The sequence below is a fragment of the Mesoplodon mirus genome (assembly GCF_964341445.2).
Source record: "Mesoplodon mirus genome assembly, chromosome: 9".
NCBI lineage: Eukaryota > Metazoa > Chordata > Mammalia > Artiodactyla > Ziphiidae > Mesoplodon > Mesoplodon mirus.
The window spans coordinates 78,978,991-79,044,746 of NC_138985.1; the positions used below are offsets into that span (position 1 = coordinate 78,978,991).

At 37.7% G+C, this 65,756-nt stretch overlaps 1 protein-coding gene across 1 annotated transcript; it reads right to left on the reverse strand.

The window, feature by feature from the left end:
- Positions 1-1,215: 1,215 nt before the first annotated feature.
- On the reverse strand, positions 1,216-58,358 carry TMEM168 (transmembrane protein 168). The gene is made up of 5 exons (XM_082632439.1): positions 58,108-58,358; positions 52,193-53,446; positions 14,934-15,076; positions 12,405-12,679; positions 1,216-3,223 (listed from the first exon to the last, which is right to left on the reverse strand). Exons 2-5 carry the CDS (start codon positions 53,318-53,320, stop codon positions 2,676-2,678), a joined length of 2,094 nt encoding a protein of 697 aa, XP_082488565.1. The 5' UTR covers positions 53,321-53,446; positions 58,108-58,358; the 3' UTR covers positions 1,216-2,675.
- Between the last annotated feature and the right edge of the window lie 7,398 nt (positions 58,359-65,756).

Genomic DNA, 65,756 nt, shown 5'->3' on the forward strand with positions numbered 1-65,756 from the left:
ATCATAGCATAACTGAAAAATTATGAGAAAAAGAACTTGACTCAATTTATCACGTAACAGTGTATACTTTTTAAAAAGATGTTTTTAGAGGGGAGTCTTTTATGGTTTTAGCAAGGTATCATATAAGGAAACAAATTAAGTCAACATTATGTTGAAAAACATCTCCATGTTATCTATTTCTTTTTAGTGGAATGGTAAAATTTTGCCCTAACATAAATTCTATTATTTCAAGTAACTCCTTCCTAAACATGATATATAAAATGGAAGCCATAAGAAAATTAGTCTCATTGTCAGGTCTGTTTTTTAATCTTTAGGTAAAAATAACCAATCAATTTATCCTTCCTGTAATATTCCTTCTCCATACTATCATTTATCATACTTGAATGTTTTTAAATAGGCATCTTTAATTTAGGACGCCATCTCCTAAGAGTCATTTATAGTGTCTTATTTGTTTGGGTAGGAGAATTCATCAAACTTAATAAATAGGCTCAAGTCACATTTTTAGCACAGACCTTTTTTGGTTGTACTTTATAGAAAATATTTATCAAAATATTAGCTTTGTGGCTGTAAAAATGTCTGCTACCTTTTGAATGTGATTTTTAGTAAAATCTTACTATCACTTTATAAAGAATGCAGGATATACTTTTATATTTGGCTTTCTCAGAGTAAAGAGATACACTTTAGTTAAAGCTAATTGGCTTAATACTGGCTCAGAATTTAAAAGATGATTTTACTTAACGTTAATTAAACTGTGTTTTGTAGCTGTAAGCTCATAATTTTAACACTTGGCTTGTCTGCTACACTTTTTTTTTTTTTTTTTTTGCGGTATGCGGGCCTCTCACTGTTGTGGCCTCTCCCGTTGCGGAGCACAGGCTCCGGACGCGCAGGCCCATCGGCCATGGCTCACGGGCCTAGCCGCTCCGCGGCATGTGGGATTTTCCCAGATTGGGGCACAAACCCGTGTCCCCTGCATCGGCAGGCGGACTCTCCACCACTGCGCCACCAGGGGAGCCCCTGCTACACTATTTTTGAATAGTAATGAAACACTCTACTATTTCATTTGGATGATGTTTATATAAATATGTAACCAAATATTGGAAAATTTTAAATCAGCCTGCTACTAACCATGAACTCTAATACTTGGACATTTTTTATGACTCTCTCTCTTAATACACTAAAACATTCAATAATTGTTATTCGCACATTATGTGAAAATTTAATTTTTGACAAAATTTTATTCAGAACATTAGGAAAATCATACTCAAAACAGAGAAATAATCAGACTCTATATAACAACGCTGCATAGATAGTGGTATACAAGTTCCCTGACGCTAAGTGACTTCTTCCTAACTAAAACTTCAAGTCACCAGGTAGAAGATGGTAGAGGCATTATTTCCTCTCTCTGAGGCTGGAAAAAATGGCTTTAATGGTGAGACATCACACCATTTAAACAACAAAGATTAGATTATCCCCCAATTTGATTCTATTCCCTTCTTGTTATTTCTCAGAGATGAAAACTTAGACTGTAAGGATTATTGGAAGGGAATAGGAGGTAAACTACCTCTTAGGAGATACCCTGATCCATGCCTGCTTTAATCCAAGAAAACACTGAATTAAGTTTTAAAAATTACAACCACACCATTATGCTTAAGTAAAACTGCCAATATGAATACTTTTTTACAGAATACATTACATGTATACATGAAGAAAAATGACCTGTTTCCAATCCTTTGACCTTCAGTAGAAAAAAGTGTTACCACTAATGGGGATCTGAAAAATAGTTTTCATGACAGAGCATTAACTCTATAGAGATCAAAATCATTTCTCAGTACTGAAAATAGCCTAAATCAATGACAAATGGCTAAATTTCTTAAGATTATTTTTTCAAAGGGAAGACAATTTATTTGGAAGGAATTTGTAGCTGGAAACATTGTTCATTAAGAAAACATTGTTACCCTGAGAAAGACTCTTAAAACTGCCAGTGCTTTCAGAGGCCCCTAACAATGCATGAAGGAGCAATTTGTAGGCTCTAGCTTCTTACAGTTACCTATATGAAGAATGTCTTGACCTAAACAGTGATTTGGGCTTCTCTGTGATATCAATAACAGGTCATAGCCAAGTAACTAAACGTGATGGACTACAAGCAAATTTTGCATTCATTTTAAGCAGACTTCTTCCTTTTCCCTTTTCTAAGAGAGAGCTTGTAATTCTTCAAATGGCCTTGAACTCAAACCTACTGTTCACAAAAAATAATCTTCTGTAAGCAAATTGGTAGTTTTCTTACAATAGTAAACAAATTGTCTGGTTTACATTCTTTAATCTATGCCTAGAAAATAAGGCATTAGTAATTCTTCATTGGCCACTGCAGAGCAGAGTGTCTTCTTTCTAATCAGAGGCATATGCAAACATTCCACAAAGTGCATTGTTATTATTTTTAACATCTCTTATGCATTTACAAAGTCAACATTTGTGACTCCCTATATATTTTTAGTATAAAATAATGCTTATTCCCAACACCTTACATATACCATAATTACTGGAGAAAAGACAAAATGGGAGCAGCTACAGAAGTAACAAGATATTTTTTACAAATAAAAATACAATATGCAAAAAATGGCAAGTTAGTGATAACTGGTAGAATGAACTCTCAACAATATTCCACTTTGGGTTCCAAATTAAGATTTGACAAGTTTGAAGCCTTGTCCTGTGTCCAGCACGGTAGGAAGAAACCAACTCATTTTTAATCTTTTCAAGCACCTAAAACAAGTTTTGCAGATCCAAAAAAGGTTCAGACCACACAACCAATTTGCCAAATGCACTAGTGGATATGTAATACGAGGAAAGTACAACATCCAGTGCTTGGCCACATCGCTTCCCGTTGGCAAATGCAGAGTGTAGTCACTCCATCGTTTTGACACGCCATACACTGCTTTCACTGTGCGTCCCTTTTCAGTCCAGCAGATGTTATTAGTGGAGTTGCAGTTATATTCTACCCAGTCTTTTGTAAAGTCACCCAGCTGCGGTGGGTCAGCTTCTTCAATATCTATTGTTTTTGTCATCTCTGCTCCTTGCACTGCAATATACTGGTCATTGATTTTTCTCACTTCTTTCACCCAGGGGGTTGAATTCTCACTGTCTAATATGATAATAAGGCGGGAACAGAAGGAACCATTCTTTTCTCGCCACCATTCTAAAAGTGTGTCAAGGCGTAGTATGTCTCCACCTGTGAACAACAGAAAGTTCAGTAGAGCAAGAATTTCTGAAGTGTCTAAGAATACTCTTTTGTCTTAAGTGTATTTTAAGTTCTTAAAATATGTAAGAAAAAAAAAAGAGGGAGCCTTTTTTTCAAAGTATCTTTTACAGAAGAATTTTTAAAAACAAAAAACAGACTTTCAGCTTCAGGTAAAAAATCAAAAAAAAAAAAAAACCACCCCCAATCCCCCAATCATCCTGTTATTCACATTAAAGGGATATGCTATGATAAAAAAAGAAAATTATTTTATAAAGTTAAACTTAGTGAAAAAAATTAAAATTATACAGCAAAGCAAATATTCTACATCAGGGGCAGCAAATTATGGCTCGTGGTCAAATCCAGCCTGCCACTTGTTTTGCATAGCCTGAGAGCTAAGAACTGATTTTATATTTTTAAACGGTAAAAAAATTTTTTTTAAGAGCAGAAGTTTGTGACATGTAAAAATTATAGGAAATTTATATTTCGTATTTCTATAAATAACATTCATTTATTTATATTCTGTCTATGGCTGTTTTTATACTACAATGGTAGAGCTAAGTAGTTGCAACAGGGACTTTATGGCCTACCAAGCCAAAAATATCTGGTCATTACAGAAAAAGCTGGCTCACCCCGTTCTACACTTCTGATAAATTAACTTATCTCCTCATATGTAGTTACCTATGAGATGAAAAACACCCTTCCTACCAGTAACAAGAATGAGTTTGGAATGGGTTTATTTTAAAATCAGTTTTATACCTGAACAACAATAAAGGATTAAAAAAAATATACCAGACAGGCCTAAAGTAAATATATTTCTGACTTAGAAATATGTCTTATAGCTAGTATTTACATGTGGTTCATTATGGATGGGTTTCTTTTTGCATTACTTTTGATTTTTAAATATATTGCATTAAAATGTTATCTTCATCATTTAATTTTTAGCACCCTCTTAAATTCTGTGCCCCAAGCAACTGCCATTCTCACCTCACCCTAGTCCTGGCTCTGTCTCAAATGGTATACTAATCCAGTCATTCCAATTCTAGGAATTTACCCTAAGGAAAGGGCAGAAATGCAGACAAAAAATTACATATAAAGCTTATCTTCCCACTGCTATCTAAGATAGTGTAAAATCTGAAACTACTGGGGGAACGGATATAAATTATGGTATAACCTTAAGAGAAGAGTTTTATAATAAATGATATTTATAAAGAAATTTTAATGACAAAAATATCTATGATATTAGAAAAAGCATGACACAGAAGTGTATCTACAAAAATAACAGCAGTAGTTATTTCCGGGTATTTGGATTTCAGGTGGTGTTTGTTATACTTCTTTATATGTTCCAAAATTTTTATGTTGAATATATGTTACTTTTATAATTAGAAAAAAGTTTTAACATGCTATAATTTACTAATACAAGTTCCAACAACCTAACTTCAGAATATGTATTTTTACAAGAGCAATCATGCTCTTTGCTAAACTATCAAAATGACAATGCTGGAGAGATAGAGAATCCTTTAGAATTTGGATTCTATTAATAATATGACCTATATAAGTCAAGGTATATGACATTCTTTATGAATAATTAATATTCTTTTATTCATCAGCCTGCTGTATCTTAGACTGTGACAATGAAAAATTTGTTTCATGAACTGCTCTTACACTCATACCTATCAATCATCTCAGAGACACTATTTTTCACATATTACTAACAAACATATTGCTTCACAAAGACCTCCAGGAGATTTTTTTTTTTTTTTTTTTTTTTTTTTTTTGCGGTACGCAGGCCTCTCACTGTTGTGGCCTCTCCCGTTGTCGAGCACAGGCTCCGGACGCGCAGGCTCAGCGGCCATGGCTCACGGGCCTAGCTGCTTCGTGGCATGTGGGATCTTCCCGGACCGGGGCACAAACCCATGTCCCCTGCATCTGCAGGTGGACTCTCAACCACTGGGCCACCAGGGAAGCCCCAGGAGATATCTTTTTAAATATAATCAAGCTCACTTTTCTTTATGGCCAGTTTTATTAAACTTCTCTGGAGATGACAGGACAACACAGATTACAAGAGTTATTATACAAATTCCATCTGCCACAAAACATCATTGTTCTAACTTGCCTGTATCATCGTTCTAACTTGCCTTCTACAACTATTTCAATAAATATTCTTCAGCACACTCTACACTAATTCTCTTATAAACATGCTCTTTAGATATCAGCAAGAAATTTAAAGCAGTATTAAAGCCCTTTATACTATTTCTCTTCTCTTGTTTTGTTTTTCTCTGCTTTCTCCTATGAATAGTTTCTATGTTGCATTTGGCTTTTGGCCCAGATGCAAAATATTTACATTTATCTCAGATAACAGCCATCTGATTCAAGTAATCTAATTCAAGCCAACAGTTCAAGTAACTGAGACTGCATTTTAAAGACTGTTAACCTGTGATAAACTGCTTTATAGGTTATCTACATTTTTTAATGTATTTCTGTCTCTCTTGTCATTACCATAATTGTTTTTTACCCTCAAACAAAGAGGAAAAAATATCAGGTTCTACATTATGAAGCCCCATAAATGTAAGAAGACTACATATTCTAAGAAGTACTAACAGTAAAGGTATGGGATAAAGGGCACATACAGATTTTCTTTCTCACAGTGATTTCTGGACCTACTCTTAACTTACTGAAGTAAAATCAAGTCGTGATGTTTCCTATTTAGAGGTTTTTAGAAAAATACCTATTGATAAATCTCAGTGCTTAGAGTTCTTTGTCACTTGGCTTGGAATGAATTAAAGCATTTTCTTCAGAGCAGGGGTGTTCAATACTACTTCTGAGATAGAATCAACCTTTGAGGTTTGTTTCAAGCAGGCCAAGGGCAGGAACTGACTGAAAAGAGGACTCATCCACTGAGCCAGGTGCCTCAGGCCGTTTGGGAGTATACAGTTGCTGAATTATTATGGGACAAAACCTAGCCTCCTTGGGAAAGAGAAGTCCTGTCAAGCTATGCTTTCTCCATTTTTTTTTTTCCTATTTTTACAACAAAGACTCTCACAAAGAAAGTTACACATACACGAACAGATCTTCTGGGCTAATGGAATAATTCTATAATGGCTAAACTATTGACATAATTAAAAAAATATTATAAAGATAACATTGTAGAATGTAACTGCTAGACATTTACCTAAAATATAACCCTACTTTAGAGTCTGTCTTCATAAATTATTCCTTATTCATAGTGAATGAAAATTTAAGAACACATTTATGCTATTTATCTTGGTGTCTATTACATTTCCTAAGAAATGAAAAAGCTAATATAAATATCAGTAAACAGAGAAGCAAGAACTACAGTTCTGCAGCCTGTGGGACAAAAACCACCTTCACAGAAAGACAAGATGAAAAGGCAGAGGGCTATGTACCAGATGAAGGAACAAGATAAAACCCCAGAAAAACAACTAAATGAGGTGGAGATAGGCAACCTTCCAGAAAAAGAATTCAGAATAATGACAGTAAAGATGATCCAGGACCTCGGAAAAAGAATGGAGGCAAAGATCAAAAAGATGCAAGAAATGTTTAACAAAGATCAGGAAGAATTAAAGAACAAACAAAAAAACAGAGATGAGCAATACAATAACTGAAATGAAAACTACACTAGAAGGAATCAATAGCAGAATAACTGAGGCAGAAGAACGGATAAGTGACCTGGAAGACAGAATGGTGGAATTCACTGCTATGGAACAGAATAAAGAAAAAAGAATGAAAAGAAAGGAAGACAGCCTAAGAGACCTCTGGGGCAACATTAAACACAACAACATTTGCATTATACAGGTCCCAGAAGGAGAGACAGAGAGAAAGGACCTGAGAAAATATTTGAAGAGATTATGGTCAAAAACTTCCCTAACCTGGGAAAGGAAATAGCCCCCCAAGTCCAGAAAGCGCAGAGTCCCATACAGGATAAAACCAAGGAGAAACACACCGAGACACATAGTAATCAAATTGGCAAAAATTAAAGACAGAAAAAAATTATTGAAAGCAGCAAGGGAAAAATGACAAATAACATACAAGGGAACTCCTGTAAGGTTAACAGCTGATTTCTCAGCAGAAACTCTACAAGCCAGAAGGGAGTGGCATGATATACTTAAAGTGATGAAAGGGAAGAACCTACAACCAAGATTACTCTTCCCAGCAAGGATCTCATTCAGATTCAATGGAGAAATTACAGGCTTTACAGACAAGCAAAAGCTAAGAGAATTCAGCACCAACAAACCAGCTCTACAACAAATGCTAAAGGAACTTCTCTAGGCAGGAAACACAAGAGAAGGAAAAGACCTACAAAAACAAATCCCCCAAAATTAAGAAAATGGTAATAGGAACATACATATCAACAATTATCTTAAATGTAAATGGATTAGATGCTCCAACGAAAAGACACAGACTGGATGAATGGATACAAAAACAAGACCCATATATATGCTGTCTACAAGAGACCCACTTCAGACCTAGGGACACATACAGGCTGAAAGTGAGGGGATGGAAAAAGATATTCCATGCAAATGGAAATCAAAAGAAAGCTGGAGAAGCAATACTCATATCAGATAAAATAGACTTTAAAATAAAGAATGTTACAAGAGACAAGGAAGGACACTACATAATGATCAAGGGATCAATCCAAGAAGATATAACAATTATAAATATATCTGCACCCAACATAGGAGCACCTCAATACATAAGGCAACTGCTAACAGCTATAAAAGAGGAAATCGACAGTAACACAATAACAGAGGGGGACTTTAACACCTCACTGACACCAATGGACAGATCATCCAAACAGAAAATTAATAAGGAAACACCAGCTTTAAATGACACAATAAACCAGATAGATTTAACTGATATTTATAGGACATTCCATCCAAAAACAGCAGAGTACACTTTCTTCTCAAGTGCGCACAGAACATTCTCCAGGATAGATCACATCTTGGGTCACAAATCAAACCTCAGTGAATTTAAGAAAACTGAAATCATATCAAGCTTCTTTTCTGACCACAACACTATGAGATTAGAAATGAATTACAGGGGAAAAAACATAAAAAACACGAACATATGGAGGCTAAACAATATGTTACTAAATAACCAAGAGATCACTGAAGAAATCAAAGAGGAAATAAAAAAAATACCTAGAGACAAATGACGATCCAAAACCTTTTGCATGCAGCAAAAACAGTTCTAAGAGGGAAGATTATAGCTATACAAGCCAACCTCAAGAAACAAGAAAAATCTCAATCTAACCTTACACCTAAAGGAACTAGAGAAAGAACAAACTAAACCCAAAGTTAGCAGAAGGAAAGAAATCATAAAGATCAGAGCAGAAATAAATGAAATAGAAACAAAGAAAACAATAGCAAAGATCAACAAAACTAAAAGCTGGTTCTTTGAGAAGATAAACAAAATTAATAAGCCATTAGCCAGACTCATCAAGAAAAAGAGGGAGAGGACTCAAATCAATAAAATTATAAATGAAAAAGGAGAAGTGACAACAGACACTGCAGAAATACAAAGCATCCTAAGAGACTACTGCAAGCAACACTATGCCAATAAAATGGACAACCTGGAAGAAATGGACAAATTCTTAGAAAGGTATAACCTTCCAAGACTGAACTAGGAAGAAACAGAAAATATGAACAGACCAATCACAAGTAATGAAATTGAAACTGTGATTAAAAATCTTCCAACAAACAAAAGCCCAGGACCAGATGGCTTCACAGGTGAATTCTATCACACATTTAGAGAAAAGCTAACACCCATCCTTCTCAGACACTTCCAAAAAATTGCAGAGGAAGGAAAACTCCCACAACTTGTTCTATGAGGCCACCATCACCCTGATACCAAAATCAGACAAAGATACTACAAAAAAGGAAAAAGAAAATCACTGACCGATATCACTGATGAATGTAGATGCAAAAATCCTCAACAAAATACTAGCAAACAGAATCCAACAACACACTGAAAGGATCATACACCATGATCAAGTGGGATTTATCCCAGAGATGCAAGGATTCTTCAATATATGCAAATCAATGTGATACACCATATTAACAAATTGAAGAAGAAAAACCATATGATCATCTCAATAGATGCAGAAAAAGCTTTTGACAAAATTCAACACCCATTTATGATAAAAACTCTCCAGAAAGTGGGCATAGAGGGAACCTACCTCAACATAATAAATGCCATATATCATAAAGGCAAACCATTCTCAATGGTGAAAACCTGAAAGTATTTCCTCTAAGATCAGGAACAAGACAAGGATGTCCACTCTTACCACTATTATTCAACATAGTTTTGGAAGTCCTAGCCACAGCAATCAGAGAAGAAAAAGAAATAAAAGGAATACAAATTGGAAAAGAAGTAAAACTGTCACTATCTGCAGATGACATGATACTACTATACACAGAGAATCCTAAAGATGGCACCAGAAAACTACTAGAGCTAATCAATGATTTTGGTAAAGTTGCAGGATACAAAATTAATGCACAGAAATCTCCTGCATTCCTATACACTAATGATGAACAATCTGAAAGAGAAATTAAGGAAACACCCCCATTTACCACTGCAACAAAAAGAATAAAATACCTAGGAATAATCCTACCTAGGGAGACAAAAGACCTGTATGCAGAAACTATAAGACACTGATGAAAGAAATTAAAGATGATACAAATAGATGGAGAGATATACCATGTTCTTGGATTGGAAGAATCAATATTGTGAAAATGACTATACTGCCCAAAGCAATCTACAGATTCAATGCAACCCCTCTCAAATTACTAATGGCATTTTTTACAGAACTAGGACAAAAAATCTTAAAATTTGTATGGAGACACAAAAGACCCCGGATAGCCAAAGCATTCTTGAAGGAAAAAAACGGAGCTGGAGGAATCAGACTCCCTGACTTAACACTATACTGCAAAGCTACAGTCATCAAGACAATATGGTACTGGCACAAAAACAGAAATATATATCAATGGAACAGGACAGAAAGCCCAGAGCTAACCACGCACCTAGGGTCAACTAATCTGTGACAAAGGAGGCAAGGATATACAATGGAGAAAAAACAGACTCTTCAATAAGTGGTGCTGGAAAAACTGGACAGCTACATGTAAAAGAATGAAATTAGAACACTCCCTAACAGCATACACAAAAATAAACTAAAAACAAACAAAAAAATCAGTAAACTGAACATCTAGAACTTATTTCCAAAGCCACCTTTTAAAAAATACTTGAGATAAATTTTAAAGGACTTAAGAAAAATGCAAACTTTTGGCAAAATGTTTACATTAAGTAATAAATCCTTCATGGAAATGTATAACATGCTTCTTAAATTACTTTCTTATAAAACTTAAAAATAACTAAGGATATATGCATGGTCACCAAAGTTATGCCTTTTTCGACCCGTTTGCTTAGGGAAGAGGTTATTATTATAAGCACTGCAGTAGTTTTCAATAATCAATCCCTGCTTTTAGGTCTGAAATATATTTCTGTAAAGATTTTTGAACAGACTAGAACTTTTTCTCTTGTGCTCTAAAGTACACAGAATGCTATACTTTACCTGAACTTGAAATAGCCATAAAAATTAAAAAGTTATTTTACACATTGTGTTATTTAAAAAGTATAGGTCAAGTAAATGATTTTATAAACCATTATACTGAAGTAGTTTTAATGTTGACTAGCTTCTTCTATATTACAGTATTTTGAAAATGGGTGAACCATGCATGCTAACAAAAATATCTACTGAACCAGAACATGCCATTTCTCTATCTTCATGGTTTTCACCTTTGGCAGCAACATGGTGCAATAGGGGGAAGATTTTAGGGGTCAGGGAGATCTGGGCTTGAATCATGATTCCATCACTTAGTAGTAGTATGACTATAGATAAGTTATGTAACCACTTTCAGCTTTCATTTCATCCTCTGAAAAATGAAGATGATAGAGGTGATAGTATTTACTTCAAGAAATTTCAAGTGAAGATTAAATCTAATAATGTGTATAAAGTACCAAGCATAGTAGCTGTGCTTCACATGTGCTCAGTAAGTATTAGTTTGCCTTTACTCCTTCTAGACAGCCATTGAGTTATTCAATATTTATTTGCAAAACCAAAAAATTACAAAAATGTATTTATAATAAAACCCTGGCAACCAATCTGGCATGAAATTAGTGAGACCATGATGGTTTGAAATCCTCTCCTTTAACCTTGAGTTTATTTCCTTTCTTCTGGAGTTCTTGTATTGGCGCTCTACCTCTGTCCTTCCATAATACTTTTGTTTTATATTTTTCTTTGATCTGAATATCATTTTCTACTTATATTTTATGATTATTTTATTGTTTGTATTCGTGGTGTAAAACATCTGAAATATTTTATAGAAAAAAGTAGGATATAATTAAATTTAAAAACTATTTCTAATCTAAAATAAGAAATTACCTTTTTTGTGATTCATTCAATGATTTCATCCATCTATCTATATTACTTAAGGATCTCCTACTATATGCCAGACTCTCTTCTGGGCACTAAGCAAGTAATTCATAAAACAAAGCCTTTGACTTACAGGGTCTCATTTCTCCCTTGGCAAGGAGACTTAACATTACCCCTTCTATTTACAGATGAGAGAACTGAAACAGAGAGTAACTTGCCTCAAACAACACTGTTGGGGCAAATGAGGACCAAGCACTGTCCTAAGCACTACTCCAACCATATCATATCACCTGCTGCTTAAAACTATGGTGAGCTTTCTAACATAAATAAAACTGCATATGTGAAGAACTATTGAAATCAGCATCCTGTAACACCTTAAAGACTTAGAAGTATTAGTCAAATAAGCTAATCAGCTTCTGAAAAATGTAACTACATTAAATAATTCTGAAAATACTTCAAAGGAAAACTAATTATAAGTCTCAGATCAAGCAGATTTTTTTCTTCCAATCAACACAAAACATAATTTTCAAAACCTTTAGAGATTACTAAAATTATGCTAAACAAGTATGCCAGAGAAAAGGTAAACAGAACAGTCATATGTATACTTGGTAATCTGTGAAGTGGAAAACTGAGAATCTGGAAACTTAATGTTTCAGTGTGAAGGACAGATTTCCACGAATAGGCGTATTTTTACAATAGTGAAATTGCCAGAGGTGGATTTACCTGCAAGAGCCCACTCTCCTGTACCATGGGTGTGCCCACTGTAATACAAAACATACGTATCATGTCTAGGTCCATCCACAGTCCGAAGTTCAAGGAAAGCTTTCAGTTTGGAATGTAGCGTATCAAAGGACAGGCCACTTGTAGAATAGTCACATCCATAGGTCTCAATCATGTGATATGCAAAAAATCTTTGGATAGCATTGAGCATGCCAGTAGACCTCAAATTTAACTCCTGTACATGTTCTGGTGGAAGAAGTGTTGGCTGACCATCAGGACTGAAGAAGGAGAAAAAAAGATCATTTTAGTGTTTATGAAGTGTTCATTCTATGTCACATTCCTATTCTTCATTTATAATAAATTATCTAAGAATCATAAGTGGCTAATTAAATGGCAGGAATTTTTTTAAGAAAAACATCTTTCCTAAATTTTTACAGTGCTAAGAATTAAGCTTGGAAAATCAAAGCCTAGTTTCTAAAAATTATATTTCTTATCAATAAAACTGGAAGCTGGGAGAATATCTCCAAATGTAGATAGTATGACTCTTCATTCTTTATTCATATCTTCTTACCAAATGACAGATATTAAACAAAACTTTAAAAAGCAAGACTGTACTAATTCTACCCCCAAAATGTTTCAAGAATACCTGGGTGGGGACAATAATGAAAGCACTTTTTTCTTGAGAAAAAAATTTTAACAAAATATGGAAACAATATTTTAAATTATATGTTTAATTTCTGTGTTGAAAAAGACAGTCTTTATAAAGTTGTGTTCAAGTTTTACTAACTTAAGGTACATAAATGATAGAACTTACCTTTTAATAAATGACATTTTAAAACAATTATTATGGACTTCTCTGGTGGCGCAGTGGTTAAGAATCCGCCTGCCAATGCAGGGGACATGAGTTCGAGCCCTGGTCTGGGAATATCCCACATGCCGCGGATCAACTAAGCCCATGTGCCACAATTACTGAGCCTGCACTCTAGAGCCCGTGAGCCACAACTACTGAAGCCCGTGCACCTAGAGCCCATGCTCTGCAACGAGAGAAGCCACTGCAATGAGAAGCCCGCACACTGTAACAAAGAGTAGCCCCTGCTCGCCGCAACAAGAGAAAGCCCACGTGCAGCAACGAAGACCCAATGCAGCCAAAAATAAATACATAAAATAAATAAATTTATTAAAAAAATTATTACTATTTAGGTCCACTGCCTTATATACTACTGAATACTAACTGAAGACTTAGACCTGATCCTGGAATACATGTAAAATGTAAAATGGTACTTTAGTAAAGATAATAAACCAAGTCTTAAAACTAGCAGAATCAAATCAATATTGAGGGAGAAAAAAATCATAACTCTTATCCAGAAGAGATTTCTAGTAGAAATTTTGAAAACTTTATATTTTGCTTCGTGTATTATCAATACTATTCTATTAATTCTATGTTTTCATTAAAAGAACAAAACATTTTGTCCCATATTTGTATCATTTAACAGCCACAAAACAGCAAAAGAATAAAGCAATGCATAATCAAAAATTGTAATAGAATAAAAATCTAACTGTGCAAATTACTATTTCCACATATTCTTCCTGCAGAGTTGTCACATCTTACTTTATGTGATCCTTCTAAATGTATTTCTTTTACTTCTCATGAGAATCTTCAACTTATATATCAAGTCTTTAATATGGAGGAAATATTTACTACAAAGAGTCTACTTTGTGTTTTTATGTCAAATATTTGACATCAGATAAGAACTTCATTTCAAGCCCTCTCCCACCCCTGGCCAAGGAAAGTATGATGACTGTTAAGTCAACAGAATTCATTAATGGCAAGGAACTATTTTTTTCTACTTCAAAGGTACTTAACTACAAAAGAAAAACTAAAATTTGGCAATATTTACAGACTGAAACAGATTTGCCATACATTTGGGGTCAAAAATATTTCCAAATAAGACTACAATCAAATACTTGACTTCACTGCCAATGTTTTTGAATTCGTGGTATTTGTATGACATTTTCTAGTAGTGTTTTTACATTTATAGTCTCATTAGCTCCTCATAACATTTCTCTATACGGGCAGAATGGTATTGTTTGCATTTTAGATAAAGACACTGAGGTCCAGAGAAGTTATGATCTGCCTAAAGTAACAGAACTAGAATTTAGGACACTGAGGTCCAGTGTACATTCTATTATACTTCACCATGTTGTTTCACATTTTCTTAAACAAGATATCCCTCTCTAAAGAAAGGGTAGGAACTTTACTTAGAAAATCCATTCATATTTTATGATTTTTAGCTAAAATATAAGCTAATCACATTTATCAAAAATAAAATTTTAATGGAACCCTTAAGATTATATTATTACTCAGAGTAGATAAAGGTTTTTAAACATTTGGGATAAATGGAAAATAAAAAAGCAAGAGTATTATACTTTGAGAATATTATAGTTTTGAAAAACTGAGCTATAATCTTATACCAATATTAGCAAAATATTAAGAGTCAAGTAGCTATTACTTATTATACTAGGTTACTGTACCTGCAGAAGTTGGTGGGAATCACAATAGCATATCCAACAGATGTTCCTCCTAAGCAGTTACCCAATTCATGGAAGAGGCCATGAGCCATAGATTCCAATGGCAAAACAATCAGAAACATGCTCAAGAAGATTCCATTTGCTGGCTAAAAAAAATTTAAAACAGCATGTTTACATAGAGTGTGTGACTGAACTTATATATGTGTATATGCATATATATTTACATAAATGCATATTCATTTTTTGCCTCTACTTCCAAAAGGATAAAAAGGATAATTAATGACCTAAAAACCGTTATAAGTTGAAAGAGGCAAGTGTATACATGGATGAGCAATGAACCCTAAATTTATCTCTAAGCTCCTTGGAAGTCATGGCAAAACAAATACAGCACACCGCATTTTTATGATATGCTGTATTTTTATGATGGGATGTCAAATAACATCCCACTCAAACTAAAAAACAAAACAAAAATATAACCACATCCTTGATATGACAGAGAAAAAGCCAGAAAACAAATCCTTTCCTGTTAAAACCCACATGCTCTAAATCATTTTACAAATAACACACTCATTTACTTTATTAGAAAAGGTACTTTAGAAAGGGCTTTTTTTCCCCTGTGAAATGTCCAGAAATTAAGAGAAAATCTTAAACTGTAAGCTCCTTAAAGCTATCAAAATGAATTCCATTCTTAAATTAAACTTATAACAAACTTTTCCTTTGAAAAGCTCTAGACTATAAATTCAAAACTGTAAAAAAAAGTGTGTATATATATATATATATATACACACTTTTTTTTACAGTTTTGAATTTATAGTCTAGAGCTTTTCAAAGGAAAAGTTTGTTATAAGTTTAATTTATATATATATATATATATATAAAAGACATATATATATATATGTCTTTTATATATATATATATATATATATACATTTATATATATATAAAAGACATATAATGAAGACATTTAAGCAGCCTAAAAACAGAATGGAAAAAGGGAGGCAGGAGACATATTAAGAGAAGACAAGATTTAAGTAGTATTTGCAATTAAAAGAAACAAACAAACAAAAAATTAAAGGACCCATTTAAATGACAAGGAAAGGAAGGATAAGTCACTCAGAACTGATCTATATTTTTACAATATGGATAGTATCCCACATTTTTTGTGTTGCTACTGCACATATTACACAGTTATGTGTCTATGTGCATGAATACAGTTTTCTAACACTAAGAAGTGGTTCATTTGATCGGAATTTCAATAAAAAATAAAGTTGACTCCGATAATGGAAAAATGGATATAATGCCCTATTTTTGGTACATTCTGTGTTATCAATTACATAAATAATACAGTACATGCTCAATTTAGAAACAATAGAAAATACAAATGACTAAAACTATGATTAGAATAATTCCAAGTACCATCATCCACACACAGCTAACTTTTTAAAATATGTTCAGACATCATACAATATATATAAATATTCACAAATATTTTAGTTTCTTACCAGAGTGCAATGATATATAATGTTCTGCAAACTTTTAAATATGTTAAAGCCCATTAATGTAATTCTAAATCATTTGTAAATACCAAATGGCATTACTATCATATTTATAAAATTTTAATTAGCTGATTTCCTATTTGTTGTATTTAGATTCCTTTTAATTTTCCCCTATGATAAACAAAACCAGAATAAGTATGGAGTTCTCTGATTATTACTTATGTTAAATACCTTTGATCATTTTGGTTTCATCTTTGGTGAAGCATTTTGCCATGGGGCTGCCTTTCTGTCACTGATTTACAGTTTTATTTTGCTCTCAGTATATTTTAGATAAAAGCCTTTAGTTGGATACAAACAGATGGAGAGATATACCATGTTCCTGGATTGGAAGAATCAACATTGTGAAAATGACTATTCTACCCAAAAGCAATCTACAGATTCAATGCAATCCCTATAAAATTACCAATGGCATTTCTCACAGAACTAGAACAAAAAATTTTACAATTTGTATGGAAACACAAAAGACCCCAGTAACTAAAGCAATCTTGAGAAAGAAAAAGGGAGCTGGAGGAATCAGCCTCCCTGACTTCAGATGATACTACAAAGCTACAGTAATCAAGATAGTATGGTACTGGCACAAAAAACAGAAATATAGCTCAATGGAACAGGATAGAAAGCCCAAAGATAAACCCATGCACCTATATGACAAAGGAGGCAAGAATATACAATGGAGAAAAGACAGCCTCTTCGATAAGTGGCACTGGGAACACTAGACAGCTACATGTAAAAGAATGAAATTAGAGCACTTCCTAACACCATACACAAAAATAAACTCAAAATGGATTAAAGACCTAAATGTAAGGCCAGACAGTATAAAACTCTTAGGGAAAAACACAGGCAGAACACTCTAGGACATAAATCACAGCAAGATCCTTTTGACCCACCTTCTAGAGAAATGGAAATAAAAACAAAAATAAACAAATGGGACCTAATGAAACTTAAAAGCTTTTGCACAGCAAAGGAAACCATAAACAAGATGAAAAGACAACCCTCAGAATGGGAGAAAATATTTGCAAATGAAGCAACTGAGAAAGGATTAATCTCCGAAATATACAAGCTGCTCATATAGCTCAATATCATTAAAAAAAAAACCTAATCCAAAAATGAGCACAAGACCTAAATGGACATTTCTCCAAAGAAGACATCTACAGATTGCTAACAAACACATGAAAAGATGCTCAACATCATTAATCATTAGAGAAACGCAAATGAAAACCACAATGAGGTATCACCTCACACCAGTCAGAATGGTCATTATCAAAAAATCTAGAAACAATAAATGCTGGAGAGGGTGTGGAGAAAAGGGAACCTTCCTGCACTGTTGGCAGGAATGTAAGTTGATACAGCCACTATGGAGAACAGTATGGAGGTTCCTTAAAAAACTAAAAATAGAACTATCATATGACCCAGCAATCCCACTACTGGGCATATACCCTGAGAAAACCATAATTCAAAAAGAGACATGTACCACATGTTCACTGCAGCATATTTACAAAAGCCAGGACATGGAAGAAACCTAAGTGTCCATCGACAGATGAATGGTAAAGAAGATATGGCACATATATACAATGGAATATTACTCAGCCATAAAAAGGAGTGAAACTGAGTTATTCGTAGTGAGGTGGATAGACCTAGAGTCTGTCACACAGAGTGAAGTAAGTCAGAAAGAGAAAAACAAATACTGTATGCTAATGTATATATATGGAATCTAGAAAAATGGTACTGATGAACCTAGTGGCAGGGCAGGAATAAAGACGCAGACGTAGAGAATGGACCTGAGGACATGGGGAGGGGGAAGGGTAAGCTGGGACGAAGTAAGAGAGTGGCATGGACTTATATATACTACCAAATGTAAAACAGATAGCTAGTGGGAAGCAGCCACATAGCACAGGGAGATCAGCTCGGTGCTTTGTGATAACCTAGAGAGGTGGGATAGGGAGTGTGGGAGGGAGGCTCCAGAGGGAGGGGATATGGGTAATATGTATACATATAGGTGATTCACTTTGTTGTACAGCAGAAACTAACACAACATTGTAAAGCAATTAATTAATGTAAAGTAATTAAGTAATGTAAAGCAATTACTCCAATAAAGATGTATATAAAAAAAGTCTTTAGTTCGTTGTACTGCAAATACCTTTCCCTCTCTGTGACTCTGTTAATGCTGTTTTTTCCTTAACATAAGTTCTTAAGTGTAACGTAGTCATTTTGTGTCTTGTTAAATCTTCTCCACCTACCTAAAAGTCAAGAAGGTATTGTACATTATCATCTAAAGGCTTTGTTGTTTTGCACTTTGCTTTTAGGTCTATAATCCAAATGTAGTTATTTTTATAATAACAGTCCAAATAAAGTTTTTTGTGTGAACACCCAATTATCTAATTATTAATTATTGAAAATCTCAACCATTCCACATTACTGTGCCATCTTTGTCATAAATCAAGTATTCTGATATCTACTTTTATACCCTTATGTTCCACTGGCCAATGTGTCTATCCTTTCAAATATTTCCTTTTGCCTACATTTCCTCCTTCCTTTCTGGGACTCCAGCAAAACACAGATGATATCTGTCTGTATCCTCAATGAGTCTTATCCTTTTCTCTGTATAGCATTTTCTCTATTTTTCCTCTTTAAGCTCCTTCTTTCATAGCTTCATCTGAACTATATTTTCCAGTTCACTAATGCTCACTTCTCATTTGTCTAATGTGTTAAACTAGCACATTGAATGCATTTCAGATATTTTATTTTCTGATTCTAAAACTTGTCTAGTTCTTTTTCAAAGCTGCCTTGTCACTATCTTATAATTTCTAACTTCCTACCATTATGTACTATCTTTGCTTTTTTTTCAACTTGCTAAGTATGATGGCTTTCTTTGTTTGATAATTCCAATATCTCAAGACTTTTTGGTCTGCCTATTGTCTGTTGGTTCTGCTGCTTCTTGCTCTCAATGCCATGTGAGTGTGTGTGTGTGTGTGTATCTGGTTATATTTATGAGCTGAACACTATATGCAAAAAAACTATTATATGATTAATTTCGGACCTAGGATAATTATACCTTCTCCAAGAGGATGTTTGTTTCTTCCAGGATGCTGGGGGTTATTAACAGTCTACATATTTTAATCCAGGTTTGACCACTTAATCCAGGTTAGATCACTAATAGGATACAATGTCAGGAGGCAAATTCGTTAAAGGACGTAATGTACATATTAAAAAATATATTTCCGCTATAAACACCATTTCTTTTCATACAACTTATGTATGTCCAAGAGAATTTACATAGTTTGTATATTGGTTGGGTTAATGATAACTGTATCAGTGAGAACAATTACCCTTTTTAAACATAGCTTACAACTTAAAAGATGGAACAATTCTCACAACTATTACTACAGCAACTTCAACTGCTTTTTCAGTTAACTCTTAGGTTTAATGGGTAATCATCTTATCTACAAATATTGATAATTTCATTACTTTCTTTTCAATTCCTATACCTTCTATTACATATGTTGCTCCATTATAATAGAAAATGCTTTGATCAATTAAACCCTTATTCACATAAAAGTGGATAGGGAACTTTTAGATATGGATGGCCAACTGTACTACACCATAAATATAAGGGACTTGAGCAACTGCAAATTTTGGTATTCACAGGGGGTACTGGAACCAATCCCCTGTGGATACCGAGGGAGGACTGTACATTCAAATTATGTCAGCCATTTATATAAAATAATTATTGGTGGGGTGATCAACATGGTGAAGGAGTAGGACAAGGCACCTTCCCCCCACAAAAACATTAAAAACACATCTACAAGTGGAACGATTCACATAGAACATTTACTGAACACTGGCAGAAGACCTCATACTGCCCAAAGGGCAAGAAAACCTCCATGTAACAGGGGAGGACAAAAGGAAAACGAAAAAGAAATTGGGACAGGGCCTGCACCCCAGGGAGGGAGCTGTGAATGAGAAAAGGTTCCTGAATTCTGGGGAGTCCCCTCACTGGTAGGGAAATCAGCCTGGATGGAGGGGAGCTTTGGAGCCTAGGAGGAGAATGCAGCAACAGGTTTGCAGAAGGCAAAACAATCACCTACACAGAAGGTCATCACTGCCACCCTGTGCTCCCCCACCTGAGATGCTCAGCTGTTGGTGAGGGTGGGGGCTAGTTGCTGAAGTACAGGCTTCAGGGGTCAGACCCAGGGAAGGGACCAGGGTTGGCTGCATGGAGACAGCCTGAACAGGCTGGACTGTGGCAACAGAGGGGTTACTCAGAAGAACCCAGGGCCTGCCACAGAGGCAAGGTGCCATTGTTGGGGGGTGCAGGGGGAGAGGGGTGGAACCACCATTAAGAGCTCCTTTCCCTGTGAGTGCTCCCAGGCAACAGGACACTGCCCACAGGAGCTGTTGGTGGGACGGGGGGTGTACAAGTCATCACCGCCATCCTGGGCTCCAGAGGTGGGCACAGGCCACTGCTATGAGACCTAAAAGCAGGCTGCCCTCACTATCCCAGGAGTGCATGGATAGTAGCCGCCCATAGGAGACCCCCAAGCAGGTGCCAAGCCCTGCCCCCACTGTCCTGTGAGTGCACAAGGGCCGCTGAACCCGCACACCCCACATAAAAAGGTAAAGGCCAGCACACACTGAGGAAAGAGACAGCAAGCATCCAAACTAAAAGCAGCCCCTCTATTTTGGAAAAGATGGTGGAGTAGAAGGACTTGAACCCCCCTCCTGCCATAAAAATACCAAAATCACAACTAACTGCTGAACAACCAACAACAAAAAAAGACTGGAACCTAACAAAAACGATATTTTACATCCAAAGACAAAGAAAAATCCACAAGATGATGGGAGGAGTGCTTTTGTGACATAATCAAATCCCATACCTGCCAGGTGAACAACCCACAAACTGGAAAATTATACTGCAGAGGTTCTCCCACAAGAGTGAAAGTCCCGAGCCCCATGTCCGGCTCCCCAGCCTGAGGGTCTGGCATCAGGAGGAGGAACCCCCAGAGCATTTGGCTTTGAAGGCCAGCAGGGCTTGAGTGCAGGAGCTCCAGAGGATTGGGGGAAACACAGACTCCACTCTTGGAGGGTACACACAGGTTTTACATACACTGGGACCCAGCACAAAGCAGTAATTCCATAGGAACCTGGGCTGGACCTACCTATGAGACTTGGAGGATCTCTGGCAGAGATGGGGGTCAGCTGTGGTTAAATAGTGGGGAGGGGGAGCAAGAACACTGATGGCAGAGGCCCCAGAGAATATTGATCAGCATGAGCTCTCCCAGAGGTCATCGCCAGTTTGGTATCAAGACCTAGTCCTACCCAACAGCCTACAGGCTCCAGTGCCAGAATGCCTCAGGCCAAACAACCATCAGGATAGGAACACAGCCCCATCCATCAGCAGACAATGTGCCTAAAGCTGTACTGAGCTCACAGCAACCTCTAAGCACACCCCTTGACATGGTCCTGCCCAGTAGAAGGACAAGACCCAGTTCCACCCACCAGTGGGCAGGCACCAATCCCTCCCACGAGGAAGCCTGCAAAAGCCACAGGCCCAACCTTACCCAGCAGGGGGCAGACATCAGAAGTAAGAGGAGCTATGATCCTGCAGCCAGTGGAAAGGAGACCACAAACACAGAAAGTTAGACAAAATAAGAAGGCAGAGAAATATACACCAGACAAAGGAATGAGATTAAAAAAAAAAACCCATAAGAACAACCAAATGAAGAGGAGATAAGCAACCTACCTGAAAAAGAATTTAGAGTAATGATAGTACAGATGATCCAACATCTCAGAAAAAGAATGGAGGTACAGATTAAGAAGATACAAGAGATGTTTAACAAAGAACTAGAAGATTTAAAGAACAGAGATGAACAATACGATAACTGAAATGAAAAATACACTAGAAGGAATCAATAGCAGAATAATTGAGGCAGAAGAACGAGTAAGTGAGCTGGAAGACAGAATGGTGGAAATCACTGCCACAGAGCAGAATAAAGAAAAAAGAATGGACTTCCGGGTAAGATGGCGGAAGAGTAAGACGCGGAGATCACCTTCCACCCCACGGATACACCAGAAATACAGCTACACGTGGAACAACTCCTACAGAACACCTACTGAACGCTGGCATAAGACCCCAGACCTCCCAAAAGGCAAGAAACTCCCCACATACCTGGGTAGGGCAAAGCGGAGAGATCCCCACACAGAGGATCGGTGCCGAGCGGCACTCACCAGCCCGAGAGGCTTGTCTGCTCGCCCGCCGGGGCGCGCAGTGCTGGAAGCTGAGGCTCGGGCTTTGGTCAGAGCGCAGAGAGAGGACTGGGGCTGGCGGCGAGAACTCAGCGTGAAGGGGGCTAATGTGCCACAGCTAGCCGGCAGGGAGTCCGGGAAAACTCTGGAGCTGCTGAAGAGGCAAGAGACTTTTTCTTCCCTCTTGGTTTCCTGGTGCGCGAGGAGAGGGGATTAAGAGCGCTGCTTAAAGGGGCTCCACAGACGGGCGCGAGTCGCGACTGAAAGCGCGGAGCCCAGTGACGGGCGTGGGACGCTGGGGCTGCTGCTGCTGCCGCCAAGAAGCCTGTGTGCGAGCGCAGGTCACTGCCCACACTGCCCTTCCGGGAGCCTGTGCAGCCCGCCACAGCCGGGGTCCCGGGATCCAGGGGCGGCTTCCCTGGGAGAACGCACGGCGCGCCTCGGGCTGGTGCAACGTCACGCCGACCTCTGCCGCTGCAGGCTCGCCCCGCACTCCGTGCCCCTCCCTCCCGCTCGGCCTGAGTGAGCCAGAGTCCCCGAAGAGGCTGCTCCTTTAACCCTGTCCTGTCTGAGCGAAGAACAGACGCCCTCCGGCGACCTACACGCAGAGGCGGGGCCAAATCCAAAGCTGAGACCCAGGAGCTGTGAGAACAAAGAAGAGAAAGGGAAACCTCTCCCAGCAGCCTCAGAAGCAGCGGATTAAAGCTCCACAATCAACTTGATGTACCCTGCATCTGTGGAATACATGAATAGACAACACATCATCCCAAATTGAGGAGCCGAGAGTCAGTGCTGTGCCTCTGAGGTGGGAGAGCCAACTTCAGGACACTGGTCCACAAGAGACCTCCCAGCTCCACATAATATCAAACGGCAAAAATCTTCCAGAGATCTCCATCTCAACACCAGCACCCAGCTTCACTCAACGACCAGCAAGCTACAGTGCTGGACACCCTATGCCAAACAACTAGCAAGACAGGAACACAACGCCACCCATTAGCAGAGAGGTGGCCTAAAATCATAAAAAGTCCGCAGACACCCCAAAACACACCACCAGACGTGGACCTGCCCACCAGAAAGACAAGATCCAGCCTCATCCACCAGAACACAGGCACTAGTCCCCTCCACCAGGAAGCCTACACAACCCACTAAACCAACCTTAGCCACTGGGGACAGACACCAAAAACAACGGGAACTACGAACCTGCAGCCTGCAAAAAGGAGACCCCAAACACAGTAACATAAGCAAAATGAGAAGACAGAAAAACACACAGCAGGAGAAGGAGCAAGATAAAAACCCACCAGATCTAACAAATGAAGAGGTAATAGGCAGTCTACCTGAAAAAGAATTCAGAATAATGATGGTAAAGATGATCCAAGATTCTATTTCCCAGATCCAAAATCTTGGAAATAGAATAGACAAAATGCAAGAAACAGTTAACAAGGACCTAGAAGAACTAAAGATGAATCAAGCATCGATTAAAAACACAATACATGAAATAAAAAATACTCTAGACGGGAACAATAGCAGAATAACAGAGGCAGAAGAACGGATAAGTGAGGTGGAAGATAAAATAGTGGAAATAACTGCTGCAGAGCAAAATAAAGAAAAAAGAATGAAAAGAACAGAGGACAGTCTCAGAGACCTCTGGGACAACATTAAACGCACCAACATTCGAATTATAGGGGTTCCAGAAGAAGAAGAGAAAAAGAAAGGGACTGAGAAAATATTTGAAGAGATTATAGTTGAAAACTTCCCTAATATGGGAAAGGAAATAGTTAATCAAGTCCAGGAGGCACAGAGAGTCCCATACAGAATAAATCCAAGGAGAAATACGCCAAGACACATATTAATCAAACTGTCAAAAATTAAACACAAAGAAATCCTATTAAAAGCAGCAAGGCAAAAACAACAAATAACACACAAGGGAATCCCCATCAGGATAACAGCTGATCTCTCAGCAGAAACTCTACAAGCCAGAAGGGAGTGGCAGGACATAATTAAAGTGATGAAGGAGAAAAACCTGCAACCAAGATTACTCTACCCAGCAAGGATCTCATTCAGATTTGATGGAGAAATTAAAACCTTCACAGACAAGCAAAAGCTGAGAGAGTTCAGCACCACCAAACCAGCTTTACAACAAATGCTAAAGGAACTTCTCTAGGCAAGAAACACAACAGAAGTAAAAGACCTACAATAACGAACCCAAAACAATTAAGAAAATGGGAATAGGAACATACATATCAACAATTATCTTAAATGTAAATGGATTAGATGCTCCAACCAAAAGACACAGACTGGATGAATGGATACAAAAACAAGACCCATATATATGCTGTCTACAAGAGACCCACTTCAGACCTAGAGACACATACAGACTGAAAGTAAGGGGATGGAAAAAGATATTCCATGCAAATGGAAATCAAAAGAAAGCTGGAGTAGCAATTCTCATATCAGACAAAATAGACTTTAAAATAAAGACTACTAGAAGAGACAAAGAAGGACACTACCTAATGATCAAGGGATCGATCCAAGAAGAAGATATAACAATTGTAAATATTTATGCACCCAACATAGGAGCACCTCAATACATAAGGCAAATACTAACAGCCATAAAAGGAGAAATCGACAGTAACACAATCATAGTAGGGGATTTTAACACCCCACTTTCACCAATGGACAGATCATCCAAAATGAAAATAAATAAGGAAACACAAGCTTTAAATGATACATTAAACAAGATGGACTTAATTGATATTTATAGGACATTCCATCCAAAAACAACAGAATACACATTTTTCTCAAGTGCTCATGGAACATTCTCCAGGATAGATCATATCTTGGGTCACAAATCAAGCCTTGGTAAATTTAAGAAAATTGAAATTGTATCAAGTGTCTTTTCTGACCACAATGCTATGAGACTAGATATCAATTACAGGAAAAGAGCTGTAAAAAATACAAACACATGGAGGCTAAACAATACACTACTTAATAACGAAGTGATCACTGAAGAAATCAAAGAGAAAATTAAAAAATACCTAGAAACAAATGACAATGGAGACACGACAACCCAAAACCTATGGGATGCAGCAAAAGCAGTTCTAAGAGGGATGTTTATAGCAATACAATCCCACCTTAAGAAACAGGAAACATCTCGAATAAACAACCTAACCTTGCACCTAAAGCAATTAGAGAAAGAAGAACAAAAAACCCCCAAAGTTAGCAGAAGGAAAGAAATCATAAAAATCAGATCAGAAATAAATGAAAAAGAAATGAAGGAAACGATAGCAAAGATCAATAAAACTAAAAGCTGGTTCTTTGAGAAGATAAACAAAATTGATAAACCATTACCCAGACTCATCAAGAATAAAAGGGAGAAGACTCAAATCAATAGAATTAGAAATGAAAAAGGAGAAGTAACAACTGACACTGCAGAAATACAAAAGATCATGAGAGATTACTATAAGCAACTCTATGCCAATAAAATGGACAACCTGGAAGAAATGGACAAATTCTTAGAAATGCACAACCTGCCGAGACTGAACCAGGAAGAAATAGAAAATATGAACAGACCAATCACAAGCACTGAAATTGAAACTGTGATAAAAAATCTTCCAACAAACAAAAGCCCAGGACCAGATGGCTTCACAGGCGAATTCTATCAAGCATTTAGAGAAGAGCTAACACCTATCTTTCTGAAACTCTTCCAAAATATAGCAAAGGGAGGAACACTCCCAAACTCATTCTACGAGGCCACCATCACCTTGATACCAAAACCAGACAAGGATGTCACAAAGAAAGAAAACTACAGGCCAATATCACTGATGAACATAGATGCAAAAATCCTCAACAAAATACTAGCAAACAGAATCCAACAGCACATTAAAAGGATCATACACCATGATCAAGTGGGGTTTATTCCAGGAATGCAAGGATTCTTCAATATACGCAAATCAATCAACGTGATACACCATATTAACAAATTGAAGGAGAAAAACCATATGATCATCTCAATAGATGCAGAGAAAGCTTTTGACAAAATTCAACACCCATTTATGATAAAAACCCTGCAGAAAGTAGGCATAGAGGGAACTTTCCTCAACATAATAAAGGCCATATATGACAAACCCACAGCCAGCATCGTCCTCAATGGTGAAAAACTGAAACCATTTCCACTAAGATCAGGAACAAGACAAGGTTGCCCACTCTCACCACTCTTATTCAACATAGTTTTGGAAGTTTTAGCCACAGCAGTCAGAGAAGAAAAGGAAATAAAAGGAATCCAAATTGGAAAAGAAGAAGTAAAGCTGTCACTGTTTGCAGATGACATGATACTATACATAGAGAATCCTAAAGATGCTACCAGAAAACTACTAGAGCTAATCAATGAATTTGGTAAAGTTGCAGGATACAAAATTAATGCACAGAAATCTCTGGCATTCCTATATACTAATGATGAAAAATCTGAAAGTGAAATCAAGGAAACACTCCCATTTACCATTGCAACAAAAAGAATAAAATATCTAGGAATAAACCTACCTAAGGAGACAAAAGACCTGTCTGCAGAAAATTATAAGACACTGATGAAAGAAATTAAAGATGATACAAATAGATGGAGAGATGTACCATGTTCTTGGATTGGAAGAATCAACATTGTGAAAATGACTCTACTACCCAAAGCAATCTACAGATTCAATGCAATCCCTATCAAACTACCACTGGCATTTTTCACAGAACTAGAACAAAAAATTTCACAATTTGTATGGAAACACAAAAGACCCCGAATAGCCAAAGCAATCTTGAGAACGAAAAATGGAGCTGGAGGAATCAGGCTCCCTGACTTCAGACTATACTACAAAGCTACAGTAATCAAGACAGTATGGTACTGGCACAAAAACAGAAAGATAGATCAATGGAACAGGATAGAAAGCCCAGAGATAAACCCACGGACATATGGTCACCTTATCTTTGATAAAGGAGGCAGGAATGTACAGTGGAGAAAGGACAGTCTCTTCAATAAGTGGTGCTGGGAAAACTGGATAGGGACATGTAAAAGTATGAGATTAGATCACTCCCTAACAGAATACACAAAAATAAGCTCAAAATGGATTAAAGACCTAAATGTAAGGCCAGACACTATCAAACTCTTAGAGGAAAACATAGGCAGAACACTCTATGACATAAATCACAGCAAGTTCCTTTTTGACCCACCTCCTAGAGAAATGGAAATAAAGACAAAAATAAACACATGGGACCTAATGAAACTTAAAAGCTTTTGCACAGCAAAGGAAACCATAAACAAGACCAAAAGACAACCCTCAGAATGGGAGAAAATATTTGCAAATGAAGCAACTGACAAAGGATTAATCTCCAAAATTTATAAGCAGCTCATGCAGCTCAATAGCAAAAAAAACAAACAACCCAATCCAAAAATGGGCAGAAGACCTAAATAGACATTTCTCCACAGAAGATATACAGACTGCCAACAAACACATGAAAGGATGCTCAACATCTTTACTCATTAGAGAAATGCAAATCAAAACTACAATGAGGTATCACCTCACACCAGTTAGAATGGCCATTATCAAAAAATCTAGAAACAATAAATGCTGGAGAGGGTGTGGAGAAAAGGGAACACTCTTGCACTGCTGGTGGGAATGTGAATTGGTACAGCCACTATGGAGAACGGTATGGAGGTTCCTTAAAAAACTACAAATAGAACTACCATATGACCCAGCAATCCCACTACTAGGCATATACCCTGAGAAAACCATAATTCAAAAAGAGACATGTACCAAAATGTTCATAGCAGCCCTATTTACAATAGCCCGGAGATGGAAACAACCTAAGTGTCCATCATCGGATGAATGGATAAAGAAGATGTGGCACATATATACAATGGAATATTACTCAGCCATAAAAAGAAATGAAATTGAGCTATTTGTAATGAGGTGGATAGACCTAGAGTCTGTCATACAGAGTGAAGTAAGTCAGAAAGAGAAAGACAAATACTGTATGCTAACACATATATATGGAATTTAAGGAAAAAAAATGTCATGAAGAACATAGGGGTAAGACAGGAATAAAGACACAGACCTACTAGAGAATGGACTTGAGGATATGGGGAGGGGGAAGGGTAAGTTGTGACAAAGTGAAAGAGCGGCATGGACATATATACACTACCAAACGTAAGGTAGATAGCTAGTGGGAAGCAGCCGCATAGCACAGGGAGATCAGCTTGGTACTTTGTGACCGCCTGGAGGGGTGGGATAGGGAGGGTGGGAGGGAGACGCAAAAGGGAGGGGATATGGAAACATATGTATATGTATAACTGATTAAATTTGTTATAAAGCAAAAAATTAAAAAAAATTAAATTAAATTAAAAAAAAAAAAGAAAAAAGAATGAAAAGAAATGAGGACCGTCTATAGAGACCTCTGGGACAATATTAAACGCACCAACATTTGCATTATAGGGATCCCAGAAGGAGAAGAGAGAAAGAAAGGGTCTGAGAAAATATTTGAAGAGATTATAGCCTAAAACTTCCCTAACATGAGAAAGGAAACACTCAAGTCCAGGAAGTGCAGAGTCCCATACAAGATAAACCCAGGGAGTAACACACTGTGACACATAGTAATCAAACTGACAAAAATTAAACACAAAGAAAAAATACTAAAAGCAATAAGGGAAAAACAATAAATAACATACAAAGGAATGCCCATTTCAGCTGATTTTTCAGCAGAAACTCTGCAGGCCAGAAGGGAGTGGCATGATATATTTAAAGTGATGAAAGGGAAAAAACTACAACCAAGAATACTCTACACAGCAAGGCCCTCAGTCAGATTAAATGGAGAAATCAAAAGCTTTACAGACAAACAAAAACTAAGAGAATTCAGCACCACCAAACCAGCTTTACAACAAATCCTAAAGGAACTTCTCTAGGCAAAAAAAGAGAAAAGGCCACAACTAGAAACAAGAAAATTACGAGTGGGAAAGCTCACTGGTAAAGGCCAACGTAAAACAAAGGTAGGAAATCACCCCCCACACAAATATAATATCAAAACCAGCAATAGTGAGAAGAGGAGAGTACAAATGCAGGATATTGGAAATGCACTGGAAATTAAGAGACCAGCAACTTAAAACAATATTGTACATACATAGACTGCTATATCAAAGCCTCATGGGAACCACAAACCAAATACCTGCAATAGATACACACACAAAAAAGAAAAAGCAATCCAAACACAACACTAAAGATAGACAAGTCAAAAGAGAACAAAGAAAAAGGGAAGAAAAAAGACCTTCAAAAACAAATCCAAGGGCTTCCCTGGTGGTGCAGTGGTTGAGAGTCCGCCTGCTGATGCAGGGGACGCAGGTTCGTGCCCCGGTCCGGGAAGATCCCACATGCCGCGGAGCAGCTGGGCCCGTGAGCCATGGCCGCTGGGCCTGCGCGTCCGGAGCCTGTGCTCCGCAACGGGAGAGGCCACAGCAGTGAGAGGCCCGCGTACCGCAAAACAAACAAACAAACAAACAAACAAAAAAACCTCCAAAAAACCGAATCCAAAATAATGAACAAAACAGCAATAAGAACATACATATTGATAATTACATTAAATGTAAAAGGATTAAATGCTCCAACCAAAAGACACAGACTGGCTGAATGGATACAAAAGCAAGACATAGATATATGCTGTCTACAAAAGACCCACATCAGATCTAGGGAAACATACACACTGAAAGTGAAGGGATGGAAAAGGGTATTCCATGCATATGGAATTCAAAGAAAGCTGGAGCAGCAATTTTCATATCAGACAAAATAGACTTTAAAATGAAGACTGTTGCAAGAGACATAGAAAGACACTACATAATGATCAAGGGATCAATCCAAGAAGAAGATATAACAGTTGTAAATATATATGAACCCAACATAGGAGCACCTCAATAAATAATCAAGTGCTAACAGCCATAAAAGGAAAACTCAACAGTAACACAATAATAGTGGGGCACTTTAACACCCCACTTTCATCAGTGGACAGATAATCCATGTAGAAAATCAATAAGGAAACACAGGCCTTAAATGACACATTAGACCAGATGATTGCATTGATATTTATAGAGCATTTCATCCAAAAGCAGCAGATTATCCAGGATTGATCACATACTGGGCCACAAAGCAAGCCTCGGTAAATTGAAGAAAACTGAAATCATATCAAACATCTTTTCTGAGCACAACACTATGAGATTAAAAATCAACTATAAGAAAAAAAGGTAAAAAACAAACAGGTGGAGGCTAAACACTATGCTACTAAACAACCAATGGATCACTGAAGAAAGAAAAAGAGGAAATCAAAATATACCTAGAGACATAGGCTTCCCTGGTGGTGCAGTGGTTAAGAATCCACCTGCCAATGTAGGGGACACGGGTCCGAGCCCTGATCTGGGAAGATTCCCCCATGCCACGGAGCAACTAAGCCCCTGAAACACAACTACTGAGCCCACGCTCTAGAGCCCACAAGCCACAACTACTGAGCCTGCAAGTCACAACTACTGAAGCCCACATGCCTAGAGCCCATGCTCTGCAACAAGAGAAGCCACCACAATGAGAAGCCTGCACACCGCAACAAAGAGTAGCCCCCACCTGCCACAACTAGAGGAAGCCTGCGCACAGCAACGAAGACCCAATGCAGACAAAAATAAAAACAAAAAAAAATACCTAGAAACAAATGAAAACAAAAGAATGATGATCCAGAACCTATGGGATGAAGCAAAAGCAATTCTAAGAGGGAAGTTTATAGCAATACAATCTTACCTAGGAAATAAGAAAAACCTCAAACAACCTAATCTTACACCTAAAGCAACTAGAACAAAAAGAACAAGCAAAACCCATAGTTAGTAGAAGGAAAGAAATCAAAGATCAGAGCAAAAAATAAATGAAATAGAAATGAAGAAAATAATAGAAAAGATCAATGAGACTAAAGGCGGGTTCTTTAAAAAGATAAATGAAATTGATAAACCTTTAGCCAGACTCATCTAGAAAAAAAGGGAGAGGGCACAAGTCAATAAAATTAGAAATGAAAAGGAAAAGTTACAACTGACACCAAAGAAATACAAAGGATCATAAGACACTACTACAAACAACTGTATGGCAATAAAATGGACAACGTAAAAGAAATGGACAAATTCTTAGAAAGGTACAACCTTCCAAGACTGAACCAGGAAGAAACAGAAAATATGAACAGACCTATCACAAGTACTGAAATTGGAACAGTGATTAAAAAACTTCCCACTGGGCTTCCCCGGTGGCGCAGTGGTTGAGAATCTGCCTGCCAATGCAGGGGACACGGGTTCGAGTCCTGGTCTGGGAAGATCCCACATGCTGCGGAGCAACTGGGCCCGTGAGCCACAATTACTGAGCCTGTGCATCTGGGGCCTGTGCTCCGTAACAGAGGCCGCGACAGTGAGAGGCCTGCACACCGCGATGAAGAGTGGCCCCCACTTGCCACAACTAAAGAAAGCCCACGCACAGAAACGAAGACCCAACACAGCCACAAATAAATAAATAAATAAATACATTTAAAAAGGAAAAAAAAAAACTTCCCACTAACAAAAGTCCAGGACCAGAGAGCTTCACAGGTGAATTCTTTCAAACATTTAGAGAAGAGTTTACACATCCTTCTGAAACCCTTCTAAAAACTGCAGAGGAAGGAACATTCTCAAGCTCATTCTATGACGCCACCATCACCCTGATACCAAAACCAGACAAAGATACGATAAAAAAAGAAAATTACAGGTATCGCTGATGAACACAGACACAAGAATACTCAATAAAATACTTGCAAACCAAATCCAACAATACATTAACAGGATCATACACCATGATCAAGTGGGACTTATCCCGGGGATGCCAGGATTCTTCAATGTCTGCAAATCAGTGTGATATCAACAAATTTAAGACTAAAAACCATATGATAATCTCAATAGGTGCAGAAAAACCTTTTGATAATATTCAACACCTATTTATGATAAAAACTCTCCAGAAAGTGGGCATAGAGGGAACTTACCTCAACATAATAAAGGCCATATATTGATTATCAGTCTAAAGCAAGCAGATATAGGAAGGGTTTAACATACTTGAAAAACAGCACAACCACAAATCAAAAACATACAATAGATTCACAAAAACCAAAAAGAAGAGAACACAAGTATAAAATGAAAGGAAATCATCAAACCACAAGAAGAAGAAGAAGAAAAAGAAACGAAGAAACAAAGAATCAACTGGAAAAAAAGGTTGAAATGGCAATAAATACATATGTACCCATAATTACCTTACATGCCAATGGACTGAATACTCCAATCAAAAGACATAGAGTGGCAGACTGGATAAAAAAACAAGAGCCTACAATATGCTGTCTATAGGAGACCCACCTCAGGGCAAAGGACACAGACAGATTGAAAGTGAGGGGATGGAAAAATATTTCAGGCAAACGGAAATGACAGGAAAGCGGGAGTTACAATACTCATAACAGACAAAATAGACTTTAAAGACTATGAAGAAAAATAAAGAAGAGCACTATATAATGATAAGAGGATCAATACAAGAAGAGGATATTACACTCATCAACTTATATGCACGTAATATAGGAGCACACAAATACATAAAACAAATAGTAACAGACATAAAGGGAGAAATCAGTGGAAATACAATAATAGTAGGAGACTTTAACACCCCACTCACATCAACAGACAGATCTTCCAGAGAGAGAATCAATAAGGCAACAGAGATCCTAAATGATACAATAGAACAGTTAGACTCAATTGATATTTTCAGGACATTACATCCAAAAAAAAAACAGAATACACATTCTTTTCAAGCGCATATGGAAGATTCTCTAGGATTGACTACATACTAGGGCACAAAACTAACCTCAACAAATTTAAAAGTACAGAAATTATTTCAAGCATCTTCTCTGACCACAATGGCATGAAACTAGTAATCAACCACAGGAAAAGAAATGAGAAAAAAATGACTACGTGGAGACTAAACAACATGCTACTAGAAAACCAATGGGTCAACAAGGAAATTAAAAAATAACTTGAGACAAACAACAATGAAAACACAACCATACAAAATCTATGGGACACAGCAAAAGCATTTCTTAGAGGGAAGTTCATAGCAATAGAGGCCTTCATCAAAAAACAAGAAAATCTTAAGTAAACAACCTAACTTACCACCTAAAAGAATTAGAAAAAGAAGAACAAACAGAACCTAAAGTCAGCTGAAGGAAGGAAATAATAAAGATCAGGGAGGAAAAAACAGAGATTCAAAAAACAACGGGAAAAATCAACAAAACCAAGAGCTGGTTCTTTGAAAGGGTAAACAAAATTGACAAACCTCTGCCCAGGCTCACCAAGAAGAAAGAGAACCCAAATAAAACAAGAAATGAAAAAGGAGGAATCTCAACTGATACCACAGAAATACAAAAAACCATAAGGGAATACTATGAACAATTATATGCCAACAAATTTGACAACCTAGAAGAAATGGACAACTTTCTAGAAACATAGAGCCCACCAAAATTGAATCAAGAAGAAACAGATAAATGATGTGAACAGACTGATTATTTGAAGTGAAATAGAATCTGTAATTTAAAAAACTCCCTACAAACAAAAGTGCGGGACCAGATGGACTCACAGGCAAATTCTACCAAACATACAAAACTTATACCAATTCTTCTCAAACTCTTCCAAAAGACTGAAGAGGGAACACTCCCAAAGACATTCTATGAAGCCACCATCACCCTGGTACCAAAACCAAAGACATCACCAAAAAAGAAAATTACAGGCCAATATCTTTGATGAATATAGATGCAAAAATTCCCAACAAAGTATTAGTAAACCGAATCCAACAACACATAAAAAAGATCATACACCACAACCAAGTGGGATTCATCCCAGGTTCACAAGGCTGGTTCAACATTCACAAATCAATCAATGTAATAAACCACAGTAGCAAAAGAAAAGTCAAAAACCACATGATCATCTCAATAGATGCAGAAAAAGCATTTGACAAAATTCAACATCCATTCATGATCAAAACTCTTACCAAAGTGGGAATAGAGGGAACATATCTCAACATTCTAAAAGCCATTTATCACAAACCCACAGCCAGTATAATACTCAACAGTGAAAAGCTGAAAGCCTTCCTGCTAAAATCTGGAACAAGAAAAGGATACCCACTCTCACCACTTCTATTCAACACAGTATTGGAAGTCCTAGCCACAGCAATCAGACAAGAAGAAGAAATAAAAGGTATCCTAATTGGAAGGAAAGAGGTAAAATTGTCACTATATGCAGATGACACGATACTATATATAGAAAACCCTAAAGACTCAACACAAAGACTATTAGATCTAATAAATGAACTCAGCAAAGTAGCAGGATACAAGATTAACATTCATTTATTTACATTAACAATGAAATATCAGATAGGGAATGTAAAAATATATATATATATACCTTTTAAAATTGCACCAAAAAAAAATACCTAGAGATAAACCTGACCAAGAAGGTGAAAGACTTATACACTGAGAACTATAAAACATTAATAAAGGAAATAAAAGAGGATTCAAAGAAATGGAAAGATATCCCATGGTCTTGGATTGGAAGAATTAATATTGTAAAAATGGCAATACTACCCAAAGCAATCTACAGATTTAAGTGATCCCTATCATATTACCCATGACATTTTTCACAGAACTAGAATAAATAATCCAAAAATTTATATGGAACCATAAAAGACCCAGAATTGCCAAAGCAATGCTGAGGGGAAAATAAAAACAAAGTAGGAGGTATAAGTCTCCCAGACTCCAGCCAATACTACAAAGCTACAGTAATCAAAACAGTGTGGTTTTGGTACAAAAACAGACATACAGATCAGTGTAACAGAATAGAGGCCAGATATAAACCCACACACCTATGGTCAATTAATCTTTGACAAAGGAGGCAAGAATATAAAATGGGAAACAGTCTCTTCAGCAAGTGGTGCTGGGAAAGTTGGACAGCTGCATGTAAACCAATGAAGTTAGAACACACCCTCACACCATGCACAAAAGTAAACTCAAAATGGCTTAAAGACTTAAACAATAGACATGACACCATAAAACCCCTAGAAGAGAGCATAGGCAAAACATTCTCTGACACAAATCGTACCAATGTTTTCTTAGGTCAGCCTCCCAAGGCAAAAGAAACAAAAACAAAACAAAACAAATGGGACCTAATCAAACGTACACGCTTTTGCACAGCAAAGGAAACTATTTAAAAAAACGAAAAGACAACCTACGGAATGGGAGAAAATATTTGCAGATGATGTGACAAACAAGGGCTTAATCTCTAAAATATACAAATAGCCCATACAACTCAACAACAACAAAAAACAAGCGACCCAATTGAAAAATGGGCAGAAGACCTTAATAGACATTTCCCCAAAGAAGCCATACAGATGGCCAGTAGGCACATGAAAAGATGCTCTACATCACTAATTATTAGAGAAATGCAAATCAAAACTACAATGAGGTACCACCTCACACATGTCAGAATGGCCATCATAAAAAGTCTACAAATAACAAATGCTGGAGAGAGTGTGGAGAAAAGCGAACATTCCTACACTGTTGGTGGGAATATAAGTTGGTACAGTCACTACAGAAAACAATATGGAGGTTCCTCAGAAAACTAAAAATAGAATTACCATATGATCCAGCAATCCCACTCTTGGGCATATATCCAGACAAAACTATAACTCAAAAAGATACACACACCCCAATGTTCATAAGCAGCACTATTCACAATAGCCGAGTCATGGAAACAACCCAAATGTCCATTGACAGATGAACTGATAAAGAAGTTGTGGTACATATATACAATGGAATACTACTCAGCCATTAAATAAAAATGAAATAATGCCGTTTACAGCAACACAGATGCAACTAGAGATTATCATACTAAGTGAAGTTAGAAAGAGAAAGACAAATACTAATACTATATGATATCACTTACATGTAGAATCTAAAATACGGCACAAATGAACCTATCTACAAAACAGAAATAGGGACTTCCCTGGTGGCACAGTGATTAAGAATCCCCTTGCCAATGCAGGGGACACGGGTTTGAGCCCTGGTCCGGGAAGATCCCACATGCCGCGGAGCAACTGAGCCCACGCACCACAACCACTGAAGCCTGTGCTCCTACAGCCGGTGCTGCGCAACAAGAGAAGCCACTGCAATGAGAAGCCTGCACACCGCAATGAAGAGTAGCCCCTGCTCACCACAACTAGAGAAAACCTGCACACAGTAACAAAGACCCAACACAGCCAAAAACAAATAAATAAAATTTATTAAAAAAAAAAAGAAAACAGAAACAGAAACAGACTCACAGACATAGAGAACATACTTGTAGTTGCCAAGGGGAAGGGAAGTGGGGGAGGGAAGGACCAGAAGTCTGGCATTAGCAGATGTAAACTATTATATATAGGATGGATAAACAACAACATCCTACTGTACAGCACAGGGAACTATATTCAATCTCTTGTGATAAACCATAATGGAAAAGAATATATATAAAAGAGTGTCTATAGGTCTATGACTGAGTCACTTCGCTGTACAGGAGAGATTGGCACAACACTGTAAATCAACTATACTTCAATTAAAAATTTTTAATTTAATTAAAAAAAAGATAACATAGATAAAAGTGAAGTTTGGCAATACAAAAAATTTGCAATCTTAACAGTTGGCAAATATGTCCAGGGGAGCCAAAATAAGTTTAGGATGTTTTGTCCATTTGCCACATTCAGAAAGCTTCCATTTTACTGGCCTGCAACCCTTTATTCCACAGCTTCAACCAAAAGTCATTTGTGACTTGGAGTACACCTTACATTTTAAACAACTCCCTGTAACAAATAAGATCAACTTACTTGACCAAAACTAGTAAATATAGATACTTTTCTTCCTTTGCTTCTACAAATCACCCTAAGCTCACTAGCAAACTTTTAAGACATGGCTCAAATTTCAAAGCAGATGTAAGCTGAACATAATAGCAGACCAATAAACAACTTTAATATTCTTTCCATAAAATGTAGTTACTATTTATTCTCTATTCATCTGGGCTTTCAAGTCATGGTCAAAATATTCAATATTTTCATATCTTAAAACTTTCTCAGCTAATAGGAACAAAATCTATTTATCCAATGTTGGAATTTCATTTTTTTAAAAACTTGGCATTTACATAAGAGATATGAATATTGTTTGCTTAGAAATATTTTTGTATGAGTCACATTAGTAACCAAGTTTGGGAAATATTATACATAGAAGTCTAACTAAGAAACACAATATATAAATGTATGTTACAATGCAATATGTAAATGGAGATATTATGCTCTTCAATGTGAGAAACCCATATTTAAGAAACAATAGGCAACTTCCAAAACTTTGCTTAGTTCCAGAACTTTAAGAACATTAGGAAAGCTACTTTACAGTTAGTTTTAAAGCAGTGATTTCTTTAAGTAGAGGCAATAGAGAAATTGTAGGGGAAAGGACTCAAGCTTTGGAGTTAAACTTTGGTTCAATCCTAGCATAGTCATTTACCATCTGCATGTACATGAACAAATTAATTAAGCTTTTCAGTCTGAATCTATAAAAGAGGGACATTTTATGAGCTTATTCCATAGATTAGAAATATGTGAAATATGTCTAGTACAATAAAATGGTAGCTGTAATTTACAATGAAGCATTTATAAATTGCAATGAGGTTATTATGAACAAAACAATAGAAATTTAAATGACGATTACCTTTTAATCTAAATGACTACTGCTATTTAGGAGATCTTATAGAGTTAAGGCTCTAGTAGATGCATTAGAAAAAAAAATTTTTCGAGTAGCCTCAAAAGCAATAGCAAAAATAGAAATTTTTGTAGACCACAATCCTGATAAAGGTAAAACACTGGTATGGGAATCAAACTTGGACAGTGTGTTGAATCTTACTTCTCCCCATGGACAAAATAGAGATGTTACATTAAATAATCTGTATGCTCATTTCCAACTCTAAAAATACATGGAACTAAATAAAGTGGTTGAGAGTAAAGGCTGTGAAGGCAGACTGCCTGGATTCACACCAGCTGTGTAGCCTCAAGCAAGTTTCCTAATCTCTCAAGCATGTTTCTTCTCTACAAAATGGGGATAATAATGGTACCTATCTCAGAGTGTCATGAGGATTAAATAAATACACTCAAAGTACATAGAATGGTGGATAGCACATAAAAAACAGTTAATAACTGGTAAGCCATATTATTAAAATGAAAATATCTCGTTATTAATTAAAAAAAAATTTTTTTAAAGCTGGAAAATCAGGGCAAAGGAGAAATTCATGTTCTTGTTTCATGAATAAAATAATATTCAGATCATTGTTATTGTTGTTTTAGGGAAAAAAAAGCATCTACTCCTGTTTCATTGTGTTCTGGCAGAATGCATAAAACACCAAATTAAAAGTATAACTTCAAGCTAAAAAGACTTAGTGTCCCCTCCTCTAATCTAGACTAAAATATCTCAAAACTTTAGGAAGAGAAATGAAACAAAACAAAAAATTATGAAACATGAACTTCTCATTTTGGCAACAGATTTGAAAACTCCCTGCTCCCCATGTCAAGTGAGATAATATGGCTGATCCAGCCATCTTGCTAGAAATGAAACTGTGCTGCATCTGTGGATTCCCTCCCTTCCTTGGATATGAAGCTGGTCTTGTTACATCTGTCAAACCCAGTGATTGCTAGTGCTTCCCCTACAGAGAAATTAATGGTGATTATGGTTTTTCTGGTTTGGGTCAAAGGGCTCCTCCAAAAAGTTGCATCAGAACCCCATGGAATCTGCAAATGACAGTAGCAAGGAAAGGCATATAAAATCTCATGTGAAAGATCTGAGAAAATTCCTAAACAAAAGAGCAAGCCATGGGGTATGCTTCCTTGGGTATCTGGACACTTTCCTACCTTTTTATCCTTATGTGAATTGTCAAGGATCAATTTCAGAAAAGCCTATGGTTGAGCAATAAAACTAGCACCAAATGCCTATGGTACTGTGTAAGTACTTCTTATTGACTTGTTTAAGGAAAAAAAGTACAAAAGAGGAAAGCAAGTAGCAAATTCAATGAACATAACACAAATTGCAGGAAACAACAGCTGTAATGTTGCATTTTAAAACTGGAATGAGATTATGAACAAAACACAACAGAAGTTAATGGTAAAATTCCAGCTTTTTAATGTACATGACTTGGAATGATACTACTGACTCATTCTGAAAGTGTTATTAAATTCAGTAAAACTAACAAAAAACAAAGCTATCCATGTGGGGTTATCCAGAGATTCTACTCAAATGAGGTCAAAGATTTCTTAGGTATGGCATCAAAAGATAATTTCATAAAAGAAAGAAATGGATAAATTAGAGTATAGCAAAATTCAGAACTGCTCTTCAGAAAACAAGAAAAAAGGCCACTTGGAGCAAATATTAGCAAGTCATACATCTAATAAAGGACTTATATCTCAATACAACATGAAAACAAACAACAGTTTTAAAAATTGCCGAGATCTGAAATTCTCATGACAAGTAATCACATGAAAAGGTACTTAACGTCTTTAGCTACTACAGAAATAGCAAATAAAAACCACAATGAGTTACCACTACACACCTATAAGAATGGTTAAAAAACAAAAACAAAGAGATAACTCCCATACATTGCAGGTGAGAATGCAAATGGTACAGCCACTTTGGAAAACAGTTTGGCAGTTTCTATAAAGTTAAACATGGCTCATACATTTATCATACAACCCACACCAGGTAAAATAAAAACCTATGTTAACACAAAACCCCATCTATGAATGTTTACAGCAGCTTTATTTATAATCACCAAAAACTAATTTCAATGTCCCTCCATTGAGTAATGAACACACTGTGAGACATCCACATAATGGAATACTGCTCAGCAATATGAAGGAATAAACTGATATTATAACACAACAACATAGATTAATCTCATATGAATTATGCTAAGTGAAAGAAGCCAGACTCAAACAGCTATACACTGTATGATTTCATGTATATGACACCCTAGAAAAGTGTTTAGGGACAGAAAACAGTTTAGTTGCCAAGTACTGGGGGTTGGGAGTGGGACTGACTACAAAGGGGCGGCAGGGAATTTTGGGGGGTGATGGAACTGCTCTATATTTTGAATGTAGTGGTCATACAACTATATGCACGTGTCAAAATCACAGAATTGTACACTAAAAAGGGTGAATATTACTGTATGCAAATTTTTCCTTAATAAAAAATTTTTGTTTAAGTTATGTAAAACTAAAAAAACCCCAAACTACTGACATGCAAAAAAGCTTAAAATAAGAAAAAGTGGCTAAGCCCAATTTGGGAAGTAAGGTCTAAGCCACATTGCGCTCCATGAGGCAGATTAGTCTCATGTTTGTGTCTGTTTGGTTTTACTTTTCTGGTAGTAAAATGAGAGTACATTTGACTGCCTAAAAATATACTTAAAAAAAATAAACCTACTCTAAAATGTTTTGTTAATAACAAATGCCCACTAGGTCATTAACTCAATGAAATCCATCATCCTACATTCCCATCCGCTCCCTTCAGTCTCTCAACATTTTTTTAATATTTAGACTATCTAAATACCATGTCAAAACACTCTTCATCTCTAAATTTCATCAATTTATTTCAAATTCTCTATAAATTTTACTTTTCAACAAGATCTGTTTTTCCCTTGATACTTCTATCAGTTATATCCTTAGCTCAGCAATTTTTCCCTGTCACCTTAGTCCAGGTCCTTATCTCTTGCTCCTACCTAGTCTTCTAGATTACAGTCTACCTCTACTTTCATTGATCCTACCTATGGCTGACTATTTGATCTACTCAAAAGGCTTTAGTTTCTCATTTTTTTCCTGCCACATTGGGTCTGCCCCCAACCAATCAGTTTTCCAGTGGAAATCCATCCACTGAAAGATATTTTAATGGGACAGAGGGGAAAATCAGTTTTACACTTCAGTATTACTCTCACAGAAATGTGAAAAATGGGTTTAGATTATATTATTAAAAAGCTAATCAGTATCAATATCATTTAGGAATGTTAAGCAAAAAGTTCAAGAAAAATCTAATTGGAAGAATTTGAGATGATCTCATGGAACACTGGGCAGAGCACAGATTAGTTAAATTAAAATTAAGTTTAGGGACTTCCCTGGTGGTCCAGCGGTTAAGACTACACACTCCCAAGGCAGGGGGCCTGGGTTCAATCCCTGGTCAGGGAACTAGATCCTGCATGCTGCAACTAAAAGATCCCACATGGTGCAACTAAGGATCCCCCATGCTGCAACTAAAAAAAAGATCCCACACTCGGCAGTGAAGATCCCACGTGCCACAACTAAGACCTGGCACAGCCAAATAAATGGATTTTTTTTAGAAATTAAGTTTAAAAAGTTAATTGCATCATACTGTTATCCATAGTGGCTGTACCAATTTACATTCTCACCAATAGTGTAGGAGGGTTCCCTTTTCTCCACACCCTCACCAGAATTTATTATTTGTAGAGTTTTTGATGATGGTCTTAAAAAACTGAAAACAGAGCTACCATAAGATCTGGCAATCCCACGCCTGAGGATATAAACCATAATTCAATAAGATACATGCACCCCAATGTTCATTGCAGCACTATTTACAATAGCCAAGACATGAAAGCAACCTAAGTGTCCACCGAGAGATGAATGGATAAAGAAGATGTGGCATATATATACAATGGAATACTACTCAGCCATAAAAAAGAATGAAATAATGCCATTTGCAGCAAGATGGATGGACCTAGAGATTATCATACTAAGTGAAGTAAGTCTGAGAAAGACAAATATCATATGATATCACTTATATGTGGAATCTAAAAAAATACAAATTAACTTATTTACAAAACAGAAACAGACTCACAGACATAGAGAACAAATTTATGGTTACCAAAGGGGAAATGTGAGAAGGAGGGATAAATTAGGAATTTGACAGTAACATACACACTACTATATATAAAATAGATAAACAACAAGGACCTACTGTATAACCCAGGGAACTATACTCAATATTTTTTAATAACCTATATGGGAAAAGAATCTGAAAAAGAATATATTATACATATAAACTGAATCATTTTGCTGTACACCTGAAATTAACACAACATTGTAAATCAACTATACTTCAATTTAAAAAAAAGTTAATTGCATCAAAGACACAATGCCTACACCACAAGCAGCAGTTTCCAAACAGCAACTAATGCATACAAAACTCTGATAGATACACATTAGTCTTGAATAGCTAAATTAATACCTTGCCACTCAGTGGGTATACTTCTGACTAGGACTTTCTGCATAACTTTTAGGATTTTTGGAAATGCAGAGTTTCAGGCTCTCCCCCAAAACTACTTAATTCCAGTTTTTGGGATTTTAACAAGATCCCCACATGATTCCTATGTATATTAAAGTTTGAGAAGCACTGGCCTAAAACAGGAGTTGGCAAACTCTGTAAATAGCTAGCTAGTTAATGTTACATTTTTGCAAGCCATTAGGTGACTGTTGTAACTATTCAACTATGCTGTTTATCATAAAGATAAAAAGGTCGATACATTAAGAAGGTATAATTAAAGATGTATATACACCTAGAAACAGAGCCCCAAAATACATAAGGCAAGAAAATGACAGAATTGAAATGAGAAGTACACAATTTAGTTAATTTTAATGGAGATTTTCAGTATCACTCTCTCAGAATTAGAAAATCAACAAGGATATAGATACATGAACACCACAACCAACCAACATAACCTAGCTGATATTTACGGAACATTTTAATCAACAACATCAGCAACTTACTCTTTTAAAGTAAACATGATGTATTCTCGAGAATACAACACATGCCAGGCTACAAAACAAGTCTTAATAAAAGACTAAAATCATACAAACTACGTTATCCAATCACCTGGAATTAAATTAGAAATCAATAATAGTAAAAATGTGGGAAATCCCCCAAATATTAAACTATCACACAATAAACTTTTAACTTTGACACAGGTCAAAGAAGAAATTGCGAAGAAAATTAGAACATATCTTGTGAGACAGCATAGTCCTGTTTAAAGGACAGATATACAAGTCAATGGAACAAAAAAGAGAGTTCAGACACTGATTTTGGACAAAGGTGCCAAGGCAATTCAACAAGGGAAAGGACAGTCTTTTCAATAAATGGTGCTGGACCAATTAGAAAGTCATATTAAAAAAAATCCTTACCTCATACCATAACAAAAATAAACTCAAAATGGATCATATACCTAAATGTTAAAACTAAAATGATAAAACTACCGGAAGAAAACTATAGGAGAAAAATCTTTGTGACCTAGGCCTGAGCAATGAATATCTTAGATGTGATCCTAAAAGCACAGCCCATAAAAGAAAAAGTTGGGGCTTCCCTGGTGGCACAGTGGTTGAGAGTCCACCTGCCAATGCAGGGGACATGGGTTCGTGCCCTGGTCTGGGAAGATCCCACATGCTGTGGTGCGGCTGGGCCTGTGAGCCATGGCCACTGAGCCTGCACTCTGCAACGGGAGAGGCCACAGCAGTGAGAGGCCTGCGTACCGCAAAAAAAAAAAAAAAGAAAAAGTTGATAAACTGAACTTCATAAAGCTAAAAACTTGCACTCTTCAAAAGGTATCATTAAACAAAAAGATAAGCCACACACTAGGAGAAAATATTTCTAGATCATATATCTGATAAAAAGGCTTGTATTCAGAATATAAAAAGAATGCTTAAAATTCAATCATAAGGAGAACTTCTGCTGCCAGTGTCCTTGTCCCCGCGATGAGCCACAGCCACCCACTGCCTCTGCAGGGGACCCTACAACACCAGCAGGATATCAAATCCCTAACAGGAGGGCAGACTGGTTCTAAGGGGGCTGATCCACTGCCGTGTGGCTGACAGGGTCTTGGTGCTCAGGTTGGATGTCAGGCCTGAGCCTCTGAAGTGAGAGAGCCAAGTTCAGAATACTGGACCACCAGAGACCTCCCGGCCCGAAGTAATATGAATCAGCAAGAGCACTCCCAGAGATCTCCATCTCAATGCTAAGACCCAGCTCAACTCAATGACCAGCAAGCACCAGTGCTGGACACCCCATGCCAAACAACTAACAAGACAGAAACACAACCCCACCCATCAACAGAGAGGCTGCCTAAAATCATAATAAGTTCACAGACACCCCAAAACACACTACTGGACGCAGTCCTGCCCACCACAAAGACAGGATCCAACCTTATCCACCAGAACACAGGCACAGTCCGCTCCACGAGGAAGCTTACATAACCCACTGAACCAACCTCACCCACCAGGGGCAGACACCAAAAACAATGGGAACTACGAATGTGCAGCCTGCGAAAAGGAGACCCCAAACACAGTAAGCTAAGCAAAATGAGGAGACACAGAAATATGCAGCAGATGAAGGAGCAAAGTAAAAACCCACCAGACCAAACAAATGAAGAGGAAATAGGCAGTCTACCTGAAAAAGAATTCAGAATAATGATAGTAAAGATGATCCAGAATCTTGGAGACAGAATGGAGAAAATACAAGAAACGTTTAACAAAGACCTAGAAGAACTAAAGAGCAAACAAACAGTGATGAACATCACAATAAATGAAATTAAAAATTCTCTAGAAGGAATCAATAGCAGAATAACTGAGGCAGAAGAACGGATAAGTGACCTGGAAGATAAAATAGTGGAAATAACTACCGCAGAGCAGAATAAAGAAAAAAGACTGAAAACAATAGAGGATAGTCACAGAGACCTCTGGGACAACATTAAACGCACCAACATTCGAATTATAGGGGTCAGAGAAGAAGAGAAAAAGAAAGGGTCTGAGAAAATATTTGAAGAGATTATAGTTGAAAATTTCCCTAATATGGGAAAGGAAATAAGTCGAGGATGCGCACAGAGTCCCATACAGGATACATCTGAGGAGATACACGCCAAGACACATGTTAATCAAACTATCAAAAATTAAATAAAAAGATGGGCCTCCCTGGTGGCGCAGTGGTTGAGAGTCCGCCTGCCGATGCAGGGGATACGGGTTCGTGCCCCGGTCTGGGAGGATCCCATATGCCGCGGAGCGGCTGGGCCCGTGAGCCATGGCCGCTGGGCCTGCGCGTCCGGAGCCTGTGCTCCGCAACGGGGGAGGCCACAACAGTGAGAGGCCCGCATACCGCAAAAAAAAAAAAAAAAAAAAAAAAAAAAAAAAATTAAATAAAAAGAAAAAATATTAAAAACAGCAAGAAAAAAAACAAATAATATACAAGGGAATCCCCATAAGGTTAACAGCTGATCTTTCAGCAGAAACTCTGCAAGCCAGAAGGGAGTGGCAAGACATATTTAAAGTGATGAAAGGGAAAAACTTACAACCTAGATTACTCTACCCAGCAAGGATCTCATTCAGATTTGACAGAGAAATTAAAATCTTTACAGAGAAGCAAAAGCTAAGAGAATTCAGCACCACCAAACCAGCTTTACAACAAATGCTAAAGGAACTTCTCTAGGCAGGAAACACATAGAAGGAAAAGACCTACAATAACAAACCCAAAACAATTAAGAAAATGGAAATAGGAACATACATATTGATAATTACCTTAAATGTAAATGGATTAAATGCTCCAACCAAAAGATTCAGACAGGCTGAATGGATACAAAAACAAGACCCATATTTATGCTGTCAACAAGAGACCCACTTCAGACCTAGGGACACATACAGACAGAAAGTGAGGGGATGGGAAAAGATATTCCATGCAAATGGAAATCAAAAGAAAGCTGGAGTAGCAATTCTCATATCAGACAAAACAGACTTTAAAATAAAAACTACTACAAGAGACAAAGAAGGACACTACATAATGATCAAGGGATCAATCCAAGAAGAAGATATAACAATTGTAAATATTTATGCACCCAACATAGGAGCACCTCAACACCTAAGGTAAATGCTAATGGTCATAAAAGGGGAAACTGACAGGAAGACAGTCATAGTAGGGGACTTTAACACCCCACTTTCACCAAAAGACAGATCATCCAAAATGAAAATAAATAAGGAAACACGTGCTTTAAATGATACATTAAACAAGATGGAATTAATTGATATTTATAGGACATTCCATCCAAAAACAGCAGAATACACTTTCTTCTCAAGTGCTGATGGAACATTCTCCAGGATAGATAATATCTTGGACCACAAATCACGCCTTGGTAAATTTAAGGAAATTGAAATCGTATCAAGTATCTTTTCTGACCACAACGCTAAGAGACTAGATATCAGTTACAGGACAAAATCTTTAAAACATACAAACACAGGGAGGCTAAACAATATATTACTTAATAACCAAGAGATCACTGAGGAAATCCAAAAGTACCTAGAAACAAATGACAATGTAGACAAGACAACCCAAAACCTATAGGATGTAGTAAAAGCAGTTCAAGAGGGAAGTTTATAGCAATACAATCCCACCTCAAGAAACAAGAAACATCTCAAATAAATAACCTAACCTTACACCTAAAGCAATTAGAGAAAAAATAACAAAAAAACCACCCAAAGTTATCAGAAGGGAAGAAATCATAAAGATCAGATGAGAAATAAAAGAAAAAGAAATGAAGGACACAATAGCAAGGATCAATAAAACTAAAAGCTGGTTCTTTGAGAAGATAAACAAAATTGATAAACCATTAGCCAGACTCATCAAGAAAAAAAGGGAAAAGACTCAAATCAACAGAATTAGAAATGAAAAAGGAGAAGTAACAACTGACACTGGAGAAATACACAGGAACATGAGGGATAACTACAAGCAACTATATGCCAATAAAATGGAAAACCTGGAAGAAATGGACAAATTCTTAGAAAAGCACAACCTTCCAAGACTGAACCAGGAAGAAATAGAAAATATAACAGACCAATCACAAGCACTGAAATTGAGGCTGTGATTAAAAACCTTCCAACAACAAATGCCCAGGACCAGATGGCTTCACAGGCAAATTCTATCAAACATTTAGAGAAGAGCTAACACCTATCCTTCTCAAACTCTTCCAAAATATAGTAGAGGGAGGAACACTCCCCAGCTCATTCTACGAGGTCACCATCACCCTGATACCAAAACCAGACAAAGATGTCACAGAAAAAGAAAACTACAGGCCAATATCACTGATGAACATAGATGCAAAAATCCTCAACAAAATACTAGCAAACAGAATCCAGCAGCACATTAAAAGGATCATACACCATGATCAAGTGGGGCTTATCCCAGGAATGCAAGGATTCTTCAATATATGTGAATCAATCAATGTGATACACCATATTAACAAACCGAAGGATAAAGACCATATGATAATCTCAATAGATGCAGAAAAAGCTTTCAACAAAATTCAACACCATTTATGATAAAAACTCTCCAGAAAGTAGGCATAGAGGGAACTTACCTCAACATAATAAAGTCCAGATATGACAAACCCACAGCCAACATCATCCTCAATGGTGAAAAACTGAAACCATTTCCACTAAGATCAGGAACAAGACAAGGTTGCCCACTCTCACCACTATTATTCAACATTGCTTTGGAAGTTTTAACCACAGTAATCAGAGTAGAAAAAGAAATAAAAGGAATCCAAATTGGAGAAGAACAAGTAAAGCTGTCACTGTATGCAGATGACATGATACTATACACAGAGAATCCTAAAGATGCTACCAGAAAACTACTACAGCTAATCAATGAATTTGGTAAAGTAGCAGGATACAAAATTAATGCACAGAAATCTCTTGCATTCCTATACACTAATGATGAAAATTCTGAAAGAGAAATTAAGGAAACACATTTACCATTGCAACCAAAAGAATAAAATACCTAGGAATAAACCTACCTAGGGAGACAAGAGACCTGTATGCAGAAAACTATAAGACACTGATGAAAGAAATTAAAGATGATACCAACAGATGGAGAGATATACCATGTTCTTGGATTGGAAGAATCAACACTGTGAAAATGACTCTATTACCCAAAGCAATCTACAGATTCAATGCAATCCCTATCAAACTACCACTGGCATTTTTCACAGAACTAGAACAAAAAATTGCACAATTTGTATGGAAACACAAAAGACCCTGAATAGCCAAAGCAATATTGAGAATGAAAAACGGAGCTGGAGGAATCAGGCACCCTGACTTCAGACTACTCTACAAAGCTACAGTAACCAAGACAGTATGGTACTGGCACAAAAACAGAAATATAGATCAATGGAACAAGATAGAAAGCCCAGAGATAAACCCATGCACATATGGTCACCTTATCTTTGATAAAGGAGGCAAGAATATACACTGAAGAAAAGACAGCCTCTTCAATAAGGGGTGCTGGGAAAACTGGAGAGTTACATGGAAGAGAATAAAATTAGAACACTCCCTAACACCATACACAAAAATAAACTCAAAATGGATTAAATACCTAAATGTAAGGCCAGACACTATCAAACTCTTAGAGGAAAACATAGGCAGAACACTCTATGACATCAATCACAGCAAGATCCTTTTTGACCCACCTCCTAGAGAAATGGAAATAAAAATAAAAACAAATGGGATCTATTGAAACTTAAAAGCTTTTGCACAGCAAAGTAAAACATAAACAAGATGCAAAGACAACCCTCAGAATGGGAGAAAATATTTGCAAACAAAGCAACTGACAAAGGATTAACCTCCAAAATATACAAGCAGCTCATGCAGCTCAATATCAAAAAAACAGACAACCCAATCCAAAAATGGGCAGAAGACCTAAGTAGACATTCTTTAAAGAAGATGTACAGATTGCCAACAAACACATGAAAAGATGCTCAACATCACTAATCATTAGAGAAATGCAAATCAAAACTACAATGAGGTATCACCTCACACCAGTCAGAATGGCCATCATTAAAAAATCTACAAACAACAAATGCTGGAGAAGGTGTGGAGAAAAGGGAACCCTCTTGCACTGTTGGTGGGAATGTAAATTGATACAGCCAGTATGGAGAACAGTATTGAGGTTCCTTAAAAAACTAAAAATAGGACTACCATACGACCCAGCAATCCCACTACTGGGCATATACCCTGAGAAAAACCATAATTTAGAAAGAGTCATGTACCACAATGTTCACTGCAACTCTATTTACAATAGTCAGCATGTGGAAGCAACCTAAGGGTCCATCGACAGATGAATGGATAAAGATGTGGCACATAAATACAATGGAATATTACTCAGCCATAAAAAGAAATGAAATTGAGTTGTTTGTAGTGAGGTGGATGGACCTAGAGTCTGTCACAGAGAGTGAAGTCAGAAAGAGAAAAGCAAATACTGTATGTTAACACATATATATGGAATCTAAAAAAAAAAGGTTCTGATGAATGTAGGGACGGGACAGGAATAAAGACACAGACGTAGAGAATGGACTTGAGGACACAGGGAGGGGGAAGAGTAAGCTGAGACGAAGTGAGAGAGTAGCACTGACATATATACACTACCAAATGTAAAATAGATAGTGGGAAGCAGCTGCATTGCACGGGGAGATCAGCTGGGTGCTTTGTGACCACCTAGAGGGGTGGGATAGGGAGGGTGGGAGGGAGGGAGACACAAGAGGGAGGAGATATGGGGATATATGTATATGTATAGCTGATTCACTTTGTTATACAGCAGAAACTAAGACACCATTGTAAAGCAATTATACTCCAATAAAGATGTTAAAAAAATTCAATCACAAAAAGACAACCCAATTTAGATCAAAAAAAGATTTGAAGAGATACTTCAGCAAAGGTAAGTGAATGACTAATACACACATTAAAAGATGCTCAACATCATTAGTCATTAGAGACACGCAAATTAAAATCACAATAAGATACCACTCCACATCTATGTCAAGTAGATAAACTTTACGAAACAGTTGACTGGAAGGTGAGAACCTGGAAACTGTCTTAAAATTATCTTTGCTGACAGACTCATTGGAAAGCTTCTGTGTATCTCCAGTAGTACACACACCATGTTTAAGACCACTTGTATGAGAAAACAAGAATTTGGTGACTTACAAAATATTTGGTTTCAGGATTTGATGATTAGAAAGGTGTCAAGCATGAATAAGGCTGATTTGGAAATGAAAAAAAGTCGGGCTGGGAAAGGAGCTAACAGGAAGGAGAGAAGAGAGGAAGAGCAAGGAGAACTCTTGGTACAGTTCTCATCCATCATCATCGTTCTGATAGTCCCTAGCACTGGCAAATAGAGTAAGATATCCTCAGGCAACACCCATGATTTTTTTTTTTAATCATCTGGTTGACTCCCACACAGACTCCATGCCCTAGCCCACAATGACTAAAATGTACCATTCCCAGGCAAGTCTCCACATCTCCTCTTCAGACACTCACATCAACAAATCACTCTGCTGCAACTGGTGCAAAGCAGAGGACTGCACCAAGCAAAATTCACCTTCATTTTTGCCCTACATCACAACCTGATGTACCCAAATTATAGTATTTGTGACACTGTAATAATAATTATTGGTTTACGTGCCTTGCCTCTTCCGCCTCCCATTAGAGATTGTGCCTTCTTTAATGACGGAGACATTTTTTACTCATCTCAAGATCTTCAGCACCAGTACAGTACCTGATATACAGTACAGTCAATAAATGTTCAGAGAATGGAAGACTGATATAAACTACAGATATAAACTCTAGCCATATACTTTGAATGTCTTTGTCTACAAAAGACCTTTTTATAAAAAAAAAAAACATATTGTGGGCAGCAAATGTATTGTAAAACTAGTTTTTTCTTTCTTAGGAGAGGCTCTAATCTGTAATTAAGAATCTGATATGTTATTATATAACTAATCACCTTTTACATAAAATCTTAGGAAAATGACTATATAAAAGAAATGGAATGAGGAGACCAATGGACTAGACAGAATTTAGGTAACCTAGTTCTGGCTAGTACCAGTGATTCTGGATATGTTTTCTGGCTTTCAGTTTCCTCATGTGTAAAGTGAAAAAATTAAAGAACAATCTCTAAGCACCCTTCAAATGTTAATATTCTAAGGATCTTTAATCCATGAGTGTTTCATTAATGAACAATCAGAAGGTAGGAGGCATGTCACATGCTGAGTATTCCTAATATTCTGGTTCCTCTTGCTAGAAAGCAAATGAAATTATCCTGTCAATATTCATTCAGTACTTCAATTCCAGGAACAAAATTAAGTACGTGCCCCGCCATCTACTACTGAAATCAGGAACTTGACCTTTCAATTCTAATAATTCAACTCTTGACGCAAGCATTTAATCACATATCATAGGCACTGACATAATAAACAAACTGTAAGCTTACCTGCCAGGAAACTGCTCCCAAAATTGCTGTTGCAAGAAGACTAAAAAAAACTAACTGCTCTGAAATTAAGCAAAAATGGCGCATCCCTTTGGATGCCATGATTCTATCTAGGTTATTGTTATCTACCCTGTGAGTAAAATATACTTTATGGCAGTCATTTAATTTGGAATGGAATCCCCAAAGAGTTAAAAGAAAAATAATATGGCAAATCATCCAGAATATTCCAAAAATGGAAAAGCCTGGTATTACAAAATACCAGAGGTGAGTGTCTCTAAGTTTAAATGCTGAAAGAATGAAAAATGTAAGCTCAATCATCCCAGTGAAAACAACAGAAAGTCTTCTGCAAATTCTTCCACGGTACAAATAGGGTTTCCACCTTTCAGTCACTGAAAGTCCACTAAAATAAATGTCAAGGAAAGGATCAGTTATCAGGCAAATAAAAAAACATGCAAAAGCAACTGGATTTTGGGGAGTTTCCAATGCGGAGAAAAACAGCAAGACTGCAAAAATAACTAAGTTTGGAATAGCTAGAAAAGACTTCATTCTCAGGTCAATAATCAGCATGGCCAAAGCTACAACAAGTAAAATGACACTCAGAGACTTTTCCACCAACATAGTTGTGCTGGCAATGGCAAATCCAACAAGTTCCAGAAATTCAACTGTGGTTAGTAAGGTGGGTCGATGACGGACATAACCAGAAATTCTCTCCACCAAAGAGCATAGTATCCTTAATACTATGGAAGTTAGAAGCAAATATTTGGTTGATTCTTCTTTCACATCATTTTTAAAGGATGAATTATCAAGAAAACACAGGAGGCCAAGCAAGAATCCAAACCAAAGGTTGGATAGACTTAAACTTGCTGCTTCCATTGAAAAATAATAATAGAGTATGCTGGCAATTCCAAGAACAAAAAGACCAAGAATAAAAATTACCAAAATTAAGGAATTTGCTGTTTTTTCCCATCTTACGTAAAGACCTAAGCATATAGCAACCAGTAGATTAATTCTGGCTAAATAGCCAAGATAACGCACTGAAGAATGCATGTTCACTTCTCTGTTTACTTCTTCCAGTCTTGTCATTGCTAAATAGAGACAATGACTAAAGCAATAACGCAGTGATTTACACATTAATCTGTCAATCTGGGCTTTCTCCCCACGTTACAAAAATTAACTGCTTGTATTTCATCCAGCAAAGCCAATGTTTCTGTAACTCCTACTTCAGCATTTTCTCTGGTGGAATTTGTTTGTAGTGATCTAAAAAGAAGAAAAAATATTTCGTTGTTAATTTTATGTAATTTGCCTTTCACATGTATCTTCCTTATACAAAATAACGAATAAGTGAGAAATAAAGTTTGTTCTGAAACCCAGCTTAAAATGTGACTTGCATGTATCTTAATGGTAATTGTCTCTGGCTTAAAAACTCTGCAGTTTATCCAAACAAAAATGGAGATTTTTTCTACTCATCCTATGCTAGGATTGTATGACTAAGTCATCATCAATGAAACTGTTTTTCCAGAGATGGTGAGGAATTCACCTAATTCATTTTTACTCTGATATCTGGTTTTCCAACAACATGCAAAGATGAGATATTCAACTTAGCTTAGATGTAGCAGATGCGTCTGGCACAATGGAAAGCTACTCAACTCTTAAATGAAACAAGGGACCTCATCATTACCTCTAATTTGAAAAGCATCAGTATCCAATAATAGCAACCATTACTACCTGCCTAAAATCATCTACATCTTTTTACCAGTCACCTCTAAAATGCGATGAAATCTTAGTCTAACAATGTTTAACTAATAAACTTATTAGAAGTTTAACTGTATTAAAGTTACTCAGTCACTAAAGTTGATCCATAATTCTCCCTGTACTTTTTCCTCTACTAAATTACTTTGATTATCAAACCTACAATCTTTGTAGCAAACCAATTCTGGACCTTTCTAGTCAAAACTGTAAAGTTGGAATGCTGACCAATATTTATTGTAAGGTAAATTTTTAAAACTATAATTTTACTTTTAAAAAGTTACCACAACAATTATTTGTTAAAGGACCCAGATAATTATTTCAATCTTAAGTGCCCCTTCAAGTTGCACTTCAAACATGATGTAGTCAAAAAATGATTTAACTATCTACTACATAATTCTTCAAATTTTCTAGTATGCTATTTCAGAAGAAATGATCCATGCAATGGCTCATGGTCACACTGAATATCCATAGAGAACTCAATCAATAAAAACTCAAAAAGTAACTAGTTTGTGATCAGCTTATTTATACTTTCTAATAGCAGGACACTAAAAGAAAGACCAAAGAGAAATATGAGATAACTTGGAATTAACTCTTAATTACCCATTTGGCTGGAAAAGAATGTCACCGGGTGACAACTTTAGGGTCTCTGGGAGGTTCCAAGTATTATTACTAATTTACATGTTCAACATGTATATTTTTTACAGCTAAGTTTATTTAATTAAATAAGAATGCTAATTTTTCCTCAATTACATTTTCTTTTTTTTTTTTTTTTTTTTTTTTGCGGTACGCGGGCCTCTCACTGCTGTGGCCTCTCCCTTTGCGGAGCACAGGCTCCGGACGCACAGGCCCAGCGGCCATGGCCCACGGGCCTAGCCGCTCCGCGGCATGTGGGATCCTCCCGGACCGGGGCATGAACCCGCGTCCCCCGCATCGGCAGGTGGACTCCCAACCACTGCGCCACCAGGGAAGCCCCTCAATTACATTTTCATTCAATCATTTCTTAAAAAACCACACACCACTAAAGAAAATATCTTCCTTGGTATATTTAGGTTTTATCTTTTTACTTAAGAAACTGATAGTATCTAGAGTGCATTGCATTTTTTAAAATATTACTTCTATGTGTTATATAATCATTCAACAAATATGTTGGAATATATGTCCTCAAAAGGTCGATGGTACAGTCTGGGCTCAGATGACTGAACACTGTTAGAGAAAAAAAATCACACACCAGACTAAATGGTTGCCATTGAACTCATGAGACATAGTTCTGTGTTTCTCTGGTCAACACACTCTCGTTCTCTGTGATTATGCAAACCTCTTTTCCCTATCCTCAAATCTCTGACATCCACTTCCCGCCAAATTCTCACCAGATGACTTTGCCTCCAATGATGTCATCAGAAGGGAGCTTACCTGAATTTCCAACACCACAAACTCACCTCTATCTACATTTCCTGATTCAAGAAAAGAAGGCTGTCCCTTCCCTATCCAAGGCTACATCTTTTAGCCACACACGTATCTCTTCCCCTCTGCCTCTTCCAGAACTTCACACTCTCTCCTCTCTCTTTAAACTCCAACTCTTTTCTTATCCATTGACACTTAACCATTTATTTGCAAAGCTCTTTTTAAAAAATGATACCCCCCCCCAAAAAAAATACAGAAACAGAAACAACAAACAAAACTAAAACAATCCTCACTAATCCTCATCTCCTCTTCCAAATTCAATCTTCGGTCTTCTTGACAGCCAATATTTGACTGCTTTACTTCTCATACCAACTAAACCGTGGTTTCCACCACACAACAACAAACTGCTCTGCCAAGTTCTAAAATAACCTGCAAATTCCTAAATCCCATGGGTACTTTTCACTCATTATCTTGCACATTCTTCAAACAACCTTTGATGTTTTTGACTCCTTTCACCTTCTGAAACCTGCCCTTCCTTTAACTTCCAAAGACCAGACTCCAGATTTTCTTCCTAACTCATTGATCTCTCCTCTCTGTCTCCATGCAGGGTCTTCATTCTGAATCTATCCTTTGGATCTTCAATTCCAAGCCTAGGCACTTCTCTCACTATACAGTTAAACACATATATATATTAACCTACCTGACAGAAATAAAAGCACTAGCTCGGTTCTGCACTGAGGTAAAAGCTTAGAAAAAGGTAAAGGAAAACACGTAAACAATAAAGTACAGCACATTCAGAGCATGGAATATATGCAGCCACCCTGTTATAGGCCAAAACCAACATGACAGAATATTATTTTTAAATAGCTAATTTACAAAAGTCTTTTCCCATTCTGACCTTCTTCAAAAGACAAACAGCCTGAATCAGAGTAAAACAACAAAGCACTGCAAACCTTTTCAGTGGGTCTGCCATCACTAATGATTCAGTGGGAAATTACTTGAGAGGCAGATAAAAAAGCACAGAAGAGTCAATCTGAATACAAGAAAAGTTAACTAACAACTGCCAGAGTCTGTTTTATAAAATCCTATGTACTACTCTAAACCCTCTTCTCCTTCACCACCTGTATGTAATCGTCACCCAAGTCTTGTCCACTCTTTTTCCTGCACACCTCTTAAATGTTTCTACTTCTTTTCATTCTCAAGGTCACAATCCCAGTTCTGGCCACAATCATCTCATGGTTGAACGTCTCTTTGCATCCACTCTTGCCCTTCTCCAAGAAGTATCTTTTTTTTTTTTTTTTTGGCAGTACGCGGGCCTCTCACTGTTGTGGCCTCTCCCGTTGCGGAGCACAGGCTCCAGACGCGCAGGCTCAGCGGCCATGGCTCACGGACCCAGCCGCTCCGCAGCATGTGGGATCTTCCCGGACTGGGGCACGAACCCGTGTCCCCTGCATCGGCAGGCGGACTCTCAACCACTGCGCCACCAGGGAAGCCCCAAGAAGTACCTTTTTTAAAGCCAAAATTTGTCACATCACTCTGTTACGTAAAAGCCCCCAGCGGCTTCCCATCACTCTAAGCAACAAAGTCTAAACTCCTTAAAATGCCTTATAACACTCTCCTCATTGGATATGCATAACTCTCCGGCCTCATCTCTTACCATTCTTCCTCTTGAACTTGCATTCGAGCCATACGGACCTTTCAATTCTGAACCGTACTAATGCTATTCCCTCTCCAGGTGCACTCGTTTCCCTCCTCTTGGCCCCATCCCAGTCCTCACACCTGGCTCACTCCTATTCTTTACTCTTTACGCCTCAGCTTAAATGATTTTCTTAGGGCAATCACCTTGACTCATTTATATGATCCATGGACTTCCTCTGTAACAGCAAAATATTGACCATCAACTGTTTAAAAACTGCATTCCCCATTAGATCACAAGGTCTCTGAAAGTTTGTCTTCAATACTGTACACCAGTATTGAAGACAATACTGTTTAGCAGAAAGTACTTTCTGTTTAGCAGAAAGGTCGGCACCAAGTAGGTACTGAACACGTACCTGTCAAAGAAATAAAGACTGATGCAGAAATAACTATTTAACAACAATGCCACTCAGTTATAGGACACGTATTAATATACAAAGAGTAAACAAGTTGTCTAATTGGTTTGCTTCTCTCTCGGCCTTATGCCAGCCTTCACTTAATTCATCCAAATTCCTCCAAACCAACAAGTTCTCTTTCATGTCCTACTTCTAGGGAATCCAAGACACACTATATCACGTGCAACGTCTTTAGACTCAGAAACTATTCCCGTCCCATCTAGGGGAAGTGTCAAAAACTGAAAGAACATACTGAGCACCCAGGGTCGGGGAATTCCAGTGCTTTGGTTCTATGAATTCATGATAATATAACTCTTTGGACCCATCTCACACAAGGAGAATGGCACCTCGAATACTAAATCCCTCAGCAGTAGGGCAGCAATAACAACTCTTCTTCCATTCTGCCTCCTCCTAGCAAGATGTGGGAGGCCCAAGAAGCCTCGCTGTTGTCGACCATAACCGGGCACCCAGCTGAGTGGGGAACTGCTGAGGGATACGAGAGGCGCCCCGCCTTCCATCCTCCACCCCACACCATCAACTTCTCTCCGGGCAGGTATCCCTACCTCCGCCCAGGGAGGCCGGCTGGGCGGAGCTTGGGGCCCGCACCACTCTGAGCCCTGGGCGGTGACTGTGCCCAGGTCTCACCGCCTCGCCAGTGAGCCCCCCTCGCCCACCTACCTGACGCGGCCGCTGCCACCAACGGTTTCTCAACCCTCGGAGTCGGCGCTGGGGCCAGCACGGTAAAGGGAGGCCCCTTGCGGCTGAGCCTGCGACTCGGAGCGGGGAGGCGGGACGCCAGGGGAGTCGAGGGCCAGAGGCCGCACGCTCTAGCACAGTCCAGTCTCGTCAGAAACTTTCTCCGTTACTGGCCCGGCCACGGCCGCCATATTCCCGCCGCCGGATCCGCGACGGTACGGAACGCCGCCGGGGTCAAGCCGCACGACGCGCTTCCTCCCTAAGAGCCGGCCCAGGCCCTGCCCCTCTCCCCGCCCAAACCCTCCGAGCCGCCGCGGACCCAGGTGCGCTCGGCGCTGCGCGAGCGCAAACGGCCCCACCTGGGGTACAAGCTGTCGCCTTCCTGGACCTGGAGTGGGCGGCGAACAGGGAGCTGGAAGACCACGAAGGATCATGCCGACCGTGTCCATCAAGCCTCTAGGCCGCCACCTCGGGCTTGACCGAGACTGGGGCAAAGCGGCCGGGTCGGCCGGCTGGCCACACAAGAACAGTAAATACTGCAGGAGGCGTTGCCGCTCTTTAATACCTATCGCATAATATATGGCTTTGTGTCCACTGACCAGCTAAAAGCTCAAGCTCCTTAGGCTCGCCTTCAAAGCCCTTCTCGCCTCCTTTTCTAATTAAGACTCCCTTTCATAAACCGCCTGGGTCTTTACTTCGCCGACAACGCTAAGCTCCCCCAGTCCTGACCCATTCCATTACCCCTCTCCCCCCCCTACCCCCGTCCCTTACACGTTCACCGGCCCCGCATCCTGAGGGTCCTTCACATTCCAGGGCTAATTCTTCTTTGTATCCGAACGCACTGAATAAACATAAGGGGATATTACTCGGCAGCGTTTCACAACAGCTGTGGAGCTGATGATTTTGGGGTTTGAATTCTGGTTTCTCCATCTAAGAAATGGTAACAAAACCTTCCTTGCAAAGGAAGGAAAACTTCCTTCCATGTTATGAAGATTCAGTAAAACATTTTTTTTTCTGGCATCGTAAGGTAGTCCCTCAAAAAGTATGAATCCCCCTCCCTCTCCAAGAAGCCCTTCCTGCCTGCCAGCCCTCTGTCCCTACCGTAATTTTCTACTGTTCATAGCACTTAGCGAGGTCAGTCTCTATGAACCCCAGTTCCCTCATATGTAAGTAGAATGCTAATAATACCTCCCTTACAGGGTTGTTGTAGGGATTAAATAAGATGATGTATGTAAAAATTACCTTAAAACCTTTACATAGTTTATCCCCTTTGGGATAAAGCACAACAACAGACTATACAGCAGCTTGACCTCCAACTGAAACAGTAGGGAAGGGGGCAGGGCACAACCTTTAAAAGAATGACATAGCCAAAGGACATGACAAAAACTGGTTAGAACCAACTAGGTCCAAGATGGCGGAAGATTTGACTTCCAGTGGACTTTGAGCCTCATTATATGCTCATTGTAATACATTAGCGGGCTAAATGACACACCCACAGGTGCCATGACAGTTCTGAGGTCAACCATAAAAGGTCAAAAAGTGGGCTGTGGCCCAATTCCTGGAAATCTCCACCCCTTCCCCCAAAATAACTGGAATAATTCTCCCACTAATTAGCCTTTGAAATTACCCAGCCCATAAAAACTAACCACCCCATATTTCAGGGCCTCTCGCCTTCTGAGATGGCCCACACTCTTTCTGTGGAGTGTGTTTCTCTCTAAATAAATTCACTTCTTACCTATCACTTTGTCTCTCACTGAATTCTTTCTGCAAGGAGACATCAAGAACCTGAGCTTCTTTAAGTCCTGAGACCAGGTGTGTGATCTCAACTAAAAGACCATGGGTTCAAGTCCCAATCTGGGTTCTGGCTGGGTTCAAGTCCCAATCTGAGTTGCATGATTTCACCACCACACTCCCCCAACTCTGCACCCTAGCCTGCTTCCATTTCCTCAAATGCAGGGACATGTCCAGTTTTGCTCACCATTAAATAGGCCTACGTGGTGCCTGATATATAGTTGGTACTTAAATATTTGTTAAATGAAATAATAGAACAGAGTAGGTCCTCTCCTCCCACTTATTTTCTATCAGTGTCTTCTATATTCTTGTCCTATTTCCCCTAACAGAGTATGAATTTCTTCATTTTCATTTCATAGATGGTGAGGGGTTGCAGTGGACAGCACGTCTATAAGTGATGAAGCACCCTCAGACTCAGATTCCTCATTTGTAAATGAAAATTTTGTGTTTGATTCTCTCCAGACTCCTGTCTAACTCTAAATTCAATCAGTACCCAGCTCCCAAATCTGTAACTGTCTCTCTGGGGAATACAGTGTCACATTTCCAACTACCTGCTAGATGTTTCTACTTGAATATATTGTCCACACTTCTAATTCAACTTGCCTTTAATGGATTCCCACCACCTGAACCCTGTTTCCATGTGTGGTGAATTCTCCCCTGTTAACTGAAAAAAATGCACAACCTAAAAGTTGAGAATTATGTTTTATTTGGCAGACAAAACAGAGGACTTAAGCCCAGGACACAGTCTCAGATTGATCTGAGAGACTGCTCCAAAGAGGTAAGGGAGGAGCCTCAATATATAGGAGTTTTCGCAACAAAGACCAAGTAATCGGAATTTCAAAAGATTAGTGTTAATTAAAGAGAACCAGACATCTCAAGTTAATGAATTTAACACTTTTCTATGTATGGGAAGATGCAATAGTCTGGGCTTACTGAAATCACTTCTTTGATATGTACATCAGCTACCTTGGGCCAGTATCCTGTGTTTTCCCATCCTGAGTCTCCTCAGGTCTCACCTTCCGGGGTGGGGAGGGACCTGTAATTTGATGGCTGAAACATTCTTTGTTTACTGACATGGCAGCCAACATTTTTCACTCACACCCCCCAAACCTTACGAGTCTAGTAGCTGAAACTGAAATGCCAAAGTACTTACTCAACCAATCATGAGCACCAGCTGGAAGCTATTGACTCAAAAAAGCAGGCATAGAAAGCTATGCTCCCTGGGTAACCGCAGGAATGCAGCAAGGTAAGCTCCCGGGGCAGTAGTGAGAGTGGTTCTAGTCTTGACATCCAGTATTAGCAGTGTCATTGATTCAAGGTGCCTGTGCATGGTAACAGCAACTCCAGAGCTTTCTCTCATCAGTTCTGTGGTCTTTTATTATTGATTGTAGTCTTTGGCCATGCAAGTTCAAGCCTCACGCTCCAGCAATTCTCTGAGCTACCGAACATCCTCTAATAAATTTCTTTCCTGTATAAATCAGCCACAGCTATTTTCTGTTCCTTAGGACTAAGACCCCTCATTAAAACAGAGTTTTCATCTTCCTCAAACATGATCCTTTGCCTTGTGACCTTGAAACCATTTTTGATGCTTGTTATCTTTGTCACTATACTTTAGAATACTTCAGTGAGACGTGTATGTGTTTGAGAGTTAACTTTAATCTGCATGCTCCTGGGTAGGTAATTAGCATTTGAAAGCCTAATTAGGAACCTTCACTACAAAGCTGGATGCACAAGTGCTTCCAATATCACTATGTAAATCTGCACTAGAGGTATATTAATTAGCATAAAAGATTAGAATTTTTCATTGTGGAAATAACTGGTGGTCAAGATATGTGGCTGGTTAGAATATTGTACAGGCACTTCTGTCCTTGCATAAATGTGGTATGTCTGCTGAGCCTAGCAGACTGACACTCATCAGAGTGGCTCCCTAGAGTCTAGACCTCTGTTTCATACTTTGTCACAAAACATTTTTTGTGTATTGTTTTTTCGTGTGTGCCTGCTGTTGATGAATATTCGTGTAGTACTATTATGTCCGAGACTTGCTTTCACTGTAGGACACTACCTAGTACCAAAGGAGGAGATGGGTAGCTCTTATCAGTCTTTAGTTGTCGAAGGCTGCCAGCATTTACTAAAAGGACCTGGCAGTTGTGAAGGTCAAGTGTTGCTTATTTTCATCCACCACATTTTTTGCATTTATCATTTCCTATCAACTTCCATTGCCACTACCCTAGTTGAGGTCCTGACCCTGAATTACTTCAGTAACTTCTATGCTGGTCATCTTGATGTCAGCCTCACCCCAGCCTAACCTACTGTACAGTCCCCCTGACTGGATATACCCAGGGTACCACTCTGTGTCAGTCTTGGATTAAAACTAACGATTTATACGAATTAGAGAATAAAGTCCAAACTCCTTAATCTGGCATCTGAGGCCTCCGGTGTATGATCTACCCATATGCCCCCTTGCCTGGTGCCGTTTATCTTGAAATTAGAAGTATCGAGGTCAGTTCTTGGAGATCTGGCACATCAATAGCCAAACACCTGGATATAAAACAGCCGCCTGGGAACCATTTCAGTGACAGATTTCAAGCTGCAGTTATTGATGGCAGTGTAATGATCCTAATAGCTGGACCATCCATTCTTCAACACTTGCTTCTCTGCAGGCAAGGTCTGTGTGCTCCAGGCCAGGAATTTCACCAGAGGAGTTACTTCAGACTAAGAACACCTGTTGAAAATAGAACCATGATTTTTAAAAAAATCAGGGAAAGGAGGAGGGGACAGCACCCATGGCAGGAGAAATGGATGATTGTATCATCCATTTCAATCCTCTGTAGCAGGGGTTCACAGATGACTCCTACATTATTTCTAAGTTCTCTCTTATTTTCCTCCTACTTCTTTCAATCCTTCAATCCTGTTCTAGAGCTAAACAAACTCAGGTTCTCCATAAACGATTTTCTTGGCCTGATTCCTTGTTATTTCTATGTAATACTTTGAGATTACAGACTTATTTCACCTCTATTATGTAATCTAATCTTTACAAAAACATGGTGATATAAATATTTTCATCACCATTTTTTGGATAAAGTAACCAAGGACCAGAGAAACTACACTGTCCCAGAGCAGGGACTTAAACCTCAGTTTTTGGACTTCAAGTCCTAGGCCACAAGTGCAACAGTCTATCATTTCCCTCTACATGAAACAAAGGTATTTCAGTCTCATTTCTGCTGTTCACAGTAAGTAGGGAAAGGATTAGTGTTAAGTCTTGGTACACTTCTTGTTAATCATCTGGAAGATCTTTAACCTGCACACCCATACCCAGGCCCAGCCTAGATTGGTTAAATTAGAGTTTCCTCTGGAGTGAGTCCCAGGTAGATTGTGTGCTTTTTAAAATGCCCTCCCTTCCCACTCCCTAGTGACTTTAATGTGAAGCAAGGGTTGAGAACCACTGAGTTATTACTTCCATTAGTGTAGTGATTCTGCAAGTGTTAGAAATGCAGATTATCAGGCCCTACCCCCAGATCTACTGAATCAGAAACTCAAAGCATAAAGTCCAGATTTTAGGATTATGTTCAGATGCATGTGTCAGAAAGCTCAGTAACTGTGGCTTAATAGCAGTTTACTTCTAGAAGGAGGTATTCCAGAACAGATGTGGTGCTCCTCAGTGTTAAAGATCCTGATTCCTTCTGCCTTTTGGTCCTTCTACTCAGGGCATGGCTTCCTCCTAGTCCAAGACGGCTGCTTAATTTCCAGCTGTCACTTCTGAATTCTAGTCAACAAAAAGGAGGAAGTACAAGAGGCAAAGGTATTCCCCTCACCCCTACTTTAATGACACTTCTTGGAAGTTGTATACACTTCAGCCTATGTCACATTGACCAGTATTTAGCATTTATAGAGTCTGGGAAATGTGCCATGTTTTTGAGTGGCCAAATGCATTACTGTCTTCTTGAAATCTAAAGATGCCAATGAAAAGTTGGATAACAATTTTATTCCCATTCCCTTGAAGATAATCTGTCTTCTCTCTTACCTTTTAGAAAATTGTCTTTATCTTAAATCTTCTGAAATTTCATTATGTTTAAATTCAGGAAAATGCTATATTTTTATTTAGCAATCTTTTTTTTTATTGAAGGATTCTGATCATTCTTAAATTCTGGAAAAATATTAGCCATTATTTTTTCCAGTATTTCCTTTCTTCCACTTTCTCTATTCTCTTATCTGGAATTCCTGTTTCTAATATATGTTAGAACTGTATCTAGACTTCATGTTTCCTTCATATTTTTTATCTTTTTTTTCTTTGTGCTGTTTTATGGAAGAATTCCTCAGTTTAATCTTACAGGTAGTAATATACTACTCAAGCTATTAAATTTTTTTTTCTAGGCCTCTTTGTTTTCTTTTTTTCCATGTAATATCTATTATCCTTTTATAATCTATTTCTCATTTTATGGCATTTCCCTCCTTGGAGGATATTGAACATACATGTTTTAAGTCCTGTGCTGAATGATCATTTTACTGTATTTCATCATCTCTTCTTCCATTTGTTGGAGTTGTCATCTATCTTTCATGGCTTTGACTTTCTTCAAGTGTTAGGAATTTTTGCTTTTCCACAGTAGCTTTCCTGCTGGGATCCCTGAGCCTCCCTGTTTTAGTCTTTCAGTCTGATAGGGTTTTTTCTTGTTTTCCTTACTTTGAGTGCTCACAGTTCCCTGTTGAGATTTACCTTCCAGTTTTCAATGTAGCTATATTTATACTATATTATTTAAAACATATTATTATTTTTCTGGACTTGGTGTCGGAAAGGGGTATTTTTGCCTTTGCTGATTTTGCCTTCTTGAATTTTGTTTTATACCTTCTGAGTATTACTTTATTGAAAATATATTACATTTAAAAAATGTGGCCATCTCACTTAATTTTTTAATATTATATATAGCAATTTTTTTCTAAAAATAATGAACGTTTATTTTCTCTCTACTTGTTATACCTCTTATTCTTCAATCAAAATTTAAAGCATTGTTTAATAATTTTGGTTTAACTTTAAATACGTAGTAAAAATAGGCCTTCTTGTCATGTTCCTGACATTGGAAAAGCTTTTAGCATTTTCACCATTGAGCATATTCTTGATGGATAATTTAAGTAGAATGTTTAAAGAATATGTTCTTTCATTCTCAGTTAACTCCAAGAAAGTTTTCATTGTATGTTTTATCTTAGAAATTGGTTTTGAAGTCAATCAAGTTCTTTTTAAGGATCTTTTGAGGTGTTTATATGATTTTCCCTCATTGACAAACTGATATATCAGTCTACCATATTAAGTACAAATATTAATCTATCCTTACAATTCTGGAATAAATCCTCATTGGTCTTTTAACTAACTGTTGAATTCAATACCCAATATTTTATTTTTGATATAATTTTAAGTTAGATTTGTACATGATTTTATTTTCTTAGTATTATCTTTTTAGGTTTTGGTATAGTGGTATATTTGTTCTATTTAAAAAATTGGGTAGGCTTCCTTATTTTTTTCTATTTGTGCATCAGATTATTTGGTATGGAAATCATCTTTTAAGTTTGAAGGAACTCATCTCATTCCTCTACCTAGGATACTTTCTTTCTCAGTTTTACTTGTCCTAACCTTAGCTTTTCCTTCAAAGCTCATTTCAAATGTGACTTCCTCTAGGAAGTTTTCCCTGATTGCCCCAGATGAAAATATTTTCTTCCTTTGATTTCTCATAGATTTTTCTGTTAGGTGACTGAAGACACTTCATCTTTTTTGTATTTTCCTTCTCTGTTGTTGCTTAATTGCTTTTAAAATGTACAAACTACACTAATTCACACAATTCAAACAAGTTAAA

Excerpts from the sequence above, each read along its gene's own strand:
- TMEM168 (XM_082632439.1), bottom strand. The coding sequence starts at position 53,320 with ATGTGTAAATCACTGCGTTATTGCTTTAGTCATTGTCTCTATTTAGCA. Across the intron at positions 12,680-14,933 it reads ATTCCCACCAACTTCTGCAG|TCCTGATGGTCAGCCAACAC; the intron begins GTACAGTAACCT and ends CTCCTTCTTCAG. Across the intron at positions 3,224-12,404 it reads AGGAGAGTGGGCTCTTGCAG|GTGGAGACATACTACGCCTT; the intron begins GTAAATCCACCT and ends TGTTGTTCACAG.